This window comes from Balearica regulorum, chromosome 1 (assembly GCF_011004875.1).
Source record: "Balearica regulorum gibbericeps isolate bBalReg1 chromosome 1, bBalReg1.pri, whole genome shotgun sequence".
Taxonomy (NCBI): domain Eukaryota; kingdom Metazoa; phylum Chordata; class Aves; order Gruiformes; family Gruidae; genus Balearica; species Balearica regulorum.
The window spans coordinates 60834287-60896284 of NC_046184.1; the positions used below are offsets into that span (position 1 = coordinate 60834287).

At 43.1% G+C, this 61998-nt stretch overlaps 1 long non-coding RNA gene across 4 annotated transcripts; it reads right to left on the reverse strand.

Annotated features, from left to right (window-relative positions):
- Positions 1-20881: 20881 nt before the first annotated feature.
- Positions 20882-59580, reverse strand: LOC142602059 (uncharacterized). 4 transcript variants are annotated; one of them, XR_012835717.1, is made up of 6 exons: positions 59375-59580; positions 53273-53394; positions 26642-26828; positions 24802-24918; positions 24475-24678; positions 20882-23630 (listed from the first exon to the last, which is right to left on the reverse strand). It is a non-coding gene; the product is annotated as an uncharacterized LOC142602059 (long non-coding RNA). The 4 variants fall into 4 exon arrangements; XR_012835718.1 differs by having other exon boundaries at positions 24601-24678; positions 59375-59578; XR_012835714.1 differs by lacking the exon at positions 24475-24678 and having other exon boundaries at positions 59375-59573.
- Positions 59581-61998: the final 2418 nt, after the last annotated feature.

A 61998-nucleotide genomic window follows, 5' to 3' on the forward strand; every position in this document is an offset into this window, starting at 1 on the left:
TTCATAGTTAGCAGAAAGTTATGTGCCTGCAACCACAGTGCGTAACAGTTGTAGTCACGTCAGATAACCCCCAGACCAAAGAGTGACATCCCGCTAAAATAAAGTTGCCTTTGCTGGATGCCTCCTCTGAATTCCCCAACTTTCTCTCGTTGTCCTGTGTTTATTTCTTCCTTATCTCTAATCTGATCTTATTTCTAACATGCTGCTATTTAAATGGCTATTTTGAATGCTATTTTGGCCTTGTTCCCCACGCACAGCCATTGGTGTCATAACCAGGGGGATTCTCATGTTTGCACTTGAAGCCACTTCTTGGGCTGCCACAGCATTTTTAAGCCATGACAATCTTCTACAAACACTGTCAGGACTATTCTTCATACAAACACATTATTAAACCAGAGTTTCTAACATGGTCTTAGCTTTCCACAGCTGCCACATGATGCATAAATCACACAGAAAACAGGTTTGTAGCAAGATTCACAGTGACTCCTTTTTTTTTTGTCAGTTTTTGAGCCTCTGGGCACACCATTATATACACACCTATTTCAATCACCATATTTATATTTACAAACCACAGACCCTAAAGAAAGCAAAAGAAGCTGCCATTAATAACTACAGTTTGTAGGCAGGGAAGGAAGCCATCAAAGATATCCAACAGTTACACGCCTCATTAAAGGCCCAGTGAAGTCAGTAATAACTTTTCCTTTTGATCCATTGGGCATTGAACAAAAACACTACCCGAGGAGGAATACTCAAATGGGATTTTAAAAGTCTATTAAAAATATCCCACCCCTAAAAGATCCCCATCTCTTTGTGGACTGTGAGCTTGCCAGAGCTCTTCTGCCGCTTCTTCTTTAGCCCCACTAAATCTATTCCATTCCCTTTCAGTCAATGACACTGAACTGAGCTGTGTGCCAAGGCTTTCTAAATTATCTCCCCTCTTTGCATGTGCAGAGCAATTTCCGCAAGATACGGTTTTGCTTAGTGCCTTGCATGACTGGGGATGGAACAAATGAGGAATTCTGTGAGCTTTTTTATATTAAGCCCTAATCCACAAAGATATATCTATAATCTTTATACCAACAGCCCTCTCCTTTTGATAGTAACTTAATGATGACAAGTATTCTTTTTCTGTAGGTCAAATGTACTAGGTAATGCTTCAAACGATCTGTCTACTAAAAAAGAAAATGCTGGCAGAGATCATTGTTACAGGTGAATCATAGGAACAGCAAATTCAATCCAGTCACTGCTGCATGTAATTACTACAGCAAGGATTTTAGATGCCATGCAGGAGTACTGTTGTCCTAGTTGGACAGCCTTTGTAATGAAGGTGGGAAATGAAATCAGACTAATCTGTTTTACATTAAAAAAGGCATATTAGTAGATAGGAAGCATCAAGATAATCTCTGTACTGCATGTAATATCAGCCTTGACACTAGCTGCTCAGCAAGGGATACTTCAGCTAGGGTTTAAAAGAACTCAGATTGTTCCAATGTGCAGATGGGATAGACATCTTGCCTGTGAGGGAATCCACGGCAAAGTCGGAGGGATAAACTTTCTGCCCTTTTCTCGCTCCTTATCTCAGTATAAAAAGGCCTTGGAGTTGGTCAGCCTAAAATTAATTGAGCTAGATGAGAGATGTAGAGCTCAGTAAAGATGACAATCTGGTGGGGTGCCACAAGACAGGTGTCCAGTGCTCCATACAGGAGAGGCATGCACTCAGGATGAAGAGCAGGATTTAGTTGTGTGCATGTTTGTTCAGAGAAATTTGAGATGAAAGAGGATTTTAGGATCACATAACCCAGAAAAAAGGGTTATGGCAGGGTTTGTTGTGGCAAGGCCACTCTCAGGTGAGCCAGTGGCAGTGCATGGTGCCACTAGCACAACTAACAGTCAGGGGAATACGTGGGTTCCCTATCCAGGGCACAAAGAAGAGGTAGGCACCAAAAGCACGTCCCTCCTGCAACCAGAGTGCACGCTCATGCTAGCTTAAACCTACCTCACTCTGTGAACTGTACCTAAGATACCGTAGTGTGAGCTTTACCCTAAGCCATGCAAACCTCCTGGGAACCCCTGGGACACCCTTGGGCATGCCAATGCCTGTACTGGATGCTGACATTGCCACTGGCACCTGTGTGAGAAGGATTCCCAGGGGGGTCTGCGTGTTCCTGCCCTCACTGTGATCCCGGATGGCTCAGCAGCGTGGCTGAAACAAAGCAAGCTCTCACCTTTTGGTGACTGCCAATTCCTTTGATCAATGTAAGTGTGGTTGCTTCTCACAAACTGACATTTGCTCGCTGGGGTAGACAGACACATGCACGCAGAAAAAGTAAACAGCTTTGCACTGAGGAAACCGTCTTCACTCACTCCAACTCCCATAGTTATAGTCCTATAGTGTGATGTATAGAAACTGCAGTAATACGGTGCTAGCGTCACTGCCTGTGGGGAACGAAGGCCTGACAAGCAGGCCCCACTGCTTGTGTTTGTCCAACTCGTAACTGAATTTCAGGGAAGTGCCCACCTTTCTAGTGATTAATAACCTTGACTCTTCCACTGGAGCCAGAGTCATAATTCTTTGTTTTCACAAACCAAAGCTGGTTTTATGTCTTTCAAAAGATAGGTAAAAGGCCTGCTTGCTTTTTAGCCACCAGCCCAGCAGATAATTAATCTCTGTTGCTCTAGGAAGCAGGTACAGTTCCAGCATCTGCCTGGGGACATTTGTGTTACCCACCTCCTTGGGTGAACAATCCCATCATGCAATCATTTTCTGTGAGGCTCTGCCAACCCCTCCTCTTGGACCTGTCTTATTTTACTTAACTATTTCAACACTGGTTGGGCACAGGAGGAGAGAATGGCTCCATATCCCCATGGTTTTATAGCTCAAAGGGATTGGGAGTGGTGGGTTTTCCACTCCCACACCCAAGCCAATGCATGAAAAGACACCAAAACCACATGAGAGAGGAGGAGAGATTGCCCCTGCTCCATTAAAACATGAATTACTCACACAAAGTGGAACTTTTATGTTCCACACTGGCATGTATCCACAAAAGACGTTGTGATGGCTACAGCTCAAAGGCAGATTAGAGGCTCTATCCAGGAGATTAGAGGTGCAGGGCCACACACCCTCTGGAGGGACTTGGATGTGCCTGGTTAAGTCCTGGTATCACCAGGCCATTGATGAAAAATGAGAGAAATCTGCTCCTCTAAAAAACTACAGGGATCTTAGGGTAAGGAAGGCATGACAGTTTCTATTTTACAACAACAACAAATTGCACTTTGTAGGGTATTATAAGGATTAATTCACTGTTACCTGCCACCTTCATGTTAAGATTGAATGCTTTCCTAAAAGATAAACCCCAGAAGCGCCTGTACTAACATATTTGGAAAGAATAATCTCCTCTTTTGCAGAATTTTCTGAACTCACAGCTTATGCTACACCAGGCTTCTGAGCAGCTGATCACATTGATGCCTTGTGATCTTAACAGCTATTAACTATCTTCTAAAAGCTTATTGGTAAAATATTAACCACATCATGTACCTTGTGTATCAAAAGGAAATTCAATTTGACAAGTCTACTTAAAAATACATAAAGCTTCCACTTTTACACAGTGCCCACATAGACTAGAAACTCCTTCAGATTTCAGTCTAAGTATATATGAATTAGTCAAGAAGATGAGCAAATTCTGGTGTTTTCTGATCCTTCTCTCAGAAAGCTTTAAATATAAAAATTCCCCTGCTTTCTCAGAGTCATTTGTGCTTTTTTGTCTCTTTTTTTTTTTTTTTTTTTGAGATTTTTGAGTTCCTGCAAAGGAAAATCATTGTAAAGTATAGGTAGTCTCCAAAATGAACAAGCAATATTATGAAATGTCTTAGTAGTTTGAAATATCACTATTAGGCAAAGGAGCCTTGTTCCATATGCCACTGCAAATCACAATTAGTTCAAGCAGAAAAGATTACGACCAGGTGCAGGTTTCAAAGTGACTTTTGGTGGGAGGAGGGAAAGGTCTCTCTTTTGTTAATTGTCTGTGGTAATTCATCTGAGGAATTTAGGGATATTGAACCTTTTGTGCTTAGCCAACAAAATACAGCCTCCATGGCATCTGTGAACTGGATGGAGATACAGGGCTTATTGATGGTTGTCAGTCCGCTGAAGTGAAAGACGACATGAGGAAAAAAGCATGTTATATTTGTCTTCCACAGCACATCTATTTTTTTTTTGGGGGGGGGGGGGGGGGGGGGGGGCTTTGTTGGAAGGCTCATTAAGAAGAACAGCAGAATGAGCCCCTCTGGTGTGGGAACCCATGGACAAGCTCAAGGGCCCGGGGCAGGCAGGGGCAGCAGAGGGGGCTGCAGTGGTCCCTTCAAGCCTTGCAAAGCTATAGCAGACTTTCAGAAAATTACAAAGAAAGGGGGCTAACACAACAAAGTGTGCCCCTAAGAAGAAAGATAGATACTCTTAAAACTTCAATAACCTCCTTAGAAGATTGGATTAACTTCTTCTAATCCTTTGAATCATGGTTAGATATGAGTTCAAAGGACTAATGTAATTTTATTATTACATTTAATAAAATGTTTAAGTTAAGAAATAGGAACTGAGCTAAGGGCAACCTTCCCTTATCAGTTTCCAACGTCTGAAAGCAGGAATGAATTAATTAAGTAAATGCAACAAGCTTAGGGGTATAACATACAGCAGCAGCTGAGTCAGCTTGACCATCAGCCATTTATTGGGGTGAGATGCGCAGCTCAAGAACTATCAGATGATTCAATTCACATATCTTGGCAGTAACAGATAAGCTGAAAGGGATGGCCAGAGGGAAATAGTGTCATAAATTGGCAAGACAGTAATTCACCAGCTTAAACAAAATGTTGTCATCAAGGAAGTTGCACATTTAATCCATACAGTGGAGTAGGCTGCTCTACCAAATGAAAGCAGATTTTGCAGGTTAGCTTCTCGTTAAAGAAAAAATGAGTTTTGCCAGGTCCAGGCATATTTTATGCAACCAGCTTACATCAGGTCGTGTACTCCTCTCATTTTCAGGAGTTTGAGCCCAAATACCAGTGCCAAATAAGAACCTATTGGTAATGATAAGAGAGTTAAAAGTACAGAGTGTGTGTTCTTGCCCTTTTCCATAGCTTTTCACAGGCAAAGACTTTGTCACAAATGTGACAATAATGTAAAATTTCTTCAAAGATTGCACGTTCACTTGTACTGGGAACTGGGAAATTGTAATATATAATCAGTTCCACCATCATAATGTATGTCCAAATGGCATATGACTAAAGACTTTTCTTTCTTTCTATAAATTAACAATGGATGAGATGTGACTAAATTGCAATAGGTTTCACTTATACACAGTCAATTAAGTCAGTGCAGTTTAACAAAGAAATTGCATTCTAACAGTGCAGGTTTCAGCACAAGTATTTTTCATTAGATCTTCAGAGGTGGACAACTAACTACAGGAAGATAGAAATTATCTAAAAAAATCAGAGTACATTATTGCGTATTTTCAATTCAGTGGGAACCTAAGTGTTGCTGGAAAAAAGGTAAAATGCTATATAATTTGAATGAATCATTCCAGGGGCTAGGGATTTCTTCTGTTTGCTAGAAAATTAAAACTGCAGAACATCTAGGGGGGGAAGAAAAGGAATGGACAAATCTGAGCCCTGTTCTGTTGCCTCTTTCAACTGTCCAAATTTGGGAAAAGCATGGAAATGTCATGAACAACAACAACCTCAAACCAAACCAACCATCAACTTAATATCCATGAAGGGAAGCCACTGGCAGTATGCTAATTGGATGAAGTCATGCTACCCAGGTCCAGCATAAGACCAAGAGCTAGGAATTCAGGAAACACACAAGAAGAATTTCCTTCTGCTTCAAGCCCACGCCTTAAACACAAAACCCAAATAACTTCTGGGTTTCCAGCTTTCACATTCTTCCCTGGTTCTTTTTTTGCATACATTTGTATGCATGCACATCATATGAATGTTAGCACTCCCTCTGTTTTCATCCTTTCTCCTATATAGTTTCTGCAGAAAAAGTAGGCCGTTGACCACACGGTTCCTGTTGTCATGGCAACAGACCGTGATGTCAGAGACACAGGATTAGGAGTTCCTGGCATGGCTGAGCTAAGGGAGAAGCCTGGCTGGGAAGGAGAAAACTCCCACCTAAACAGCTTCGACAATAGAAACACGAATTTCAAAAGCAACTAGCAAAGACTCCTCAATAGTACACTATTCAGAAACAACCAGAGCTTCAGTGTCAAAAATCTGTTGACTGAAAAGAATTCCAAAACAATTGGCATAGGTGTAAATGATTAAAATCAGTGAAGCAAAGCCAGTGTTGTGTCAGCAGTAACTATGACATTAGAATAAAGATCATTTTACCATTGTACCAATGAAAGCGGAAAATATAGCATCTTTAAGTAAATTATACAATGAGTATTTATTTCAGCTCCACTGGCAAAAAGCTGAGTGCAATTTTACACAGATGATTCCCTTGGACCAAAAGTTCACAGTAGAAAAGATAATGTAGGATCTACATGTGTGAGTGCACTTAAAATAATCAGATACCTCAGCTTATATGTGGGAATACTGTGCAAAACTGCAAGCAGTAACAGGGGACTTGACAACCAAAGTCCACTCCCACAGTCATTATTTTGGAAAAGGAACAGAGGTCAACAACTGAGCCGGCAGCGCAGTCTTTGGGGGCTGAGGCAGGACCCTCCCCAGCTCTGCAGCACAGCTTATCACAGCACTGGGGATGAGTGCTGCTGCTCTCAGCCAGCTGCCGGACCTCCTTCTTGGGCTGGGCGTGCAACTAGTGAGGGGAAATTGGAAAAAATAAAAATAAAAATGGGGAAACAAATACAGGGAAGGAAAGAGTGCGGAGGCCTAGAGCAGAAGCTGAAACAGGGTCATGTTTTGTATGAGGGTGGTTTGTAACAAAATGAGCTGGTTCCTTTAACCTTGAAAAGAGGGAACTGGGAGTGAAATGCCTTGTTCCTCCTCTCCTGCCTGGGTAGCCTTGCTCCTTCTTGGAGTCGCTATTGTGATGGCTAACCTACCTATATGCCTAGCTGCCACATCAGGACGCCTTTAAATCAGAAGAGCTCCATCTGCTTCCTAGACAGGAAGCCTTGATGACTCCTGTGTTGGACAAGGACATGTGATGAGCTGAAGGACCTCAAGCAATGTATTTCAATGGAAAGCTAAATAGACTGAAGGATCCACACACACACACACCTCCCCCTCCCAACCTTGATTTCAAAGGTAACTTCAAAAAAACAACACAGGAGTCTGCACCTCTTCAGCACTGTGCTGTGATTTAAGGCATGTCTACACCCAGTGAGGGAGTATTGAGGCAAAGAGCCCTGAGCTACCTATTTCCAGAGCTGAATGCTATATAATTACTAACTGGCCTTGCTTCAAAAAAGGGTGCAGCCTGACATAAAGCTATCTATATTGCAGGTGGGACATGAGCCAGTACCTTCATGTGTCCCCACTTTGTGCCACAGATATACATCAGCCTGTTCAGAGATTGTCCAGGGCTCTGTGCCCTGCTTTGTGGGGTGGACCTGCCTGATGAAAGAGTTGTGAAACAACTGTTAAAAATCTGTGCTTTTGGAATTAAAACTCGATTTCATTTAACTAAATTCCAAGCAGACCAGCCCATATTATTTTTGGTACGGATGTTGTAATGACTTCTAAATTATTTGAATTGCTGGTAGGATTTTTGTGCCTGTTTTGCAACCCGAAAACCCTGGGCTTTAAAACAGAAGCTGTGATTCTAGTGGATGTTTTCCTCAGCATTTGTGCTGCTCCCTTCAGTGCCAGTGAACTGTGAAGAAACCACAGTCCAGACTAGCAGTTAGCCCTCTGCATTGTTTTCTGCATTGTCTCTTGTGGTATTTTAAGCATCTGATGTATAGATGACAACTACACGTGTTACTGGCACGCACCTATGTGTTGTTGCTGATTCTTCCCATTTTACCTCTAGTACTTCATATATCCCTTAAAGCATGAAGGAATGGCAAGCATAGAAAATGATTTTAACATTAACCCCCACTCTTCATTGGCCTGGCTCCTACTCAGGTTTTGCTGGGTTTTTACTTCCGCCATTCCCAGCACGGCAATTTGCAGAAATGCAGTTGATGAAAAGAGCTGGCTGCACACTTAAATGAAAGCAACGGTGTGGGGAGTCAGTGCAAGGTGCTTGACCAGAATTAACCCACCAAGTCAGTGGGGTGGGAAGGGGACTCTTTGGAAAGAGTCTTCAAGGTTTATCTTCAAGGATGTTGTTCCCTGAAATAGTAGAACGCCTCTAGTACTTTCTGCCTGTAGTAAATGTTGCCACATGGTACCAGTTATGTTAAAATTGTTCTTGAAGTTGTGGTTGCAGAAAAAGCACCTACTCATATTCATGTATCTTTTCAAGTGGTTTTGACCTAGCCACTAATGTTTTTACTGGAGTTCCCTGAATAACTTAATCTTACTTTGTAATAAATATGCCCTCGCTTACAAGTTACTGAAGAAATGCTGTGCACCTGCAACAGGCCACAGAAAAGCGTACAAGACAGTCATTTTGTGTCTTTGCAGCTGAAATGAGTGAATTGCAGAGGTTCCAGCAGTATAAAATATCTACAAGGAAAAAAATATTAAATAGCTATTAAATTCTTACAGCCAAAAGTGAGTGAGAAGGAATTTTAATGGCACTGGAATACACAGCGATCAGAGGAAAACCAGTCCCTTTTATCAGAAAAGATTTTGCTACTGACAGCTGCTGCCTCTAACACCTTACACCTGAGAGCAAAACGAGAGATCAAGCAAAAGCAGTTTTTAACTTAAGCTTAAATATTTGCTTGTTGTGTTTTGCATCATGTTTTCATTGTACCTAGTTCACTAAGTATAATTATTCTGCTTAAGAAATCGTGTGAAAAATGACAGGCAAGCTACAAAGACTCTGATATCAAGTGCAGACTCATGTCCACATGTTCACACTCGTGCTCTCCCACACTTTTTCCTCCTTTAATTATGTTATGTTTCTAGTAAGTAGCAGATTACCTGACATGTATGTCAATTAGTCATCCTTTTCCCACTGCAAATCTTACCATCTGTTCAAGATTTCTTAGGATTCAATGGGAGTTTTCAACTGACTTCTTTATTCACTGGGTCAGACCCTCAAATGTTCAAAAAGTGGTATGATTATACCAAAGTTTAAATTCATGTGGAGCTTTATAGAGGAAAGACAGTCTGATCCAGCTGGATCTAAGAATTAGATCAGACTAAATCATCTGTTTAAAGATGGAGACCTAAATTCTTGGTAGTTCTGGATGTACTGGTTCAATATCTTTAATTCTCATTTACGTAGCCATTTTTGTCTTTCTGCCTTTACAGGGACAGCAAAAATGCATTTCTTGCAGAGTGCTTACCATTCGTAAAGCACCACGTACTGCACAAAGGTGAGTAATTGCTGGGCACTCTTGTGTAGGAAAGCTGATGCCATGTGGAGCTGCTTGTTTGCTCCTGGTCCCCCCCTGTTCCCAGAAAAGCATTCAGGTGTTTTCAGTCCCAGACCAATTCCTATAATGCTCCTAGGATGTAGTCAAGTGTATTAAACCCCGAGGTTTAATGCAAGTGCAATTAACTTCAAGGAAACTAAAGCAGAGAGATAAAAGGTCTGACCCTCAAAAGTACTAATAACTAACTCTAAACTTTATTAATTTCATTAATAGATGAGTGCTCAGTCCTTTAGGGATTCCAACTGTTGTGCAACTTGCTCAATTCTGTTAAAAAAAGACCCTAACTGTTTCTGTTTATCAGTCTGCTTTCTGTAATATGTGACTATAACAAAAAAATCAAAGTTGCTGGTGGTCTTCTTGGCCTTGATAACCTAACATGTAATAAAAGTTAAAAATAAAAGATCAACCTCGCTAAGTATTTTGACTAGACTAAGTAAAATATTTGGGAATACTTCCTCATGGAAGTATTTGGGAATAATTTTTCTGAAAATGCATCACAAACACCAGAAATTACTGATGCTAATAAGCCTGCCACTGTTCCAGCTGACTAAAAATAGAGATCTGTGACAGGCTAAGAATAAAAATATTCAGTCGGAAGTCTGTAACTGTTAGTCATAGTTTGATCTCTTAAATCTATCTTCAGTGCAAGAACTGTTAATATAAAAATAAACCCAAAAATAAAGTTTTGGAGAGCTATGAGGATATATTGCAGACAGCTTCAGTAGGTGTATGTTTCTAGTCTAGTAAAATCATTATACTAAATACCTAAGACGGTAATTGCATTTTTGCAGGCATATAAAGATGGTAATTCATTATATTTAATCTACTTCTAAACTATGCATGCTTTTCTAGAGGACTTAATTACTGCACTTCAGCCATCAGTCATCTCAAGGCCAGACTAACTCATCCACAGTGAGACCCATCAGGCCCTTGGCGCCAAGGGTCTCACCTTCCAGATCTGCTGCTCCTGGGCCACGCTACCTCCTAATACGGATGTGGTTAGCCTTTCCTCATCCTTTTCCCAGTATATTTGGACTTCTTGGCATGGTATTCAAGAATTCCCTACTGATTGTATGCTCACTAAGAACACCAGGGCAAACTCTTCTGTTCAATATCCCACCATGATCCCTCTGGTCCTGTGGGAGGGAAAACTCGTTGCCCTGACTGCCCAGGGAGGGCAGCAGGGTGGATGGCGGGGGGAAGGATATGCAGGTGCTACTGCGGGAGTTTTGGACACCACCAAAAGACGAGGAGCACAGAGGGCGCAGCAGGAGCTGCACAGAGAATGGAGACACAGTCCTTCGGGGCAGCCCCACTGGACCTGTATCTCTGGGGAAGCTGCCAAGGGCCACGAGGCAGTGGCAGCTGGCAGTAGCACAGATTCCTTGGGACTGCCTGTTCCCTGCCAGGGCAGCTGGGCTCAGAGGAGAGACTGTCCTTGCACATGTGACATACCTCATCTGGAAAAATACATTCTCCATTTGTTTTCTCTTCTGCTACCTGCTACACAATCGGCAGACCAACCGCAGCATTTTTGTTTGCTAGGCATGGGCCAAAGCTTTGTTTTACCCCATTCAGGATTATGTTCCTTTGGGTTTTGTTCCCCACTTACTTTGCCAATTGCAACAAATTATTTTCTAGAGCACATTTTTTTCATCCCACTGTACTTCACAGATCTCACAATCTGCTGAGGTTCAATCTCCCTAGGACACACTTAAAAGTTAACTGCCTCCTCCTTAGCTTAATTCTTCTCTGCTGCCAGAGAAATCTACATTTGTTTAGGAAGAAAATGCTCTTTTTTCCCCCCTAAATCAATGAGACCTCTTTAAAAACCTGGGGTTAGAAATTCCAGCATGAAATCTTGTGCAACAGTCAAGGAAGGGTGGAGATATAAATATCATAAAGTACAAATTCATCACCGAATCTGGAACACATCCACAAATTTAAAAGCCAATGGGACACTCTGAGTAGAGATAAACACAGATGGACAACAACATTGCCAGAGAGAAGGATTAGACAGGACACACAAGCGATGTTAGGGAATGGTCAGATCAAGGCAGTGCATTCAACTCCCACATACGTCCTTACTTCCCCACTCTTCCAGTAAGACGAGGCAAGAAATTTCTTACCCCCCACTAAGAATTCTTGCAGCAGAGACCTTTTATGGGTGCAGTTAGTATGTCCTGCCTGGGTCTGTGCTTCTGGCATGTCCCTCTTTAGAAAACTGACCAAGCTGTGACCTTCCTGTGCTCTTCCCACTTGCTGTGTTGTCACTCAGCTATGGGCAGTGCCAAAACTTCCCCTCTGAACTGTGTCCTAATTCCCGTGACTACCCTGGTCTGCTATGTGTCCTCTTCTACAAAAATTTGGCTCCTTGGACCACATGTGCATGAGCTTGCTCTTTGGAATAAATTGTTTCACTGCATGCAAGCAGATTGCATGCAAAAATTCAGTTCTTCCTCTAATGAAAAGGTTGCTGGTGGTAACTCTACCTGGATAGCACCCTTCCTTCAGGAATTAAAAAAAAAAAAAAAAAAAAAAAGGAGCATGATATTGCTTCCTCTTCCTTGCTTCTCCCTGGAGCTTTGAACTCTCTGGGTGCTTCAAAATGTAAAAAGAAAGCTCAGATTTCTGAGACAGCCCATTTCCTCCACATTTATTTTGCTTGCTCTCAACATCTGCCTCGTCAGACAACTACTACCAGCATACCTACCACAAATATTCATTGCCACATTAGTAGGGAGTGATGCCTCCCACAGTTGACACTTGACACACCAGCAATGCGCTAGCTGATGTTCTGCAAAGTTTAAAACTTTGAATTTGTTTAAGCAATTCTCGCTCCCATTTCTGTATGTAGCAGGCACTTGCAATGAATGTAGTAACCTAAACAGCACCCTGTATGAGTCACAGAAAAATCTTCATCAGAGGGTTTTTGACATTGCAACACAATTCCCTATATTTAGGCACAAGGAATGATGTCTCAAAAGTTAAAAGAACTCATGCAAGTTTGAAAATGAAACCTCTAGGATGATTTTTACAACTCTGCCTGAATTGTGTGGGAAAAGCAGCCAGTGGTCCTCTTCCAAGAAGATCAGCCATAAACAAGTGGTCAGCTTAACACAGCAGTCAGCTCAGACTTTGGATATTGACACTTAAGAGGTATTTGTTACTCTGAGCCGAGTCAGGCTTGTTGCTGGAGTCCCCAACATTAGCTATTATTTTTTCTCTAGAGTTTTCACTTTCTGGGGATTTTTTAAATGCACTGTAGTTGCAGATGTAATCAAATGTTGCAGCTGCTGGTTCCCATTCATTTCTGAGCATGGTTGATGCACACTGCCCTGTGTGCCAAGATTGTTCTGGTGGCTGTATCCCAAAGGCCAGATTCCCATTTAAACTGGGGTCTGATTCCTTTTACACTGCTATAAAGCAGCAATGGAAAAAGGCCTTAGCAGAAAGAAGAACTGGGCCCTAAATAAAATGAAAACACCTATTTGTCAGGTAGGTAATCCAAGATGTTACAGTCATTTATAAAAACTTGTTATTTTTCTACCGCCATCCAGGAATGTTGTTAATAGCTCTTCACCGTGGTGCCAAAAGACACTTTTTGAAGGGTTTTAATGCCCAGTTCATTGCAAATCTGATATTTGTTTTTGCCTGTTCCCCAGCCAGCAGCTATGAACAAAACAGACTTTGAAGCCTGCAGCATTATTAATCTGAGACTTATTACAGTAAAAGAGAGAAAAGGAAATCAATCCCTTCTCCTAGCACTACTAACTTGGTGTAATGATCCAAGAATGACAAGCTAAACATTACTCCAAAATTACCAGGCTTCATTTCTCATGACGTATAGCGAGCAGCAGATTGCACTTTATCTTTTTAAGCTGACCTGACTGCAAACAAGGAATGCGCAGAATGCCAAGGTCCTCTGTTCCCTCTGTGCAGCCTCCTCCAGCAGAAGCTGTGTATCATGATGCAATATTTATCACTTTGTTCTTCTAGTGCTTAGGACAAAGATATATTCAGAGCAAGCTGGTTCCCTGGAAAAAAAAAAATTAAATCTGAAGCCGTTTCTCTTTGCAGACCTGTGGAGCATATGCCTGTGTTGATTCTGGAGGAGAATGTGGGGCTTGGTTAGGGGAAAGCACTTCAAAAAAATATATCATCAACATATCTCTTGAGCTGAGCTTTGATCAGCTTCTTTTACTGTCCGACAAAACAGTTGGTAACCACTAAAACATGTGGAATGATGTCATGTGGTACAACGAGGATCAGCCCTGAGTATAAGACGGTCAAATGCCTTTACAGTGAAGACACTCCTCTATCAAAAGCGTATCAGGTTAATGACAAGCCCACACTTTATGGGTGCCTAAAGACTTTGCAAGTGGTCAAAATCACCAGGGATAGAAGGGTATTTTAATTTCTGTTGAACAACTTTCATTTATCATCATGCTTACAGTTGCATGATGATAAATTGCCAATTTTTTTACTGTTTTTTTCCCCTATTTATTTCCCTCCTGATAGAAAAGCTGCCTAAATAAAATGCCTCTTCTATATTTTCTCATTATTCTTACCAGTCTGATGCTTCAGTTCCTACAGAAGGAAAACAAGCAGCAAACTGAGTTTAACACTGAAATACTGGGGAGGGATCCATCCATAAATTATAGTTAGACTAGTTTTGAAAACTAAGGATTGGGATAGAGCTCAATCACAATTAAAAATAATTGAGTTGCTGAAAGGCTTGGGAAGTGAGGTTTATCTTTTTAATGAATGTTTATGCCGGTTGCTAGTCTGTGTAGAAGTTGTAGTATATTGATCAGAGGAAGTTCAGAACCAGTCCAAATATTCCAAAGGCTTAGAAATACATATCTAAGGGAAGTAAATAAAAATTCATTATTACATTAAATGCTGATAAATTATCACTGTAGGAAAAAAACCCCCACAGCTTGATTCAGCTCTCCTTTATTTGTGTATCATAAGTCTTCAATAAGTCTTTCCCTACATCATAAACTTAGGCTAGTTATATAGGAAAGCACCAACTGCAAATGATACTGCAGCAAAACCATCCAGGGAGCACCAGAGAGCCCATCCTAGGAGCACAGTGTCTTTATTCTGAAGCTGTGTCAATCCAAGGCTCGTCCCATCAATCTCAGTACATAAGGGAGGTATTGCTGGAGTCATGGCTCTCTATGGCTGTATTTGGAGTAGGTGGTGAGCAGGCACTACACTGCCCAAAGTCCCAGGTCCCTAAACACCCAGGCTCAGGACTCAGGCGAACCAAGGAAGGGTACCGCACTTCTCTTCAAACCCGCAAGCCTAGGCTACACAATCAGCACAACTTGTGTCCACTGCCTCACTTTTCTTCACTAGGCAACGACCAAAGCTTTCCTGTCCCCCATCCAGGATCGTTTCCTTTGGGTTGTGGTCTCCGCTTCTTTTGCTGAGTGTGTAGGGAGGCACCCACCACGCTGGCCAGATCTCTCTTTGGAAGCTGGGAGAAACCCAGCAGCCTGATGCAGCTATGGAAAGGTGCAAATTGCTTTTGTAGCCCATTGGTTTCGAAGTTGCAGTGACTTTTACTGTCCTTCCTATCCTACCTAACCAGCAAGACAGACTTGTCCCTAGTTGCATTAATTGTTTCTAAAGAAGAGGATAAATGAGTTCATGTAGCATCCGAATACTGTAGTTCTGCATGACTGGTATTTCTCAGCAGGACTCAGGGTAAAGCTCCTATCACTTGCCAAGGTTGTCATCATGTCCCTCAAAATAGGCAAACATCCACATGGCTGTTTGTCTCCTGCCATGGCCTGCAGTATTTTCTCCTGTTTCAAAGGGAGAGTCCAGGGACAGGGTTGCAGCATGCAAGCTCTGGGTTGGAAAACTTGCCCAGCATCCCACACTTCCAACTTTCTTCAATGCTTCTAGGGGCCAAGTTCCTTTTCTACAAGTACAGCACATGTATTTTCTTAATTCATGCATTAAAGAAAATATTATGCAGAATTTATTAATCTATTTCATATAACACTTAATCTCTTTGTGCTGCAGAAAGAGTTTAATGAGATAGAGCATGAATATGGGGTAGAAAAATGGCACTGCAGTCTCTGCTCTGTCAGTAATGTTTTGTTGTTACAAGAACACTTGGGGTTATATTTTTTCCTGTGCTGGACTGATAGATTGTGTTTTAATCTTTTGTAAGACTGGTTGTTTAGATCCCATTTGGAAGACTGTGGAGAAAATGCTCTTTTCATAAAAACAATCCAATTCTTCTGTAAATATCTGCTGTCATATTTATCCTTTTGGAATTAAATTCAATTTTTTTTATTAAACTTGCTACTAGAGGAAGCAATAGTTGCAAAAACTGTTTAAATAGGTACCATTTGTGAATATAAACAGTTTCAGATTTTTTTGTCTGAAGGCTTAAGTGGTTTCATAATTTCTGGTGCTGTTTTGTGAGTGTTTTTATACAGAAATAGACCAAAGCATGCTGAAACTACACGTAAGCAGTGGAGAAGGGGGAGGACAGTTGTTTTAAAAAGGGCCGGAGATCAAAATGGGAGGCTGTGAACACAAATGAATTACATGCATGTGAGTTGCAAAAGGAGGAGGGAGTCACCCTCCACATTTGGAAATGATAACAAATTTCAGGCTGTCCTGTGATCTCACAGTCCAGAGCTGTAAATCCAGGGAGAAAAAAGGATCAGCAGACCACAGTTGGGATATGAGGATCAGGATATGAGCCTTCAACGAACATGACAAGGTAGATGTCTTTACTACAGGCTGGTGGTGCTTCATCAGGCACCATGTCATAGGTGCCTTCAGATTTTTACTGCTCCTTAATCTGTACTTATAGAGGCACTTAAAGATAAGTCACTTAAAGATAAATCACTCACAAAGGGGTAAAAAAAGGCAAAGAAAGAACCAGAAACTTAAGGAAGACAGCAAAATGAGAGAAAACGTGTTTGCTAGGTCATAAATTAGACTCTGCCCTAATGCATGCCACTCCACTCCTCACCATTGCATTCAGCATGTTCCCCTGAGCTGCATCCCTCCCCGGGGATGCAGCCACAATGCTGCCTCTTTCTTTCTTACCTCCCGCTGTCTCTGGGAGGCTTTGGCTCAGGGACACAAAGCGTGGGAGAAATAGGTAAAACAACCTGCCTTTCCAAGTCCGTACGGACACTGCGGCTGAGGGCGGCAGCTACGGGCACAGACTGTTCTCTGGTCTCTCTCCGGCACAGAGGGGTAGTCGCCTGCACACTGAGCAGCAGGATGCCACAGCCCTTCTGCAATGTACCCTGCCACCGAGGGTGATTTGGTCTTTAAGATAAAGATTTTTGGGCTTACAGGCCCCATTGTTCAAATGTCTAAATTATTCCTCCAAACTATGTGAAAGAAAAAAAAAATAAATTAAAAGAAGATACCACTGAGGTTCCAATAAGTTTGTGATAGTTTCCTCCAGCACCATTTTGGGGTATCATCTCTGCTCTCAGCAAGTGTCCTTGTAACCCTGTGCAAACACATGCAGGTAAGCACCCCTGCTTGGCACGGCTTGTCTGAGCCAGGTTGGCAAGAGGCACCCCCCATAGCCACTGCTTTGAAAATATGTCTGCGATGGTGTAACCATGCCACAAGGCTAGTCCCCAGCATTAGCTCCTCTGTCTGAAAGACATTTCTTTGTCTTAGCTTAGCTGTCCTGCCCAGCATCATCTCCACGTCCACCAAGTCCTTAAAAGCCAACTGCTGTTTGAAGAATGACTTCAGCCTCACGAGATCAGAAGCTGTGGGTAGTCACACACAGTGATGCAAAGCCTCTGAGGTAAACAATGACACAGCGAGCAAGGAAATGGGAAATCAGACCCATGTGGCTTTCCTGAGGGCTTTTTTTGTATTTGTTGCCTTGTTAAGAAGTCGTCCCTCCCAAAAGTCACCAAGGGAAGTAAAAATGGGATCATACGACTCCTCATTCATAAGCCCTGTTTTCACATAGGGCTTCACTCCACATTTCATTTTTTTTTGTGGCACACAGGATAGCAACTACCAATAAAACTTGTGAGTTTACTGTTTCATCACTTCAGGAACAGTGCTGGAGCTGGCCGTTTACTGCTTAGCTCTATTGTTCCCAAGCTACAGCAGATAACAGTTCACAGGCAGGAGCTCTGGATGTTCATTCGTCTCCAGATTCCAGCACTTGCATATTTTATTATAATTTGGTTATCTGATCAGGGCTGTTTCATGTCTTCCTGTTACACAGCCACAAATCTGCTTCCTCCAAGCTGCTAAGTTACAGCAAACTCCTGATTCAGTCTGCAGTTCCTTTGAGTTCTGAGTACCAAATGCTGTGGTTTAAAAAGATTAAAACCAGAGATGAAACCTGATTGTTGTTCCATGCATCTGCTTTAAATTGGTTGTTCTGTTTATTTTAGAGACTTCAACTGGTACAATGAAAAAAAAAGCATCCATTCTGGAGAATTAATCTTGCTACATTGGGCTTTCTGCTTGGCTTTTATTTACCCTTTTTTTTAGAGCATCACTGAAATCTTGCCTTCATTGCAAAATCAACATGACTAACAATTAGCGTGTACCATTAAATTAAGTGCTACATCTACATTAAATCCTGTAAGTTACAATCAGTTTTGTTTTAGCTGTGGCTGACTGGTCCAGGGTCCCACTCATTTGAAGACCACTCATTTAAGGACCACTCATCAGCTTACAATATCTCCTTGTTACAGGGTGAATGCAGGCAAGTGCCATTCCAATGCTAGCAGTCCTTTCATGGCTTCCCACAGCTCTCCCTGTGCACCCAGCGCTGATAGATACGCTCTCCCATGCTCTGCGGGAAAAGAATCTATAGGGTGATTCAGCTCTTGCAGGATTTAGACAGGGACGGTGAGCCCCAGGGGTGTCAGAGGCCATGTAATGAAGGAGAAGGGACACCTCACTGCCTGGCCTAAGGTGGCACTCAAGATGGATGAGCTGGAAGGGATAAACTCAAGTGTGGGCAGCACAGTTAACACTGACAGAGACCCAGGGACAGATCTTCCACTTATGTCAGCCTTGTTTCCTTATTCCTACAGTCCTTCCACGAATCAGGAAAATGAGACACGTCCTGCCAAGAACCAAAATAAAGCCCTAGTGTCAATTAATCTCACTTGAATGATCTGCAAGTCTTGACCAGCCTTCAGCAGGAAGATGAATCCCCGTCACTTGTTTTTTTTGGGAGCTAAAATATTAGCTTAACACCACAGCGTTTGTGCTGTGATGCATGGATGCCATGGGCAGCCCGCAACTGCTTCTACAGAGTCTTTAGAAGCTAGGTAAGGAAAGCAAGGCCTGCATTTTTGATGTAGAGCCAGCAAGGATGTACAGGTACTCACAACTCAAAAGAGCGGGGGCTTTGCCCCATGCAATCTGGGTATCCAACATACAACCTGAAACTGCCTTCCTCACAAGGCACGGAGCTTCCTCTGACCACCAATCCACCACAGAAGTCAATGCCTTGCATTCAGGTGCCTGCTTGACTCTTTAAGGGGCTGTATAACGTCACTCCCTCTAGCAGCAGAAGAGCATTTGAATGAGTTTGGTTGCAGAAACGGGCACTGTCTCAGTAAGATTTGCATAGCTAAATCACCTATAAGGCAATTTCCTTAAAGAAAAAGGCAGTGTGAATTGATGTATTAAAAAGTCCTAGGACAAAGGTATCTGCCATTTGTATTATAAGTGGTGTGATAAGTTACATAAAGCAAAATACTAGCTTTTATTTTTAAACCGAGTGGACAATGCAAGCTTGTGGCAAACTGCAGTCGTCTGCCTGTGTCTGCGTAATGTATGGGGATTTGACATCCAATTACATCCCAGGGCATTCTGGGAACAGAGATGTTTCTGGTGCCAGGCCAGGTTAAATGCATCTGGCACAATAGACTCTGCAGCTGGACAGATGCAGAAACTTGATGTTATCCTATTTTCGGATGCCGAACAGAGCTTATTCTGTTCTTACAAAGCAAGGACATAAGAGACATGAAGAGGAAGTGGTTTACCGCAACAGAGACATTCATGGCTTGTAATGCCCTTCCAATTACAAGGACCAGACAATTGTTCATCATAAATGTTAGAGAGAGAAAGCTGAAAGAAAAGAAAATGCAGCTTGCCATGAACAGGAATAAAAAGGCTGTATGTGGAATTGCACACTCACGTAAGCTGAGGCACATCTGGCATGACTCCACTGTAATCAGCAAAGTTAGCCTGTACTTGCACCCATCTACACAACAGCTGAATCCAACTCCAAAAGTCTTCCCCTGTAATTGTGGCAAATACCACTTCACCAAAACCTCTCTTTTGTTCTCCCCAGAACACTGGGGTCCCTCCTTTTCCAAACAAATCTCTGCTTAAAAGTGATAACAATGAAAGTTTATACCCTTTCCTCTCTCGTCTGCCACACAGTTTATTTGCCTAGTGACTTCCTAGGAGGAAAAGATTAGCAAAGATGCAAACTATATTTGCAAAGATGCAAGCTATATTGAGCAGCCTCCTACCTATATTTGCATCTTGCTGAAGGCCATATTTGTTCTGGGACTGAGTGATGGCTCTCCCTGATTTTGTCCTGCTATTACTTTCAGAGGAATTGCATTAGCATAAAACTGGAATAGCACAATTGTGAGTCGGGCTTTTTAACCTGGGCTTTCTGGAAGGCAGGGTGGAGAGACCTCAGGATGGATTAAGCATAAAGGAGGCCCAAAACCACAGTGTTTTTAAGCTTCTTCAGCCAAATGGTATGTACCACTGGGGGAATAAAACCACAAAACCCTGAGGTTTTAGTGAGTTTTCGTGGGCCTTTTTTTTGAAAGTGGCTTTCTAGACATGTCCAAGTGACGACCAATGAGACTTGCTTTATATGGTAGTTCGGTCAGCTTTGGTAGATGAAACTGATATTCTTCATTTCTCATTCAGGTGTTTCTGGCTGAGACATGCAGAGTATGTTATGTTAGGGAGTGCACCACCTTCAAAACACACAATAGAAAAACCTCAGAGAGCTTCCATCTTCCCCAGAGGCATGTGTGACCATAGCTGCATTATGAAATAGCAATAATAATATCTTCCTACTGCATCTTACCACGAAGCTTTGCGAAAAACACACATGGGAACGATGGAGGTGCATCCAAAAGGGAGCAGAGACAAAGGGCAGTGATCTGCGTGTCACCCAGAAACTGCAGGTGCTTTTTAGCAACCCTAGTAAATAGACTTCTCCCATTCCAAGGGAAAAAAAAATCCCACAACATATTAATCACCACCAACAATTAGTTGAACAACAGTGATTTCCTTTGTTTAACATTTTTATTTTATATGACGCTACACTGACAAAACCACTTCTTTTTATCATATTCTTAAGTTTTTCTGATCAGGAAGCTCGTCCGAAGACACATGCGAGACTTATCTTTCCCATAGTGCATCACCTGAGGAGAACACCAAAGCAAAGGAAACCTTGTATTTGCCCAGCATCTCAAATCCTCCCAGCAGCACCATATGAAAAAAGGCAGAGTTGTGAGCACTCGACCTCAACCAGGTACCCATTGGTACAAGACAGCAGCTGTAACACTGCACTAATCTGTGCAGGACCTCAGAGAAATAAATCTCACTATTTAAACTCACATCAGTCAGAGATGCTGTGTCCAGTGAGATGCTGTACAGTAATGTATCAGTAAGAGACTGGCTGCTACTAAGATATGTTCCTGATAAATGAGTGGCCCTTCTCCGATTAGCGTGAAAATATGGTCAAACCTTTCTAAAAAATCAATTTTTCTTAGCTGGTTGATAAGAAAGTTGGTATTTTCAGTCCAAGACAAAGCCATGAATCAGAAGCCATGAATCAAATGACTAACCACAAGAGATAAATTGGGTATGATCTTCCTTAGCTCAGCCATGCCAAAGAACTTCTTAACTTAATAACACTGGTTGACACTGGCACCATCCCAGTGGTTCCCAGTGCTTCCTTATTAATGTGAATGTTTTCGACTCAGCACTTCCACGGTTTCATAAACATTGAGGCTGACATCATTTAAACTGCAAAAAACATTTATAAGCATTAAAGCTCAATAGCAAAGCTAACCTGAGGCTTGAGCTAAGCCTTGATTTATGCACTGAAGGTTTCTACTAACCAGGCTACGGGATGCCTTCAGCACAAAACTGAATTTCTCATTTACTTCTTCCTCTGTAACAAAGCAAGTTAAATCCCTGGAACAAACTCTTCAAGCTCCAGGTTCGAGTTGTTCGATTTGGGTTGACTTCCAGTCATGCTGCAGTGGATGTAGCATAATTCACTCACTACACTGAAGGTGCACGGAGACATTTAGAAATAAGGGCAGCTTTCACAAAGTAACTTTCCCAGGTCGCTGCTAAAATAACTATGTCTCCAAGCAATGCCTGCTACCAGTCCTGAATGTTTTGGGATACAAGATAGAACCAGACAAGACAGATTTCACAGTAACATCACCTCTGTCACAAAGGATAATGCACACCACCTACTATGCCCAGAGCATTAAACCAGCATTTGTTGGAAAGCAATGCCAGATTTGCCCTTTCCCCTGCAATAACTGCGAAGGGAAAACAGTCCCTCAGGATTAACTGCCTAGGTCATCTGTGGCAACCTCCCTACTCCATGTCCCTGTGTTACAGTGAGCTCACTTTGAAGGCTAGAAATCTTTATCTAATGCAAAGTGAAAACTCCACCTAGTTCTTCCAATGATTGAAAATGGCCCTGCAGTTAAGAAATCTGATCTTACAGCTTTTCCTTACGAATGCAACTTCTTTGCTGAAGACTCAAAAAAGTCCATTTAACTCAACTTGTCAAGTTTGACTCAGCAATTTTATTACTATATCCCTTATCAGCCAAAAAAGGAAAAAAAAATCCTTCCGTGAGAAAAATATCTTCTTGACACAGAAATCTGTTCAAAAGGTATGCGTGGTACTGACAACTCAGTATAAATAGACTGGTACAAGTTAATTTAGTGGAACAGGGATAAGAAAGAAGAACGCATTTGGAAATAGCACAGAGACCCTAGGGAAGGAATAAAGGGGGAGGGGAGGGGGAAGACAAAATCAAAATGAAAGAACTGATGCATCCCCTATTGCAGATATTTGCTGATGAGCACCTCTATATGATGACAATTTTTCCAGCACAGCATTTTCATTCTTTGCTATAGGCAAGGTAGAGCAGTGCTCTCAGCACTTTGAATACTTTTGGTGATATTCTTCAAAATATAGAGTGAAAGGCATAGGCTTGCAATGTGAAACCTGAAAGTGTGACCTATGCTGAAAAGTCCCAAAAGTCAGCGAAACCACTGCATGGGATGGTTTGAGTTGCTTTGAGAGACTCACTAAAGATGCTGTTTCAAATTTCTGGCAATAGGTTCTCTTTCTCCACTGTGCTAATCTGACCTTACTGCATTGAGAGCTGCAACCCTGATGTAAAAAATGCCGTAATGTTGGTGCTCATTCACCAGCACAGTCAGTGCTGTGAGGCCAGTGCCTCACTGGTGGTCTGACCTGGTGTAAATCAGTGGATCAAAGCTGTGAATATGCACCACAGGTCTGGCCTGGCACGTGTGCTCTGAACACCCAACCATCAGTGGAAAGGCTTGAGGAAACCCTCAAGCTGTTTCTCTTCTACATTTTGTGTCTCCTCCTGCAGCATTGTCCCCAACAATGAATCTACAGAGAGACTCCTAAAACCAGCACCTTGAAACAGAAAGTGCAAGTTTGTCCAGGTCTGAACCAGACGTGTGGTGCACAAATGGAGATACAGAAGGACCAGATTTACTTTGTGTTACATGAAACAACCCTCCCTGGCACATTCTGATCTGTCCTTCAGCAAGTGAACTGGCACAAGGCAGGGAAGATGGAGGTGGGGGAAGTGGACTGGGCTGAGCTAGTAGGAGCCGTGCTTCCACAGCATGTCTGAAGGGAAAGAATGAAAGAATATACCAGCTAGTCCAAAAAGTCTTCATCTATTAAGGAGAGGAGCCTGCTGACGAACGGGAAAGGAATGCACAATCAGGTTTTGTCAGGTTCGACTTCATCAATCTTCCTGCTGCAGGTTCTGCCTCTCAGATGTGATACACAGGGCTGGCCACAAAACAAGAATTTTGTTTCACAATTCAGAAGAAAAGAAATGAGGCTTTTTGAAGTTTTTCAAATCTGTTTTCATTACGCATCAGAACAAAACCACTGCATTTCCAAAATCTTCACATGTAAGGCCCAGAGAGGAAAAAGAAGGGGAGGCCAAGCAGCAAATAGGCTAGTGCCTCGGTGATTCCCCTCTGGAGGGGAAAGCCTGGCTCCCAGCTCCCAAGCGCTGTCAGACAGGAGTGGGACAGCAACTTGGACTCCCCCACCAGAAGGGCAGGGACAGCCAGGTTTTCTCCCCCCACACACTCCTTTAGTTAACTCTCTCTCACCCTCTGCCTCCACCTCCTTGGAGCCTCTCCACTCCATGTAAATAATTACATATGAACCGAGCTAGAGAGAATGAGAGCATGCAGTCCAGTGGTTAGGAAGTTCCCTGGAGATAAAAGGGAGTTGCAGATTCAAGTTCTTGCTCCGTCTGATTTGAAGCTGATTTCAATTAAATATTCATTGGAAGAAAGCGAAACGGCCGGTATAGCTTGGCGGTCAGGGAACCACTCCAAATCAGAGCAAGGACTCGAACCTGGGGACGCACTTCCCAGGGAAACCTCCTAACCACTGGCAGATCGATCAGCTCTCACACGTGAAGCAAGAGTGGGAGGAATGCTGAAGCACTCGGCCAGTTCTGGGGGAGCTGCCTCTTCTGGGGGCTTCGCTCCAAAAGGAAACCCATCAGAGGGCACACATCCAGCTGGTGTGCTAGAATCATCACGTCAATCGACATACAAGCATGCCGGTTCCCCTCAGCCCCATCGTGCAGGCCCCCACACAGACTGTCTCCCACCAGGATTTGAGGAAGCTGAGAAGTTGACATCAGGCATCTCCAGAGTAGGACTCATTTTCTGCTTTTCTGCAAATTCCCTACCAACCTACAATGGTCTTCTGCTGATATTATAGTTGAAATAGATACATTCTCTCAACAAGTTCCAGAGAAGCATCATTTCCAGGTGGAAAAGTTGGTCTTGGATTGTATGGGATGGATCCAATACTAGCAAAGAATAGCAAAATTATCAATCATAATGTGGGAAATGGAGAAGTACTTGACAAATGTTTCTGTTCCACATTCAGAAGGAAGCAGAATGATATATTCAGAGACTAACTTGATACTTACTATTCCACTGGCAATTAGAGATGATGTTAAACAGCAGTCATTAATAACAACATTTGTAAACCTGCAGGACTTGGTTATAGTCCTGGTGAGGATTGCCAGCTTGGCTGACAGAAGTAGCTGCAAAAAGGAAAAATATTTAGATTTTTAAGGTGTTTAACTTGCTCCCACATAGCAATCCATTAGTGTTAAATGGCCTAAAAGCTGTCTAATGAATGTATTTCTAAAAGTAATTTTAGCAGAATCATTATCATTCAGGGAAGCATTCCGTCTGGAGTTTGGGAGGGCTCTATTCTTGGTGCTAGCTACTCCTGTCAATGACCTCTACACCAACAGTGTAGACAAAAAGAAAGCCACTGTGGTAGAAGCTTGAGACAACACAAAAGGGATATAGGATGATAAAAGTGATGTGGGGAACAAGTTTGTTGTAAGAATCAATTCCTTGTCATTTGTATTACTTGCATTTTTAGAACCAAATGCGAGTTATATGTCTTGCAACAAAGGGTTTATGTCAGCCTTTAAGCTATGAACCAGCAATTCAGATATAATTAACTTTAAAAAAACTTCGTGGTCACATTAGATTATCAGCTGAACATGACCCTCTGGAGCAATTCTGATCCTTAGATAAATAGGCAGGGGAGTTTGAAAGAGTCAGTGTATAGCTCTAGTGAGAATATTGCTGAAATTCCACATGCAGTTCTGGTATTTAAACTTTACAAAGTGTGTTCAAAATTTGGAAGGGGTTCAGAAAATTACCTTTAGTCTGGAAATCAGACTGAGACTAAAGAAGTTTAATCTGATTTATCCCCAAGAAGTTTAAGAGCTAATATGATCACAGCTCACAGATACCCAGATGGTAGTGTAACTATTAGAACTATGAGAAAGAGATTTTTAACTGGAGGTGTCATATCTAGTGTAAAAGGCATAATGAAATCCACTACGTAGGAGCCAAAGCTGGACAAACTTCAAGTTTGGGGCATGCATTTTCTTTAAACTGTGAAGGACATAGCAAGTAAATGATGAACTGAATTCTCTATTCCATGCAGTCTTTAAGGATTATTATGTCCATTATTATGGACAGAAAAAATCATGAGGTGCTGCAATGAAGTTTGTAGATGTGTCATACAGGAGGTCAGACTAGAGGATGACCGTAACCTATCCTGGGTTTAAAAATCTCTGAATGTGTGGCTATAATTGTATTATTTTTCTCTTTCTAATGGAAGATGGTCATTGGCTTTACTACATAATTTTCTAAGTGTCAGCATCTGTCAGTGTTGGACAGTCTGGATATATAATTATGTAGGGAGAACCTTGTTAAATATCCACTGCTAAAAATAACTTTTAAGGCGCTTTAGCTCTATTATTGTAATCTAAATAAGAGTTCCTGCTGCACGCTGAAGAAAGACATCGCTTATCTTCTAATAACATGGAGACTTTGGGACTCTAAAATATTCCCTTGAGTGAATTATACTGATTTTTACTTTCTCCTCCAACTAATAAGAAGTTTTATGTTTTTCTTTAAGCCAAAAGCAGGCTACAAGAACTAGCACAGGAAAAAGCTGTATTTTATAAAGATGAATTTTCCTCCTAAACATTTTATAAGGCCACAGTCACATCAGTAAGTCAGATGAGATTCAAGGGAACTCAAAGATACTATTATTCACTGTTCATTTCATAAATCATGCAGGTACCATCAAGTGTTACCCTTCTGTGACTGCTGTTAGTGCACAGTAGGAAGAGGTGCCATTTTCTGTAGGAGATGGCTACTTAAAGCCAGAACTTACTTAAAATAGATGTTGGTACAAAATAACTTCAATAAAACAAGCAACAAGAGAAAACTTACCTGGGCATGGGTTTCCGTAGGAATTCTGTTCTGGTTCAGTAGTGCCCAGTTCACAAAAACTTCAGCAAATCTCGAATGATTAAGGGATTTTCCTGGCTTCCAATATAAAGCAGATGAAAATTTTGAAGTTGTGGTCAAGTCTTCCTTTGAGTTTTGGGATTCATTAAAAGCAAACCCCAAAAGTTATCTAATGAAGTAGAGAGGGGAAAGAGAAGGTCCACCAATATTGTCTGCAAGAAGGTTACGCCATGATTCTCCTCCCTATGGGCTAACAGTCAAAGCAGAAGCAAAGGGGTCAATGGTCTAATCCATGTCTTACAGTAACATAACCCCTTGATGTCATTAGTCAAAGCCCTGACCTCACAACAGATGCCATGCCAGCATATCAGTCCTCAAGTCTGGACTGGCATTTGGAGAGGACACTCTAATAATTTGTCTTTAGTGCTACAGTGGCAACCAGCTGAGTCAGCATGTGCCAGCGATTACTGCATGCTAGTAGCCAAGAGTACCACTTCTTCCTTTCTTATGCCCTCCTAGCTGCCATATCTACACTAGGGAAAATCACAGTATGTCATATCACACTGGATGATAGCCACTCCTAAATACTGACTATTAGTAGCTTCACTTCTGTGTAGACTTCTGCCTTTTTTATAGGTAGCATATCCTTCTTCACATGACACTGAAACACAGGGGGTAAATCTTCAGCTTGCCTTTCAGCTCACTTCCAAGTTTAACCGTACAGATTTCCATTTGGTTTCACACATATAAACACCTTCCAGTATATTTTGATAAGTTTAAGAACAGTGCTTCCACATTTTCTTCAGAATATGTGCCTGGCACTTGGGTGTTTCTGCTAACCCAAGGTTGTATTTGTCCACAAGCTCTGCATAGGGGAAAGGTGGACCTCCAGCTGTAAAGTAGACCCTTAGTCTAATGGGCTAAAGCTCCACAACATCCAAGAAGCAGCACAGTCCAAGGCAAGAAGAGACTTCTACACCATTGACTTAAAAGGCATTGCTCCTAAACTGACAGAAATATGGAATGGCTATTGTGTCTTTTTTATTGCTATTTATTGTATTGCACTGCTGTAGTCTCACACAGGGATTAGCACTTCAGCATACTTGGCGTTTTACAGTCACATACTTGCCTTAATAATTAAACTATGTGATACTCCTCTGCTCCCTCCACCTCTCAATAATGAACCAGCTTAGCACATGTGAAGGGCAAAATTCAGACTGTTCTGTGAAACTCAGAAATACAAAGTCATTCTCATGAGATGTGACAATGTGAAAGCTGAAGATTATAAAAAATTCAGCATTCCATAGCAATGTTACCTGGCCAGTATTTTTGTTGCCCTCCCTTATAAATGTCTCCTGCTTCAGCATGCCACCAAGTCACACTCTCCTGGTTGCTAAAAAAAAAAAAAATATCACTATATCTTCTCTGCAGAGCTAAGCAGCTTGAAAGATTGGGCATGACCAACTTGGATGTTGCAGACCTGAAAAAATAAAACTAGTACACACTTAGCCAGTGTGCTAGTTTTGGCTGAGTTAATTTTCTTCATAGTAGCTGGTATGGGGCTGCTTTGGATTTGTGCTGGAAACAGTGTTGATAACACAGGGATGTTTTCATTACTGCTGAGCAGTGCTTACACAGAGCCAAGGCCTTTTTTGCTCCTCACGCCACAAGACCAGCAAGTAGGCTGTGGGTGCACAAGGAGTTGGGAGGGGGGACAGCCGAGACAGCTGACCCCAGCTGACTAAAGGGATATTCCATACCATATGATGTCATGCTCAGCATATAAAAAGTTGGAGGAAAGATTCCAATTGATCAATTCCACTTTTCAGACACTTTTTTGGACACCCCCCACTCAATGAACAATTTAGAGGGATGGCTTATAGACCCCAAAAAGAACTGTCGTGGTTTAACCCCAGCCAGCAACTGAGCACCACGCAGCTGCTCGCTCACTCTCCCCTGGTGGGATGGAGGAGAGAATCAGAAGGGTAAAAGTGAGAAAACCCATGAGTTGAGATAAAGACAGTTTAATAGGTAAACCAAAAGCCACACACACAAGCAAAGCAAACCAAGGAATGCATTCTCCACTTCCCATGGGCAGGTAGGTGTTCAGCCACCCCCAGGAAAGCAGGGCTCCATCATGCATAGCGGTGACTTGGGAAGACAAATGCCATTGCTCCGAACATTGCCCCCTTCCTTCTTCTTCCCCCAGCTTTATATGCTGAGCATGACATCATATGGTATGGAATATCTCTTTGGTCAGTTGGGGTCAGCTGTCCTGGTTGTCTCCCCTCACAACTTCTTGTGCACCCCTAGCCTATCTCAAAACTAGCACAGACAGCAATATCTGTACAGATGTAATGCAAACGTGGGATTCCCCCTGTCCTGCACCTCAGTGCTATGCTGATTTGCAGAGCACTCAGGCCACCTGGACGTGGCCATGCAATCCCACCGTCGCCAGCGATGGGGACCGGCAGCTGGGGAAATGTTCCCACCACCTGAGAAACTCGCCTTCCAGCAAAGCCTGTCTGGAGGCACAGTGCCACATGCAACACACTGCTGTGGCTTCCCTCCAGCTCGGGGCCGCCACGCAGCTGGCGTAGCCTGCAGCGGGAGGGGGGCCTGCACGGCAGACGGAAGTGGGAGATGGGGTATGAGAGCATCAGTCTTGCCCTGACAGCCTTCGACTAGACAGGTCTGGTTACAGCAGCTGAAGATCTGATCTGCAACACATGAATTCAGCATGAACAATATAAAAATGGAAAGCATCCTGTGCTAGGGGAACATCTGTTTAGGCGGTGAAAACCCCTTGGAGTGCATCATTCTGGGTGAATCAGCACAGCTGAGACAGCCATTCAGCTGCCTGAGTAGCTGATTTAATTTTTTTTCCGGCTTAGCCGTGTGCCATCACTACGATTTATTAGCCGCAGTGCTGCACAATTCCAGGCGGTGCGGTTATCAGGAAGTACTTTGGCTCCCCAGCACTGTTACTGGGCTTCACACTGCATAAATTACAAGGTGTGCACTGACTAGCAGATAAGCAGACCCTCTGTTACACCTTGTTGTTCTGAATTCTCATTCCTTACTCTATTTCCACGTTGGTACTGATAGCACTGAACAAGACCAAGACTCTTTACTGGTGTAAATTGGCGTCGCCCTGTCAAAGTCAGTGATGCAACGTAGATTTGCACTCACTAAGCATCTGGCTCAGTTTCAAAACTCTCTGGATGAAAACTGCTGGGTGTCAGGAACCTGCAGGTCTGATATTCTCTGTAATTAAACTGACAGCATTAGTTGGGTTTGTTTTAGCTCTTGCTATGCTTCTGCGATCTCTGTAGATGGGAAGAACAAATCTTGTTCTTTAGATGCCTCCTTTGATGAAGCAGAATCATGGACACTTGCTGCAAGATGAGTTTTAAGAGCTGTATCAAGCTTATGCAAATGAGTCCAGGAGAAAGAGAAGACCCAGTCACCACAGCCTTGAGATGAGTTCTGGAGGGCTCTGTTGCATCTGCAGCTCTCCTGAGGCTATGTCGTCCCAGGCTGCCCAGAGTGAAAAATCACAGTTCTATTTTCTTCTCTGTCTGATCAAGGCATTGGTTCCCAAATTGATTTCCGTTCTGATACAAGGCCAACATTGTGCCAGGTCCACGTATAGGTCAGCTGGCCAATATTTTTTTTTTTAAATGCATATCAAAAATTTATCAGCAAATGAAAACAGAAACATGCTTACAGCAAATACTTCAGGAAAAAAATTCTGGTTTGTGATACATCTCAGAGCATCTGAAGACTTCAGATTATCCTCTTTGACTAAAAATGATGGTTTTCAGTTTATTTCTGAGCAAAAAAAAATATTAAAACACTTTCATATATAGTAGACACTCAAAGGTACTGAAATATTGCAGGAACTCCAATCCTCTGTCAAAGTTGAGAGTTATGAAGCAAAATGTTGATAGGCTCCACCTGGATAAACCTTGAAAAAGAAATCTTCTGTGCCATTGCTTCCTTTCCCATACGTAAGCAGTAGCCATTTTATGGACATGCATATAGAACGCAGATGTAAGCCAGGATTCAAGGAAGGCATGAATCTAGTCTAGCTCTGAACTTTGCCATAAATCCCAACACCTTGAAAGAGACAAATGCCTACCAAATTTTGAAAAAAACATTTTTTCTCCTTCTGGCCTAACCTCTAGTTATAACAACTGCTTTGCTTAGAGCAGACTACAAGAAAAGATGCTCCTCATCGTTTTCAGTAAATATCAGTTTCCAATTCTTTAATCAATTAATTTCAATTAGCAGACAGTTTATTGGTGACCTGAGACATGGAAGACATGGAAATCTGCTGCTCTTGAAGAAACTGGTCTTTCATTTAATGGCACCACAAATGGTTGGTTGCACAACACCCTGTCTACCAGTATTTGAGTTTTTGCACAAGTATAAAGAATAAACTGGTGTCCAAGTAAAATGTGAAAACTCAGACAACTACAGCTTGAATAAGTTTTGAAATCAGAACCATACTTTTGCTGAGAGTATTTTATAAATGTCTCTTTGCTCCAGGGAACCAGATTCTGGTTCCTTGTCATGCCCTATGAAACCGTGGTTACAGCACTCAGCTGAGACCCCTCCTATTTCTTCCTAACCACGCAGCTGAGCATCAAGTATTCTGTTACTAACACCCTATGAATCCAGGGTAAGCAGTTTGGTTGGAAAATACTGGTATTTGAAAACATATGTTGCTTTTATAGCCTTGCTACTGGGATAGACCAAAACCTCAAGACCTAAACATCTCCAAATTCTCCAGAAGAGACAAAAAAGGGAACAATGCAATTTTTAACAGCCAGAGGATGACCAAGGAAAGAGCGAATGAAAAAGGACTTTTTCTCTTACTATCCTACAGAAGCATCACTTGGCACAAAGCAACATGATTTAGTTGGTGGTGTATGAAAACACATCTCAGGGCAGACCCATCAGACACACTAAGAGATACTCTTTTCTGCTCTAGTCCCTTCTCTCCTAAGCTCAGAGCCATAACTTGAGTGACATCCTTGGGCAAAAATATGCATCATTCAGCTGACCCTAATCTTGATGTCTTCTTTCAAGCGGAACTCACTCAGTTCTTGGCAGTTTTATCTGAGTTAGTGTTAAACAAATGCTAAGTAGAAATGGAATAAAAATATCAGGTTGTCAGCTCATAACAATAAGCTGCTGAGCCTTGGCAAACAATAAAATTCAAATTAATGGAAAATTATAAAAAGCCCACAGGACAGTCATCTATCAAACTGACACACAGCATTACAAAGTATAGTTTACCTAATCTATACTGCGTAACGTGGCTTGAGTAATGTGACTGCTCAGCCTAAGGGACAGATCTCCAGGCCCTCATATCACCTCCCTCCTAGCACTTTGCTCTGCTATTCCTGAGAGCAGTATGTTGAAGATGAATACTTGTTTGCATCACTGCCTTAAGGTCAGCACCTTAAGCCCAGAAATGGAATAAAGATTACCACAGTGTTTATTTTCATCTCACTGTAAGGATCTTATCTTCCCAAAGTTTTGCATTACTGCCTAGCATGGCAGGGCAGGATGTAACAAGTAACTCTTACAACAGTGTAAATGTGTTACTGTCATACCATTAAATTGTCATGTTATTATGCCATATTTCCAAAATAAAAACTGATTGGTTACAAATCACAAAACCAATAGAAGATACTTGCTATTAATTCACGGTGGGGAGAAAGGAATTACTCTCAGAACTGTGTATTTTCAAAGAGAGTTCCTGCAAAGAACTAACTTTTAAACCAAACTTTATTAAATTTAGTGTTTGAATACTTTTCCCCTTGGTAAAGACCTTTTATCCATTAACGCTGGAAAACGGCCCTTTGTGGGATTTATTCCAAATCAAATTTAGGAGAGAAGCAGGGATAGTGTGTTCACAGACACATGTGCAATTAAATGAGTACATGCTCTCATAACAAAGAGCCAACTCAATTACCTCCCAAGTATAAAGCTTACAGAGAGGCAGATGTGATCTTTATTCCAGAAGGTTTACCGAGCAAACATGAGAGAAAGAATGTGGAAGAAATTTATGTGAAAGCAAATACTTCATACCTTATAAAATCCCCATTGGCTGATTACAAAGATCTCTTGGAAATGCCAATTAGTCAGGTGTCTCTTTGTCCTTTTTAATTCTCCTACCCTTATTAAATCAATATCTCAGACAACTTAATGGCTCCCCAAAGTCTAGGTCAAACAGAGAAGCAAGAGGAGGTGGAATGAAAGGCTGTGCTTAATTTTGTGCCATGATCCAACTGTGGGTGAGGAGAGAAGGAATAATTTAGCTTGATTAAATAACTAAATATACGGTACCTTGAAAGGAAAATTGGCCTTCACTCGCAGAACTACCAAGACAATCCCTGACCAAAAACCATTACCGCTGTTGGTTGCAAAGTTGTGACAAATTCTTTTCAGAGGCATTCAATTTTTTTTTCTGCCCTGCACATAGGGACCTTTATCTCCTCTCCAACAACACCCTGTGAAGAAGAACCTCAAGACTGAGTCACAGCCCTGACTGCACCCAAAGCACCCTCCACCTTCATGGGCAAAGCAAGACTCTGCTGCCCACAAGCTGCTATTGGCCTCATCCCTTTCCAGCAGGTGCATGAAATCTGGTCATGGCACTTGAGGGAGAGCAGTCACCGTAGACTTTTGACAGGCTGAGGGATTCTTTGAAATTTGGCTAGTGTGGAATACCATACATTACAGGGAAAATTGCGTTGATGGAGCAAAAATGTTCTGACTGAGGAGGATAAAAATGAGGACTACCAATCTTATCCATAGCAAAGTTTGGAAGGACAGAGCCTGAGTTGAAATAAGTTAATACAGTTCTCCTGACCTTGAGAGAGATACTACCCATTGGCATCAGCTGAAGACCTGGCTGAGGATGTGTATTACAAGCCACTTCACCCCTTTAAAATGATGGTGTTGGGTCCAGCTAAGACCTGAACTATCTGTTGAATGTGCTGTGTTCATCCCACTTGATTAGATAGGACTTTAGAGCAACAAATCTCTTAAATTAAACACTTCAGTTTGGTATCTAAAGAGGGGATGAGATGAATTTCAACCTAATCATACTAAATCCCTGCTTTCCATCCCCTCAAGACTGCTTACATTCTTGCTAAGAAAGCAGATCTTCCCTAACTCAAAGATCAGACTCTTAGGGAAGTCTAGTAAAAAAAAAAAAAAAAGTGTAAATATGTAAAAATAAGCCCGTACATTTCTGGGAACCTAGATTAGATTTAACTGCTTCTCAATAATATCCATATGATATGAAAATGTTTAGAGGTCCCAGGGAGAACAAGAAGTGGGAGTATGCTAATTAATGAACTTTTATCTTAACACTTGCTATTGACTAAAAGCAGAGAGGGAAAGCAGATGCAATATGGTGGTAAAAGGGCAGACAACAGGACAGAGAGAGGCAAAAAATACACAAAACCTTTCCATTGATTTTGGAGATCAGCCAGTAGCTGAGCCAGAGTACAGACAGGGGCAAGGTACAGGGGAAAGTACCAAGGTAGGACAGGAGGAGGAATTATGACTGTACATGTCTTTGCCTGGACAACATGAGGAACGGCACCACTAGACACAAGAGTTAGATCAGGGTTGCAATCAAAGTGGGCAACCTTTCCCATTCTGAGAATGTTATTCTCATAATGTTCCTGCAGTGCAAATGGAGTCATCTTCAATCTGAAAATGAATAAAATAAGATCCAAAGTGATCCAGGCAGGGTTTTGAAAGGCTAACTGAATTGTTTAGAGTGCAACGCACACCAAACAGTATGAGGTTTTCACGGAAGCCTATGTGTTGAGCTTTTGCTGTGTTGGTTTTTTTGCCTGCTGGAAAGAAAAAACTTAAGAAGTATTCATCAAGAATAGTTTCATTTCCAATTGATCTGAAATTCAGTTCCAATTGGTCTTCCTTCTCCCTAGCTGCTTCACTTTCACAATGAAATGGTTGAGGACTTTATTAGGTTGACTACAACGTTTTCTTCAGCAATGGTTTGGATAGCTATTTTCTTAAATGATTGAAGCAAAAAATTAGCACTGAAAATTAAATTGAAAAATCCAAATATTTCACTCTGAGAATGGTAACATAAATGCAACTGTTTGTATGACTATAAATCGGTTTCATGGATCTATACACTTACCAAAACAGAGTACCTTGTAATGCAAAACCCATTTTTTCACTAAGAACATTTTAAAAATGGGGAATTTCCACCGTGTTTGAGTAAGCAATTATGTTTTCTACAAAAGGGAGTGCCAAAAAACCCCTCTTGCTCTCATTTTCATCTCCAGGCCTTTAGTCTGACTTGCATATTCTCTGTAAAGCAGTGTAGCAAATGAACTTGATCAACAGTTCGCAATGTACGTTGATGGATGTGGCCGGTTCATGTTTAATGCAGTTCTATGACCTCTAGCACTAGATTTGGTCTGTACATCTCCTAATATTTCACATGTTGATGACATGGACCATGCAAGGTAATAGACTTCTCCTCTCACTGAGAAACCATAAAAAGGGTTTGTATTCTTCATTGGCCAGACCAATTAATATTTAAGGTCTCATGACAGAACAACTGTTACTTCTTTTCTAATTTTTTTGGCTATCAGAACTTCATTGCATGTGGCATAATGAAAATGATAGCAATGTCAGTTCTTAGGGAGTTTCAGCTGCCAAAATAAAACCCTACACCTGCACAATCCTAAGAAAGAGAGGTTGCACACCTTGGGGGGATCCATCTTCATGGCAGAGTTTCCTGGATCAGGGCCATTGCTTATTTTATACCCATAGACCAAAAATTCCTGAATTCTTCTGCTTTGCCTTCTACGAGTCACAGCAGTGAATGAGTCATTTTACCTCATACCTAACATGTCATTTCCCATCATCTATTGAGTACACAACCACAAGAAGATGAAGCAAAAACACAGCTATTTCTTATCTCACAACTGTGTTTATTTTCAGCTAATCAGTCATACTGACATCTGTTTGGCCCTAATCCTGATTTTGTTAATAAGCCATTTGTGTAAATCTGTTCTATGCAAGACCATGCCTTACTGCACCCCTGAAGACTGATGAATGCGTTTTGGAAACCAGTAATGCTTTAGGATAAGCCCACCTTGGAACTCCAGTAATTTTCCAATAAGTGTTGTCCATGAATGATCTCATGAACCTCCAGTTTGAAGACCAACTTTATCTCTGGGGTCCAAGTCATCCAGTGGGCAAGTTTCCAAAAAGGAAAACAAAGCAATCTCCTTCCTACCCAAGATCTTCCCCCAGTCTCTGCTGTGCTTAAAGAAAATAGTCCACTCTTTGATGTGAGCCCTTGGAAATACTGCGGTTATTTAATTATTCTGTTTCTTGTTTCCTGGTAATTCTCCTAGATCCTTGCTTCAACATTGATTCATATTCCTGAAGGCCAGAGCAGACCAGACTGATCATCTGGTCTGGTCTCTTGCATAACAGGCACCACAGCATTTCACTCTCTGATCTCTGAATCAAGCCTTGTACCTTGTGGGAGATCCAGCGTATCTTGATTTTGTCTCCAAGTGCTGGAGAATTTACCACATCCTTGGTTAGCCATTCCAGATGTATGTTGCCTTCATGGTTAAGACATTTGAGTTTCATTTCCAATTTGGATTTTTTTTATTTTTCACCTTCCAAGCTTTATGTCCTGCTGTGCTCAAGGCACAACAAGCACTCTTTGGTATTCTATCCTTCACCCCATGCAGAGACTTCAGCCTGAAACCCAGGAGGCCTCTCCGTCTCCAACTCAGATAAACCCACCACCTGGAGCTTTTCACATCTCCAGCTGTCAGGGGTGGATTTAACACCAAACTCGCTCTGGTAATTCCTCTCTGACATCTCTGCAGGTTCTCAGCATTTGGTACGAGGGAAGAGAGCAGTGTGGGAGGCAGCAGAACCAGGCAGGGTGGGACATGTCTGCTCCTGAGCAGGACACAGCCCAGCCTTGACTCCCTGCCCTAGCCCCACTGCCACCTCCTGCCACTGCTGCTCACTCACCCGCCTGACGGCATTTTGTCACCACTTCCCAGGACACACTACTTCCCAGTCTACAGTGTTTATTCCTCGTCCTGCCTAATCTCTCATTCTTAAAAAGCATGGGTTTTTGCACCACCAGGCTTCCTGAACAGCTCTGGTTATGTCACTCCAGGTATGCCTTCGGCTATTTATTTCCTCAGGAAATGCCATGTCACCTGGAAACTTTGTATTTTTCCTGTTACAAAATAAAGCTTATAGCAATGAGCGTCTTTCTTACTTCTGTCAACTTCCTTATGTCCTTGAGAGGCTCCAGCTGCAAAATGGAGTCCAAAGGCAGACTTCTCAAAAAGCTCATATTAACTGGCTCCACAGGGTCCCACAGCCATTGGGATGTGAGTATCACAGACACATTTTACAGAGGAGGCACAGGAATGGCTGTGCCAAAGCTATAGCTTAAAGAGTTCAGCAGTGACTGTATTCACATCTAGACATTTACTTTTCTTTTGTCCTGCAGTGTGGTGTAACCTGAATTTGTAGCAGGCTACTGTGAATGCACAAATCGTAGAACCACAGAATGGTTTGGGTTGGAAGGGACCTTAAAGACCATGTAGTTCCAACTCCCCTGCCATGGGCAGGGACACCCTCCACTAGACCAGGTTGCCAAAAGCCCCATCCAACCTGGCCTTGAACACTTCCAGGGATGGGGCATCTACAACTAATAAGTATGCTATGAAAAGCAGGAGCACTGAAGTCTGGTTTTCTGCCATCCTGCCTGCTTGTGGACCCACGGTAATCCCATGAAACGTTGTAGGGATTCAGCTTGTGCTGCAGCCTTTCCTTCAAGCCAGATGCCTACTTTCCAGAAACTCCCAGGACCTTAGCAATGCTGAGGTGTTTATCCCTCAGCTAGTTTGGTGAAATTAGCCAACCACTTCAAAAGTTTCTGAGGGGAGGAGGAATGACATGCAGACAGACACTCATGCAGATGGACAGCCACAGGCTAAAAAGTGGGGGGAGAAAATAATTTGTGTTGTGGGAGTTTGCTCTCAATCACCTTAGCAATCTTTTCTTCTCTACTTTACAAGCTCTGCTGTGCAGTTGCTGGCTGCTCACCCTTGATGCACACTGAGACAAATCTTACCAGCATTTTTAGCCTTCTGGCAGTCATTCACCTAGGAAGATTTCTCTCCTACCCGTCCTCCTTGTAAATTCATATTACAGTAGCTGCTGAGAAAAGCTGTGAAAAGTGACTACTGAGTGTACCCAGGCTCCATCTGTTGCTCTCAGCAAGTCCCAGGAAAGTACTGACAGGCTTAATTTGCTCTGAAAGACCACTGAAATCTGTGAGATTCAGCTGAAGCAGCCCACGCCCTGTGAGCCTGCAAACCTGGGAAGCATCCCAAGAGCTTTATTCAGGACGATGCTACGCTAAGCACAGCCCCAGAGCTGCTGCAGCGTGCCGATGCCAAAATCAGTGCAGGAAGCCCCAGGTTGCCACTGAGGGGACCCCACTCAGAGGGAAGGGGACAGCATCTCATGGGTACGCCAGTTTGGGCTGCAATCCTGCCATCTCTCTCTCCCCAAGGCAGAGGTGCTCTGGCAATAGCAGGGTAGCAAGGACAGACCCTACAGTGGGAGGCAGAGAAACAACCCCCATTAGGTGCCAGGTTTGCTTCATAGGGATCGTTAGTGCAGTTAAAACACCGTGATCACAAAACAAACTGCACACCCAGACAATCATACAAGGCCTCCTCTATCAGCCCAGTGTGAATTTGCCGCTCTCATGGGAAAAATCAAAGGGCTCAGGGCAGCAGACAGTCTGTTAGCAAGCTACTGAAATAGTGAGCGGCTGATGTCTAGACTCAGGAAAGGAAATTCCTGTCCATGTTTAGAAGAGCCACACACGTACACATGCAAATAAAAAAACAGGAAGGCATGTACTGCCGTAGTCTTTGATAGCAGCCCAAGGGAAACGATGTAATTTGGTAGAAGAAGCAAACAAGGCATCCACTTAGACATAACCTGTCGGGCCTATTAAGGAGGGTGCTTTGACAGACAAGTCTTAGAGAAACTGGATCTAGCACAGCAGCACAGAACTGCCTCCGCAACAAATGTAGGGAACAAGGCCCTGAGAGAGACCCCAGATGCATCACACAGCTCGAGATCTCTTAACGGGAGTCTAGAAGGTGGCAAGTTGTCATATTGGCTAAGAGAGATGCACATTTGGAGCCACTGTAACTCCTGTCTTTTGGCCTGGGAGCCCATTTGCGTTCAGATATATTAATCTCTCTTTGAGAAGTGATATGTACATACTCACAAGACCCTACAAAGTTCCTGGCCCAGACATATTTATCAAATTATAAAAGACCTGTAGAAGTGCCAGTTTTGGTGACTACTATGTAATGTGGTTCCAACCACAGACTTTATTTTTCCACCATGATGAGGACCACAATCTTTCTTATCCAAAATAAATAAATAAATAGAGAAGGGTCAAGGGGCTGCAAATCATAATGACCTGTTTCTTTAATTAATAGCAATACAAGCTTTTTCCCCTCCCTTGTCCCCACCCCCCCCAAGATATTTGCTACTAGACTGGAGGGCACCCTGCTCCGTTTAGCAAAGACCAGAACAGATTCACAAAGACTTGCCAGCCCTCAGACATTATGTGATCTGAATGCAATTTCTCCACCCAGTCAACAAACACTCTATTTTTATTAATTTCATAAGAGGCTAGGAGGGAGGGAGAGAAGGAGGGAGGAGGGAGGGGAGGAAATGCCCTTTGACCAAGCAGAATGCCGGAGCTCAGTGAATTGTTACTAGCACAATAGGCTAAAACTAAAGCTGGGCCATGTCTTTTCATTTCACAGCAAACCTAGCCTTAGGACTGGAAAACAAGATTTCTGTTCCACTGGGCTGGCACAACAGCATTAGACAACTTAAGGCAGGAAGTGAAGAAGAAATTACCAATGAGATGTCAGGGGAATATAAAGTAAAGCATCTTTCTTTTACAAAAGAAGAGAGTTGTGACAATAACTCTGCCCTGCACATCACTAGGCTGTCTGCTGGCACACTCAAGCCAGGGCCAGCCCTTCTGGATGGCTGGACCACCATGGCAGCCCCCTCCCACAGACAAGCTCCTTGGGCACGTAAGAGAGGGCAGCTGTGAGCACGAGGGCACAGACTGGTGCCCACTGGGACCCTGGAGGCACAAAGTATGGCCAGCACTCTCAGGATGGCATCACAGCAGTGCCTACAGCTCTTGGGCAAAATAGGGAGAGTACGAGTCGATCCTCAGGAAAAATAAAGGTCAGGAGAATGAGACTGCCACCCTCATGGCAATTCATACTCCCCACATCTTGTTTATCCACTGGCCCCAAGTAAAAGAGTGACTGTGAGCAGACCAGAGGCTATTTAGCTTGGAACACTGACCTCTGTGCATCCAAGCAGCCTTGCCATAAGCCTTTCTCTTGTGCCTGGTGTCTCATCCTCTTCCCAGCTCCACAGTAGAGCCTCACTGCAAATTTTTGATGGAGGCCAGGAATCAATGCTTGCTCCTTCAATAACCTTCCTTAGCCCAAGAACTGCATATCACAGCTCTCCTTCCTTACCTGGCCCCCAGATAACTGCCTTTGTGGTCCACATCTGAAAATTTTCCAAGAACACAGCAGTGTTCCCACCTTACCAGAAGAGACTGTGAAGAAGATGAGTGTGCACTTCATCCAGCCATATCTATGGTAATGCAAGTTGTACTTAGTCTGTTCTGCCATTTGCTTCCCACGTAAAAGAGGCTTTCTGCCTGAACATGAAAATGCTTTTGTTCAAGGCAAGTCTTTTGGTTCAGAGTGTGGGTCACTGAATGAAACATGACAGCCTACACTATGCAGGACATGAGGTTAATGGATCTAACTGTCCCTTTTCACCTTAAATTTGATAGATCCTGCACCTCTGGTTACATCTATATGGGACAAAGGAGAGAGATTTCAGGTAGCTCAGCTACTGAAAACATCGTCATTAACATGTCACTGGATAAAAACACCATAGCATTATATGTGCATGACACAAAAGGTGATCTACTTTCTGTAAATGATAGTTGATATAGGACAATGTGTTCCCCTTTGTCTGGTCCCCCAAGCTTTTTCTCTGGGAGATTCCTATCTGAGAGCTAATGCCACGGTTGCACTCTTCACTGATGAAGAGTTACACAAAAGGGATTTCAAATACCGTAAACTATAAACCATAAACCATAAACCACCTCCTTGGAGCCTATTCCTAGCAGCAGACAGCTTACACTGCTTGCCAAAAGTTTTGTCCAGCACGGAGAGTGTTCAGCAGGGGCTAAAACTTAAAAGGCGTTTTTTTTCCCGCACCCCAGCAGCTTGCTATGAAGTTCTACACTGAACAGCTTCCCTCTCTGTTGTAAGAGAGATGAGGTCACCAGAATTACAGTAAATACTGAGCCTAGAAAAACTGCATTTCATGTTGGTCTGTCATGCTTTTTACTTGTTAATTCTGCTCATGTAGGTGACAGTGACTATTGAATAATTTCAAGAGTCTGCAGACACAGACTAATCGAAAGCTTATAGAAATCTGTCAGAAGCTTCTTACTGATGCCTTGGGCTCCTATCACACCCTATTTAATTACACACTGTTTGGAAGATTCAAAGCCAGCTAGTAAGTAGAAAGCAAGAATGCACCTGGATAAAGAAACACACAATCTGTTTATTTTCTTCCTTCTGTCCTTGCATCATAATCATTTGTTAATGGGTAAAATATTTTTGCAGTCACTTAAATTCCACATTCTGTGTTTCTTAACTTTTTTTTTTTTTAACTATATGTGCAGCCAGGTGGTGAACCAATAACATTTTTCACCTCAGTTGACACAATTAAACACTATGATTTTCAACCACCAAGAAAAGTTGGCTGGTTGAGTAAGGGCAGTTTGACAACTGAGATATTTATGTACAGCCAAAATGAGATAGTGTCCTATATTTTAAACAGTTCAAGTCAGAGGAGAAAAATGTAAAATTGGTTCCTAGATAATAATGCCTAATCTTTGTTTTCATGGCACATTGCTGTGCAATTAAGGCTGGCTCATGAAAGCTGTGCGTGACCACACTCAAATTGCTGAATGGCCTCATAGATGGCAGGAAGGAAAATAAATATTCTACTGTTTATACTTTCTGAAGTAAAATCTTCAAGATAAACAGTGTGTCAGGCTGACAGGTGTGACTTCTTTAGCCTTTGCCTGATGAATTTTTCATTCACAGCTGAGGCTGATAGCCTGAAACTGTTGATGGAAAAAACCCACTGTTCAGATTTTGATGGGAGTACGAATGTCTGGGTCTTAAAGGGTCTGACTTCTGTGCGAAGAATTACAGACACTTTGTGTGCAGGTGTGGGGGAAGGACCACGCTGCAGCCGCACTTCATCGTGCTGTTGTTTCACTCAAGGTATGGCAACGTAAGGGTATGGCATTTTCTAGGGAGGTGATCAGATATATCTCCCCCATGATACTCGGAAAGCAGAAAGGTTTTTCAGAGGCTTCTCCTGGGTACTTGATTCTTCATAAAAACCTCAAAGCCATGAACTACCACACCATTCATGATTTTGGCAAGTTCATTACTTGCCAAAATGTCCGGTTCTTTGTGGAACTACTGCGTGCAAGGAAACATCAGGATCATTAATAGCATCTTCCTCTGGCTGGTTGTTCTTGGTTTGCCTGGGGGTTCTGCTCAGGTCAGCCTGGGTCCAGGTCAGCCTGGGTCCCAAGAGAACTGAAATATGGATGGAGAGAAATGGACTTGTATTAAATACAATGAGGAGAAAATGATGAGTAGGGATCATCTGTGCAAGCAATTTCACGATGTAGAAGAAAGGCTGCAATCTCCAGGCTAACAAAATGTGAAAAAAGGCTTGCTGAGCTCCTGCCAGTACATGGAAATTCCAAGAACAACAAGTTAATCCAATAAGATCCAATAAGACATTGAGATTGAGAAGTAGAGAGACAAATTGTGTTCATACTCCATGAAAATACAGAGCAATTGTAAGTCCTATAAACTCCCCAAGATTATTTTTCCTGTCCAAGAAAATCACTTCTGTCTCATATGGCTTGAATTTAAACCAACTAGCTTAAATCCTCACCCTTAACTCAATCACTGAGAAAATAAAGAGAAAGTAGGATCGAAGTTCAAAGCAAAGCGTTGGAGCAGCACACAGATACCCTGAGTTGGGCACAGGGATGGCATGCCAGGCAGACACAGACCCCTGCCCCACCACTCTCACATGGGACTTGGGCCAAGTGGGGGTTGGTTACCTTAAAAAGCTGTGACAGCAGGAACCAAAGGGGAACTCCTCCTCTGCTTAGGGTGTCTGAAGGGCTGTCACACTCCGGAGGGCTTGTGGCCACGTGTGGATGCAGGACAACTCCAAGATGTCCTTTTTGTATTGACAAGCATCTGCGAGCGTTTGAAAAGGAAGGATATATCTAACCCTTCACTGCTTCTCTTATGTAAAACTTTCTACTACATATTAGCACTCTTCCCAGCTGTTTCAGGCATAGATCATTTCAAGTTTTTCAGAGTAATTATCTGCACAGTCCCTTTTCCCCTCTGGAACAGCTTATTTATAAGGTGATGGCAAGACTGTACTCCATCAGATTGCCTAGCAGTGAGGGAGAGATGAAAACTGACTCTAAAACCTTTATCATTTTTAGGTGGTAAGTTATAAACATTGCTGAGGAAAGGCAAGAAGACTGGAAAGCTCTGAGCATTACTTAAATGTAAAACAATGGGAAAATCAGGGCTAGGCTATGACTAAATTGCACGGGAGCCTAGACCACACACACACAAACATACATAAACCAGTTCAGAACTGAAGACCAAGTATGGATTTTTTCATCCTCACAGATGAGAACCAAGAGGATCAATTCTCCCCCTAGAAGTTCATTTCTCCTTAGAAGACCAACTTTGTAAAAAATCTGCTTCCTGCGAGTATTCAGTACCTCCCATGCTTACTCCAGCAACCATATGTGCATTAATTTTGCTGCTGTTAGCACTGAAGAGCCAATGAAGTCATGAGAGTCAATTCCAAAATACAAAGAAAAGGGGATTGCAACCAAGAACAGACTGTGACCAGTGGACTCCTTACTGCCAGTGGCAATGCTCCACCAGCACAACGGGCAGAGCCAGCACTAAGTATAGGGAATGAAACAGAAATCCTCTGGCCTTCTCCATTTATCACATTTCATCTGGGCTTGGCAATGCCCAGTCAACACAGAACTCCACATTACTATTTTTTTTTCCAAAAGACCTGCTGTTCTGTCCACAGCACAACAGACATATATAGCACTTCTAGAAGTGTGTACATTTTCTCTTCTTTTTTTTTTTAAGATTAAGGTCTGTTTTCTTCTTTCTACTTGAACTTTTCCTAAAGATGAATCTGCCTAATATCTCCTTTGATTTGTTTGCTCATTTCCTTTAAAAAAAACCAAACACCCCCCCCAAAAAAACCCAACCCAAAAACAGGAGGGAAGAGATGGTGTGTCTCTACAAGGTTATTTGTGTAACATATACTATGCTATAAATTTACATGCATGGAACAGTCAAATAAAAAGACTAAAGTTCTATTTAAAGGCCCATGCCACAAGGAAATGAAATCACAGTGTTAGTTACATTTCCCAAAATGAGAAAATATTAGGTACAAAGAGATGCAGAGAGAGGGGGAGAAGTAAAGACACTGTTTTGCTCTGCAGAGCCAGGGAGTACCCAGCTGAGTGGGATGGGGGGAGAAGAGCTCGCAGCCGGGCACGAGGCACGGCACGGCTGGCAGCCCTGCAGTTTTCCTGCTGCCGTGAGGGCGTTCCCAGAACGTCTGAAAGCAAAACTTGGCAAGCAATACGGGAGCTGGATGGAAAGGGAGAAAGACTGGGGATTAAAAATGATCACTTTCCAGAAATAAAAACAAAATCCAGCCACCAATTTCTCCCTTGCATAACAGAAGACATGAGGATACCAGTATATATCAACAGTACGATACTCCCACTCACTCCCCCATTCATGTTAGCTTGCACTGGTTTCTTCACTCTTTATCAGAAGGAAAAGGCAGCAGTTTTATTTACAGAGTGATATAAATAACAAAGCCTGAAACGAGGAGCACGATGCCCCAGCTCTGCAGTAATGACAAAAGCAGCACGGCTGGCTGTCAGGCACGCTCCCCTATCTACTGGCAGCACAGTGATCCAATGCTGTGCTACCCCAGGCTTCAGCCACCCACCGCTGATGCAGGCACAGAACATGACCTTTTCCTCCATAAACAACAGTACTCCATCCAAGTGCCATTATTAAATTCTTTCATGTGTGATGCAAGCTGTCCCTGGGAATAAACAGTCTGGTACATGACTATGCAGGATGGTTTTATAGGGAGATAGTTTAAAGAAAACACTGCCTACACCAGATTAGACTTGGGCAATTCAGAGAAAACAATGAAACAGCATGAGCATTTTTCAAAGTGTTGCATTAAACACACTTCAAAATCACAATATCTGACTATTTGTGTTCTTTTATCTTATGCTACATAATCCCTAGCCTTAGGTTCCAGCAACTGAAAGCACTTGAGCCTCAGACAAAATGGTGTCAGCCTCACCAAAATCCCACCAAGTGCCCAGTCAGATCTGACCGGGTGAGCACGTCCAGTCAACACTAACTCTAATCCCATTAGGTCCAGCCAAGGACTGCTCTCCTATAATGCACAAAAGCGTGAGTTTGCCAAAGTGCTGGTTTTCAGTCCAAACCAATGCTCAGACAAAAACAATCTCAAAATAGAATCAATGTCCTAATTATATCTCCCCTGAATATGAATAGAATATTACAGTCATTAAAAATAGACCTTTCAAAAAAAAATCAAGGCCTTTCCAAGGTCTTCAGCCACCAGCATCTCTCTCCCATGCCTTCATAGTATTCATTGCCTTTACTCATCTGCTGTCATCCTCTTTCACAAGAGGTCACACATTGACCCTCCCAGACCAGAAGAGGTACAGGGAGGTCTCCACGCACACACAGGAGGGATGTTAGATCAGATCTCCTATTTGGGGAGGAGGAGGGAGTCTGAGCTTCCTGAGAAAGAGGCTAAAATCACATTGGCATTGCCTCTTACCTTATTTTTTTCCCAAATTCCTATCCTATAAGGGGATTTAGGCAGCACCAAGCAACTGTGCTGCTCACCATGTAATGCATTGTCCACATGTTGCTTGCTGTCTTTTGTCTTAACTGGCTTTAGCTGGCTGGGCAGGGAGGGGAATTCTTTGCTTAAATCAAAAACTTTTACAATCTTAAGGGTCCCCTTTCATGCTATTCTAATAACAAAATCAATTAGAAACTCCATTTCTGGTTTACCCTTGTGTGATGACACTAAGGTAATTCACTTCTCCTTGCTGCTCCCTTGCACTAGCACGAGAGGGAAAGAAGCCTAGTATGAATGAATGTAGCCTCCATGATAAGGGACAGTTTGCCTTTTACCTTGAGTCCTCTCACTTCCCATGACACCTTGATTTTGCTCACAGGTCTCTTATGGGAGTGAGGAAAGAGGATGAACTGCCAGTGCATTACCGGAAGATGTTCAGATCCTGTCACCTATAGAGACTGTATAGGAGAGAACAGTAAGTGGGGGAATCTTCTCCCCATGTTCCTCTTTCTATAGGGATGGGTGACAGAGGAATTATCCTACTGGTATTTGAAGTAGTGTCAGTATTTTACTTGAGGAGGAAGCCTGATGAAAGAAAAGGTAACGTTATACCTAGAGGCCTGGTAGGGGTAAGAGCAAATGCAATTCAGAGGCTTCAGACAGGCATTCAAAAATCTATTGCATGGTCTCTCTAGCTCATTGGTTCATACATTCTAATGGCCATGGGAATATTTTACAGCACTTCTGCCCCCTCCCTGATACGCCTGAAAGCGGTATAATATCTCGATCTCTAAGCTGTGCCGGGCCAACCATCTGCTGAAGAAAAATTAAGAAAAGACCAGCTGTGTAAAGATAAACAACACAAACTTTATCATCTCTGTTTTTTCCTCCACTAATATTCTGTTTATTCACAGACCTACTTTATTTTATTGGCAATTCTGGTGTTCAGCTGGTCTTAGTCTATACAAAGTCTCTTCTTCCAATGGCATGATGCTGATCTGCGCCAGCTATGGATCAAGTCCTACATGTAGGAGACATACTGTAATTCCTGCTTTCCGTCCCTTGATCTCCGGGTTATTATCCATCGGAGGTTTGCCAGAGGTGGTCTGCTTGCCGCATAACAGCTTCAAAGTCAGGTTGGGCAACTGCTTGATGGAGGAAGCTTAACACACATGTTCCTGGTCCTTGTTTTCTCTTTCACATGCATCTTTCACCCTCTCAGCCAATCAGCACCGTGCCCATAAATCTTCCCTGGGACACGCTGCGAGAGTCCACAGAGGCACCTGAACTCGTTCCTGTGGCAGCACTGTGATGGGAAGGCAGTGGCTGACAAACAAGAAACACTTCTCCCCTCAGGTGGCCTGCTCTTCCTTGTCAGCCGCACACTGCGGAGAAAAGTAGCTGAAAACCAGCTGTCCTGCTAAAAAGGACAGAAGAATTTCTTGCGGGCAGCACAACTGTTTTATTTATTTATTTTACTTATTTACCACACTCTAGTCACTAGCTTGATTTTCCTTAATCGTACAAATCGCCTGCCAAGGACATAGAGCATCTGGCTTTCTTCAGCAAATAAACTGTTTGCCATGTGTCTGCTGTCCAAAAAGACATGCTGCCCCCAAGTTACAATCCTGAAAAAGACTCTGTCAACATGTTTTATCAACTAATAATAATAAAAAAACCCTTCTGTGTTTTTCTCGCAGCTATTTATAAAATGTCTCCAGAAGCCAGACAGTGAATCAGCCTCCTTATCCAACTTTTGTTTCTACCAATGCAAATGCTCTCGGGTTCGTTATTGGAGGGTTGTTCAAAAACAGCTGGGCTGCTGGCATTCAAGCTATTCCTTTATTTACAGGGTTTTGTTCTGAGTACAAAGACATGTATTCAGAGATCATTCATGGACTTAAAGTCAAGCATATACTTAATTACTTTGCTGCAGTGAGGACTAAAGCATTTGCATTGAAGCAAAACTATTCACAAGCAGCCTTTCCAAACAAGCACACACAAGCGTCCGCGACAGGCTGACTACTTGCAGAGCTGGTGCTGTGGTAGCAGAAAAAGAGTTGTAAATTCCCATCGCCCTAGTAAGTTGGAATCAAAGTAGTTAAGTAAGTTAGGGCAAAGACTGCGTACGCACAGCTTTCACTTGGAAGGTGGCTGGGGCAGAATGTGAAGGGGATCGCATCCTCGGAGATTTCCATGCAGAGGCTGGCTGCACAGCTCACACTGAGACAGAGAACATGCGTAAGGAATTTTAGCCTAGTGTGTCATTCATGCGTGCTGCTCCTGGTGCTAAAAAAACAGTAGCAAACCAGCACGGTTACCTCCATCCTTCCATCCTCTCTTCTCCCAACCACCAGAGCTGTATTTGCCCAAGTTAGTAAGTGCTCACTCATTCAAGGAGTGAACGTCCACATTATATTTAGCCGGACTGTTGCAGGGGACTGTTCAGCCATGAATTTGCCGTGAACTAGCTGGGTGTACTAGAGTGTAACAAGAACTGTTGCTAAGTCTCATGAAATGCTGTACGAGGATCTGATCCAACCCACACTGAAGTCAAGGCAAAGACTCCCACGGATTTAAATAGGTATTAGATCAAGACCTCAGACTTGTAAAATCTTCAGGGCAGGGGCCACGGCTTTGTTACAATGCACAGTGTGCACTTAATGTGCTCTCTAAGTAATAATAAATAAGAATTTGGAAGTAATTTGATGGGGGGTTGGGAAGAAGTTTCCAAACCTTTCCAAAGAGCCTTGTTATCCCAGCATATTAATGTATTCTACCAAAGCTGTGTTAATCTTTTAAAATATCTTTGTACAAAGACTGTAAAATCCTGGTTGGTTACGTGGGTTGCAATGGTTCTGCAGCAGCTATTCATTTCACATCAATAGCTCAACTTGCAAAAAAATAAAATAAAAAGCCTATCTATCTGTTATTACTCCTTTGCACATAATTAATGGCTTGCTGCCATCCTCCGCTGCACAAAATCTTTGAAATCTTTTCTGCTCCCCTTTACATGCTTTTCCTCCAACATGAGACACAACTTAAAAAGTTATCTTGAGGTTCAGAAGTCAACAAACTATCCATCACTTTCAGGGCTCTGCAGAGGAAGACAAATAAATGCGGGAATGAAGGGACAATGGAATCTCTAAAATGCACCCAGTTTCCTTTGACTAACCAACTGATAGACACAAACTGGCTCTTGCAGTTCACACTAAAGGATGACTGTAAAAGCTTTTGACAGCTAAATGAGTTGGGGTGGGCTTTTTACACAAAGAGGACTCGATTTAGGACTGTTTCTTCCCTGTGAGTAAGACAAGTTAGTTCTGCCAGCTTTGAATGAGCCATAGACTGGCCCCTTCAGTCTCATCTAGGAAAAGCACAGAGCAACTGTCTGCCTGTCTGCTTTGCGTTAGTGGCAGACTTTTCCTTTCCACCTCTGCAAGATCCTCAAATTACAACTTACTGGCTGAAACACCACAAGAACAAAACCTAGAATTCACCCTGAAATCTTGCATGGCACTTAAGGAAGCTAATGGGCAAAACCCAGGCCTGCCATATATCCATTGCTTGATGTCATGGGCGGGGGGGGGATATATTTGTTTTACTGGAACTGTTTATCCCAGAATCTCTACTGGGATACCGACATTTTGCAAATGCTTCCTTTGAGATATGCTATCAGTTTGCAAAACAGGCTCTTTGAATACTCTCATCAGTTGTGTGCACAGATAACTTAAGATGACAAATAAGGCAAAGCACAACAGATTATCAGTTGAGAGGGAGATGCTGATCTCGGTGACAGTCACAAGAAGTCTGCAGTAACTCAGCTGGGCTCCATTGAATTATTTGCCCTCCACGAATGTCACTGAGTTCAGGCACTGTCCCAGGAGGGGGGAGGATGCTTGTTTTCGCAGCTTTGTAAGCCCAACTGTGCACTGGTAGGAGTGAGCGCAAGTAGTCACAAGTCCTCTCCTCTCTTAGCGGGTCTCTGAAAACCTTACAGGATGAGAGGACAGGCTGCTATGTGTAAGCTGTTCTGCTGGAGAAGACATATAGCCATGCCCAGATGGACGAGAGCAGGGCAAGTTAGCCTAAGGCATTAAACATTGGGAAGGCAGGATTATCTTTACTGAGGTCTCATAAGTAAGTCAGGGAAAATTTTGCTTTGCTGCCTAATTGTTTTGCACCTGAGCAATTTCAGTCATAACCTCATGTGAAGCTGAAACAATGGGGGGGGGGGGGGAGTAGGGTGGGTGGGTGGGTGGGTGTGGGATGTGTCCCTCCAAAAGCCCTCATTAATGTTTTTCACATGTCACTTCACAAGATGCAACCAAAAGTTACTGTTCTCACTCCTTATTTCTCCATGTAGCTACTCTGACAACAAAGACGTTTCAGTAAAATGGAAGGTTTAAACAATTTTGTTGGTTTTGGCTGGGATAGAGTTAATTTTCTTCATAGTAGCTGGTACAGGCTGGTTTGGATTTGTGCTGGAAACAGATTGATAGCATAGAGATGTTTTTGTTATCGTGAAGCAGTGCTTACACAGAGCCAAGGCCTCTTCTGCTTCTCACACCACCCCACCAGCGAGTAGGCTGTGGGTGCACAAGGAGTTGGGAAGGGACACAGCCGGGACAGCTGACCCCAACTGACCAAGGGATATTCCATACCATATGATGTCATGCTCGGCATATAAAGCTAGGGGAAGAAGAAGGAAGGGAGGGGACGTTCAGAGTGATGGCGTTTGTCTTCCCAAGTCACCGCTATGCGTGATGAAGGCCTGCTTTCCTGGGGGTGGCTGAACACCTACCTGCCCATGGGAAGTGGAGAATGAATTCCTTGTCTTGCTCTGCTTGTGTGTGTGGCTTTTGGTTTACCTATTAAACTGTCTTTATCTCAACCCACGGGTTTTCTCACTTTTACCCTTCTGATTCTCTCCTCCATCCCACCAGGGGAGAGTGAGCGAGCAGCTGCGTGGTGCTCAGCTGCTGGCTAGGGTTAAACTGCAGCAACAATGTACTGAAAACCTGTCATCTGACCTCCACTGTAAAACTTATGAAACTCCACAGGCCACTTCTCCAGCTAGCCCACCTCTAGAGTGGCCCCGCGGCCCACAGAGCCGCAGCAGCTGAGGATGACGCCGTGCCTGAGATGGTGTTAGAAGTGTTCGACACACCAATTGCAAGGCTCACTTCCATTGCCATAAATTGCATAAATTCAGAGTTTAAAGATGTCCTAAGAAAAAACAGAAAGTGGATCAAAATTGGACCCTTCAGTCATGAAAGATCCATCTGAATCTTCCGTAAGGATGAAGCATACAGATAACCTCTAGGTTCATATGAGCTGTTCTGCTGGAAATAGTTTTAAATACTTCCTTGTCTCCATTCTCCTTTGTGCACACAGTTCTTGACCCAATTTAAATCTCCCTTGATCCATTAGTGTTTTTCAACCTTTTCACCAAGTTTCCACTAGTGAAAGCTTCCACTTTGCTTTGTCCAGCAGAGTCTCTCAGATTCAGAAGGGACTTTTTGGATGAGAAGACATCTCTTCACACAGATGATTTCTTCTATACCCATTCTTTCTCAAGACATCACCTTATATCCTCACTCTTACAGCACAGTTCCTTACTCTGAACCATGACTGATCTTCCGACAGAGCTGTCCTGATCACCGTACCAGGACTAGTTCCATCTGCCAGCTACATCACTACACTATTCCTCATTTTTAATTGCAACATCTTCCTAACCCTAATGTGAATTCTCCTAAATTTCTGCTCCGTTGACTAACCTTTTGTCTCTCTGTCATCCCTTCAGAAGTGTTGTCTGCTTATATCAGTGTCTCAGTTATAGCTATCCTTTCATGTTTTAATCACTGCAACACCTCTATTTAGGTTATCCCTGCATAGTAGACTGTAGCAATGACAGCAGAGCTTTCCACCCTCCCTTCCAAGTAGGCCCACTGACTGCATAATTGTCCTCAGTGCAACAGAAGACTGCTCTCTGCAAGGAAATCCATGATTAGAGGTTAGTTTGAAGGAAGTCTGTGTGAAGTTACCTGCAAATATCCCCCTCGTGATACCCTCAGGTAGGGTAGGAAGGACACACAAAAGAGAACAAAATGTGTTCCTTCCTCTGCCATACTGAGACAACTCCTTGAGTTGAGTGGCTGCGGTAGTCAAAAAGGGAGCTAGAAGGAGGTTGCAGCATCAGCACCTCCCTCTGCCTCCAGCCACATCCTCCTCTTTATCTACAAACCCATCCTCTGTTATCAGAAGGAGGAAGAGCAGCAGCTTTATTTGCTCAAGTGGTACAGGGGCCACTTGTGCTAAGCAGGAGACGGAGCTCAGGAAAACTCAAGCAAGAGGGACGTGGATGGAGAAGGGTTGTGCTGAGGTGAAGTGACTTGCTTATTGCCCCATAAGAAGTTTGTGCCAGGATACAGAACAGGGTGTCCTCACTTGAACCCCAACCCTCACCTTTAGCATATACAGATCTTTTCATTTTCCATCTACTGCTACTCACTCTGATGTCTGGGCTATTTCACCCATATGTATAGTTAGACTGAACTGTCCATCTGGAGCAATGAAGCTGCACTAGCAGATTTGAGCTTGGCTTTTATGCACATGTAGAGAAGGTGCTTTGCTGTTCATCCATCATTCAGCTGATTGTGAGCATGTTTCCTTAAATAAAATGAATAAATACAAATATTAGCTTTCAGACAGTGAAAGATTTGTGCTGTTTGGTGAGCTATAAATAACCCTTCCCAAAATGTAAAAGTGCCATGAGGCTGAAGTGTTTGGACACACTAAACAAAAGGTTAAGTACATGACTTTGGAAGGAAGAACCTGACTTTCTGAAAGCATGGGCCTGGGGCGAGCATGGTAAGAGTTGCATCAGGGCAGGCGCAACACAGCACTCACTGATTTACGAGCTTCTCAAAAGAGTTCAAATATCCAGCACTTGTCATGAAGCCCACTCAGATGCAGAGATCACTTATATGGGCTATAATGAACATATATTCACCAAAGTAAGTACTGTAGTTTTAATGGCACGTTAATGAATGAGATGCCTCCTGGTGACTAGAGCTGGCTGCATCTCTCTTTATCTTTTGTCCATTTAATATCTGTGTTTAAGATGATGAACTAAAAAGATAATTTGCAACCAGACTTCAAGCAGCAAGGAGACAGACAGTTATTACATCTTGAAACACCCTGCAGTTTCAGTCAAAGGTTTCATCATATATCTATCTTTACCAGCATGCTTATCTTATTAAACACACTTGATTTTTTTTAAGGCCTCACATTTCACATCTCCCAGATATTTGACATTTAGCAACAGATACGCTCGTAAGTCAGCCTTTACTTTTGAGTGAGTTATCAGTGGCTAAAGCTCACCTCTCCTGGGGTGATGCGCCCTAAAATTGCACTTTAGCCCATGGCAGGCCATTTCAAGATCTCAGAAGGACGACAGCACTTCCCCCTGTGCTCTCTCCACAGTTCGGCAATCTGGAGTTAACCTTTCAGAGAGACAGGAAAAAGGCGATACTGCAAAGCTTTACTGTGGGTTTGCAAGAGGTTCAATCTCTTCGCTGCAATAATGATTACCCAGCAAGCTTGGAAGGCAGAGGCTGTTATTATATCTGACAGAGGCACATGGTTTTTATTGGGACCAGGCGCATAGAACAGATCAAGCTGGGACATGGTGCAGGAACATAATCTGGTTCTTAGTTCACTGCTGTAGTCTATAGTGTGTGCACAAGTTTGACAGATAATTGCAATTTTTTTTTCCACACATTGCTGTAACATTTTTCTTTTTAAGGAAGAGGCATAAATATCTGTCCTTAACAAAACTGTCCAAGCTTGCTAGCAACTGTCCTTGCTAGTCCTTGTCCAGAAGGAGCATTACGAGGACACACATTCTTGCAGAGCTCTGGTGGGAAATCCCCTATTGAAAAAGGAGCCCATGTTTCAATGCAGGACTGTTTATGTACCGATGTGAGAGACATGATACAAACCATCAGCCTGGCAGATAGAAGTGCACTTATTTATTCTGTTGATGAATATTGTTTGTGTGCCCTTCTGCACCATGTAAATGGAATTAGCTTCAAAGCATTTTTATTTTGGGAGATGGCTTCTGTTTCCAGCCATGGCCTTGGATTTGCAATGAAGAATTTTTTAACAATACAAAAAAAACCCCTCAATACCCCTATGATCTTGTAGGCGCATTCTGGCAGCATCGGAATGCCGCCCCAAGATCTGCACTCAGGCTGCAGATTGGTAATATTGGCATTTCCTAATTTGCAAGAGCATGGCTTGGCAAACATGGCATTCTTCTAATGCATTTTTGGTGTGCATTTAACTGAGCTTTTAAAACTGCTATCTGAAAAGGTAGGCATACCAATGAATTCCAGCCAAAGCAAGAGAGGGATGGTCCAGATAACCTCTCAGCCCTATTACATTTTGAGGTGGAATCACTCTGACCTTTAAGCAAGTCATCAACAGGGGAGTAATCAGACTCATTACACTGCCCTTTGCCACAAGGCAGCAGGGAGCTGCAGGGACTCTCCTCCTCTGGTGGACAAGCTTGCAGTAGAGGCAAGGCCCACAGATGCTGACTTTTCTGGTTCTGGTGCACCTAAGCTTTGTTCCTTCTTTACTCTGCTGTTTCTCCATCTCGCCTCCTGTCTCCAGCTCTTGTCTCCATCTTGCCTCCACCTTCGTCCTCTCCATATCCCAGTGCACATCCCAGTCCCCAACACCAGTCACACCCTCCCTTCTCTCTCCCCACCTGTATGGCAACTGATTTGCCTTTACCTTCCCTTCCTGCTCCACTGGTGAGTCCTTTGTCCTTTGTCTAATTGTGTGAATTACTTCCCTCCTGAATTTAGACTCCACGGGGCTTTGAGAGGGGGAGCCATACCTGTTGCATCACACCTGTATAGCCAGCAGCAACTGAGAAGGAGAGTCACTGGCCCCAAATTGTGCACTGCTCACCAGCTCCTGAAACCACAGGACAGACCTTGGCATATTCATCCCTGCCCTATGCCTCTCACCTTCCCTCTTCAAGCATAAAAATCAAACTCTATATACAGCTGACAGTAGCTACTACAGGGGAAGGGCTACTTCACCTCTTCTATCAGAAGATTAATCTAAGTATAATCCTGTCAAACTTTTAGTGTTTTTCAGACACTTCTTCACAGAGGCACAAGGGTGTAAGCTGCCTGCTAGTGTTGTTAAGCACTCTCCTTTCTCTGTCCTAGGGAACAGAGGTTACAGACTGAGTCAAACACTGGTGGAGATGCAAAGTTAGGGACCTGCAAGCTCTCGCCTTCATTTTTTTAAGTCTAATGTAAACAGCCCATGGCACCTGGAGGCTGGTGGGATGACCCAGGAGTCAAGAGGAGGAATTTAGGTCAGTTTACAGCTCTTATTTTCTATTTGTTTTCAAGCCACTGCTTTCAACTTAAATGGCCACTGTTTTGGGTCAAACAATCACATGTAAAAGATACAGCAAACCCAACCTTTGATTATGCCTGGAGAGCTGAAGGGAAGCAAGTTGTTAAGCCTCTCCCCTCCAAGCATCACTTCTGTCAGACTGAGGGATCCCAGACTTGACAATTCAGATAATTAGAAGTGGCGAGGGGAGAGGAGCAAAGGAAAACACCACAGCTTATTGCAATCCCTCAACTGTCAATCTGCCTTAAATTTCATGAAGAGACAGCACAAGGGTGCAAACCCAACTTTAAAAAAATCCTCTGCAAATCCTGTTACCTTTTTTGTATGCATGCGGGATGCACTCCACACTAGGCCATTTCTGCTGTCGTGAGCTAAACAAAATTGTGAGGGAGACGGCAAAGGAAACGCTACAAGCGGGAGGAAAGGACAGCATGCCTGTTGCAGATAGCACTCTTGCCTCCATATCATCATTAATTTAACATCCTGGTAGAAACTGCCTGGACAGTGTGTTAATCTGTCCCTGTCAGATGACATGGAAAAACCACTACGGTCCGACCCCTGGAGGTCACCAATAATCCCGCAGCGCTTCTCAAAACAATGCAATGTTAAGCCCGCCCTGTGTCACAGGCAAATTGGCTTTATCTACCCAAAATTTAAAAAATCAAACAGCAGCCATCATTTTAACAAGTTTGCCCCTCCCAGACCTTGATGGTCAGGGCCACTGTTAACAAGTGATCAATTAGCCTGCTTAAAAACACTGATAACAACATTTTTGTGTCAGAGTGACAGGAGGGCTGACTGTCAGGACCTAATCTCTCCCTTCTTCACGGCAATCATCTCTGAAAACTAAACAACTTGCAGGCTGGATGACAACAGCATTTAAACCTCTTGCTGTGCTTCTTTTCAAGATACCCTCGGAGAAATTAAGTGGAATTTTAAGACACGGAAGGCTGAGGAGCAGGCCCCTCCAGCTCCCTGGCCCACAGAGCTCGTGCCCCCTCAGGACTCTGGTGCTGACCAGCCTTGGTGGGATTTGGGTTCAGACAACACAGATGCAAATTACTCTTTTCTGAGAAAGATTGAAACTGCTCATATTGCTTCAACAGATGGGTGTGGTTTGCAGACCCCAGCCTTTGTTTGATGAGGACTATTTGTTCTTCCCATTGCTGATCATCTTGCTCCCGTCAGACGCTTCCTATGCTATCAGTCCCAGGGCTTCAGTCAATGTAGCTTGTGGATTTACCTTCAGATTGGCACTCCTTTCAGTCTTCTTCTTAGGGCAGAGAAATGAAGCCAAATTTTGCCCTCGTACAAGAAAAGCAGCTGCTGTGCCTGCAGTTTGGCTGCAGCCATGTGAAGCCGGTCTAAACTCGAATCTGTAGGCCCAGGGCCGATCCCAAGCTTCATGGCAGCACAGGCAAATTGCATCTGGCATGGGAACAATGTACCTCAGTGTGTGTGCCCTCTTTTACCCTAAACCCTTCCTCACCACCAGAGCAGCAGGATGCTAATGCAGGAAGCTGCCTGCCCTGTCAGCCTGTTAGCTTGTCTTTGAATAATTGTCCCCCATGTCCTCTGGCATGGACAGGTGGGCAGCCAGGCAGAGGCCACGCTTAGGGCTGGGTGTATTTGGGGCTCTGGCTGTGGAGTGCCCAAGGGGCAGGTACCCACTGTCCACCCAGAGCCCTGGCTAGAGCCACTGGGCCTCTTCATGAGCCCCCAGGGCCACATGTGTATCATAACCCCAGCTATAAGGCTGGGACCTTGGGTTTGCCTTGTACTGTAAAATGCTGCATGCTATTCCTGTCCTTACAACACAGCACAAAGTCTCTTAATCACTCATAATCACTGGGACCTATTATTTGAGCTTTTATAACAGAAAACTGCTTATTTTCTTTAAGACTTTTTGTTCAAACATGCAGGTTACCATGCAAAAAGGCAATGTACCAGCAGACCTGTAGAGGACATAATCTGATGCGATTCTTAACCTGTTTGAAGACCTCATGAGAACAAGGAGCAAACAATGGGCTACACCATGGCTTTGCCCGAAGTCATCAGCGCTGCAGTGTCCAGGGACGGACCGAGCACTGAGCAGTGGCTTGGAGCCACAGCAGCCTGCCACCTGCTTTTGCTCTTTGCTCGGAGAGGAAGAATCATGGTACCAGACCTATGCCTGACGGTGCAAATGCCACCTCTCCCAGTGTGCTCCAACTCTCTTACAATGGTCAACATGACACAGGGATGGAAAACGGGTACTTCTCCACTCCTCCTCAGCCCGCTTCTACCTCCAGGTATAGGAAACTTGGCCACCTCCTTTCTGGGCATCCCCACACCAGGAGCAGCTGATGCAGGCAGCAATGGTTCTTCATGCATATGCTCCCTGCCTGCTGGCTTGTGTACCCCACCACCTGTCCCTGAACTATCATTATGCCTAAAAACAAACAAGGCCCTAGAAATTTCTCATGAACCCCATTTATAACATAAATTCTTCACTGGAATCCACAACACGGAATCCACAACACAGAATCCTAAGCCTTAATTTTACTTTCCACTTCAAGCCTCCCTTATGCCCCTGGAGAAGGGCTGTATGAAGCTCAGTATATAAAGTCTCACCCTCAGGATGTCAGCCTTAGAAACACAGTATTTTCTAATAAAATACAGCTAACCAGGCCAGTTCAGGCACAGACCTACCTGGGGGAGAAGCCTGAATCCATGATGGCCTTGCCAGCTAGAGTACGAAGTGGTGCCTTAACACACCAAGAAGTCATTTTTATGAGCATTACTTTGCAGTACAGCTGCATCTGGTCTCCACATTTCCACTAATTCCTGCCATTTCTGAGTAATTTAAAATAACTCCTGTTACCTCACTTTCTCCCCTCCTGCCCATTACATTTTTTTAATCACTGATGTCACCTCAGCTCTTCATTCACAGCAGAACCAGTTTCTCACTCCCACTTTGGCTGCTCAGTTTCCAGTCTTGTCACCTCATCCTTTCTCTGTTCATGAAAACTTACCCTGGCTTGCACTAAGTTTCTTTTGCTGCCACTTCTTACCACCTTCAGTTTTTAAAAATGGCCTCTTTACGCTGTCCACCTCTCCTTGTCCTTCTTAGTGTGCCTCTAAGGAGGCGCTCTTTTCTTTCTTAAGGCATCAGATCCCAGAATGGTATGGAAGGGATTGGAAGGGACCTCTGGAAATCACCTAGTCCAACCCCCCTGCTAAAGCAGGATCACCCAGAGCAGGTTGCACAGGATTGCATCCAGACGGGTTTTGAATATCTCCAGAGAAGGAGACTCCACAACCTCTCTGAGCAGCCTCTTCCAGTGCTCGGTCACCCTCACAGTGAAGAAGTTTTTCCTCATGTTCAGATGGAACTTCCTGTGTTCCAGTTTGTGCCCATTGCCCCTTGTCCTGTCACTGGGCACCACTGAAAAGGGTCTGGCCCCTTCCTCTTGACACCCGCCCTTTAGATATTTATAAGTGTTGATGAGATCCCCTCTCAGTCTTCTCCTCCCCAGGCTAAACAGACCCAGCTGCCTCAGCCTTTCCTCATACGAGAGATGCTCCAGTCCCCTAATCCTCCTCGTAGTCCTCCATACCATGTTCATTTATTATTTGGTTTTTATACAAGAGCAAATTATGATTCATTCTACAAAAGCTGCCTATTTTAGACTTCAAGAACATCATCAAGTTACTGGATGCAAAATCAGCTCCTGAAGTGTTGGCAAGATTAATTAGGTAAGGTTTAGAACCAGAGCTAATAGCCTCTCCCTACCCCATGCAAATGCCGCGGTTGCCCTTACCTTGAAAGAAAATAGGCATAAAGTTTTGGATGTGTTAGACACATGCCCAATCAGGCCTTGTTTGTCATACAGCTCCAACCTCTGTTCTTTGTCAACTAAAGCCATTCAGTGTGTGTTCATGGTCCCACTGTATGTGAGAGCACCATCCAGCCACCAGACAAAGAGCTGGTGCTGGAGACCACTTTCAGTCCAGCTAGCTAAGGCTTGGGGGTGGGATCCACACCAGCCAGCTTCTCACCTGGCCATGCTCAGTGAGAAGTCAGAGCCTCTTCCTCCAAATGAAGGTCCACAGTCCAGCTCCAGACTGGATGCCACACTTTGCTACAGAGCCAGTAGTAAGAGCTTTACTCCTTTGAGGCCTCAGCAAGACAGCTTGAAAGTGGATGTAAGAGCCATCAGGTTGGAATTAGACCGTTGTGCAAGCAGGACTTTCCCAGAGACAGCACCTATAATTGCCAAACACGAGATCTGCCTTGATGATCTCATTGCTGAATAATTCAGTGATTCCTTTCAGTTAACATCAAAAGGGATGAGCAATCTTCAAGGGGGGCATAGCCTTACCACAACCTTATAATAGAGTTATCACAGGTGTGAGGGCTAGGGGAGCATGTGAAGCACTAAGCTGACAATACCCTTTTATGTGGGAACGTTAGAAATGAATCTGCAGGTCCAAGGTCACCTAGCCTGCTCTTTGGAGACCTTCCTCAGAATTGCTCTCCACGCTGCATCAGAAAGCGTTACAGACAGCTAAGCTGGCATGTGCAGTTGCTCTGATAAATCACACAAGAAGTTAGAAAACAAATGCTGGCTTCTCCTTTCTAAATTATTTTTCTCCGTTTTGTTTAAATCTTAGAAGTTATTTGATTGTTTCTTTTAGTTTCTTTTTTGGCAGCCTTGGACAGTCACACAAACAGCTGCAGAGAAATTGCAAAATAAACCCTCCCCCTTCTCTTTTATTTTCTGGTAAGTTATGTTGGGAAAATAAATATGAATGGCACAGATGTTCCATTTTTCTCTCCGCATAAAACAGTTTATGACATCTTGCAAACGCTGGAAAAATACTTCTTTTAAGAAAGAGTTTTCTCTTTCTCAAGCACACTACATTTCAGAAATGTTTTAAGGACAGTTGTAGAGGAAAGCCTTTTTAGGATGCCTTTTTCTCATTTACTAATAGCATCAGAGAAATAAACTGAATGTTTTAAAATTAATTTTACTAGATATTATTTGGATTTGAAAAACTATTAAAGTTTTCAGTGTTGCTGATCAGTTGCTACAAATCTACACATCTCTGTAGGCCCCCAACTAACAGGCTTAAGGAACAGACTTTCAAAATTAATGATACATCAGCTATAGCAGCAGATGTTTAGCATAGAAAGTGAAACATTACCAAAAAATTACAAAAAAATAAAGCGGGCAACTTTTTCTCTTTAATTCTGTAAAACAAAGAGAAATGAAGTGGCTGAATAAAGCACTACAATCAAGTGTATCATCACACTGTACCGAAAAGCCTGCAAGCAGAGAAAACAGTAAGAGAACTAGATAAGGTGCCATTCATCATGCATTTCCTCTGCTGTCAACTCACTCCATCACTCCCATCATAAGTAATTGGACCTTTTCCTCAATCACAGCCACGTGGCCTGGCAAGGACCTTGAGAGGTCAGCTAGTCCATCCCTCCGCCCCAGGGCAGAATCAGCTACGCTTACTGTCACTCCTGACAGACTCTTGTCTAACAGCTCAAAAATCCTCCAGACACAATTCCACAACACCCCGGGACGACCTATTCCCCTGTCGTGGTCTCCTGGCCTTTGGAGAATTTTGTCTGGTGTCTAATCTGAGTCATGCCTGTCGCAATTAAAACCCTCGGCTGCAAGGGCGCAGAGGAGAAATGATTCCTGCTCTCTTTCCATCACCCACCGGACACGTGCACAGTTCTTCTCTGCACAAACTGTGCCCCCAACCCACAGGCTTCCTTGCAAAAATCCCTTTCTCCAGAGTATTTCCCATCTTCTGCATTCAGAAGCAGGCACAGTAAAGGTAAATGTCCCCTGTTGTCTTCATAAGGTTATAAATTCAATAACAAAAATGAGAAAGTAAATGAGTGGTTACATTTTTTCAGGGCATTCCCTGCTTAACAGTAATTTCAGAGTGGCCCCTCTCCTTTTTCACCCTCCTTTGCCTACAACTCTAGTTCAGCCAGTCAATCCGCTCGTTTTGCTTTTCAGACACCCAGCAAACGAGAATTTATCCTTAGCAATTCCCCAAAAGACCTATAAAGACAAAATAGCACCTTGTTTGAATGGTGCCGGTAATTACCATTCACATAGACTCACTTCACGCTGTGGTTATGTTGCAATCGGGCTTAGAGATTTCCATGAGAAAAACATTTCTTGGAAGAAAAACTCTCTTCAGCTAGGTTATTGAGAAATGTTCTAAAATGTCCATTTGTTTTCTCTCTGCAACAAGTTCATAGGTTTTATAAAGTATACAGGCAGCCGCCTTTTCTATCAGAGAAAACCACAGGATTTTGATAGTGGCAACATGAAGTAGCCTGCAGTGCTCACAGCACATAGAAAGCATCCACAGTGTGAGTTCGTGCCCGTGCACTTCCAACTTGGCAGTAAGCATTGCTTCGTATTTTAGATCCAACCTGAATCAACTCTGATACTATCGTGGTACTCACAGGTTATAAGAAACCTATTGAGGAAAATTCTTTTCTCACCTAGTAATTATATATCAGAGTAATTGTCATCAGTACAGTGGTGCTGAATCTGCAACACTGGAAGTTAAAATAGGGTTCATCTCACTGTTACTACAGTAATAGCTAAGAAAAAAAAAAGATAAATCCTTAAAGATGATTGTTA